This window comes from Scatophagus argus, chromosome 11 (genome assembly GCF_020382885.2).
Source record: "Scatophagus argus isolate fScaArg1 chromosome 11, fScaArg1.pri, whole genome shotgun sequence".
Lineage (NCBI taxonomy): Eukaryota > Metazoa > Chordata > Actinopteri > Scatophagidae > Scatophagus > Scatophagus argus.
Genome location: NC_058503.1, coordinates 4,023,326 through 4,095,414, shown reverse-complemented (window position 1 = coordinate 4,095,414; position 72,089 = coordinate 4,023,326). Strand labels below are relative to the sequence as shown.

The following is a 72,089-nucleotide window of genomic DNA, read 5'->3' as shown; positions in this document are numbered from 1 at the left end:
GAATGATCCCCAATGTGATTGCATGCAACTGTGTAAAAGAGATGTGTTGTGTTTTTTTGATAAATGACACTTATTTTTCTGATGTAAAAGTTGCGACAGGGCAAGAGTCAGCTGTGATTAACAGTCTTTTCTTAAGATGTACAGAATTGAAATTTAAAACAAATGGCAAAGGAAGCAAGATATCAGCACATTAATGCCAACCCATTTACTGAATCAGCTCAGTTAATATGAGGGAATGCATGTTGATCTATCATTTTTAGCTGACAGTTGCCTATCCTTACATTAAAGACAGGTGTGGCCAGATGCACCTAAAGAGAGGAGGACAGACTGGCAGTATTCTTGTCTGCCACTTGGAGGCGTTAGGGAGTCACCTTCCTCCTCCATAACAGCTGTTTCACAGCAGACCTCTCATCCATTCATCTGTGTTTGTTTAATCTGTCTGCTTAATTGATTTGTCCTTTTCATCTCTGGTGTGCTTCTCTGTGGTTACGAATGTTTTTTATAAGAGTACTAAATAAAGTACAACACACAGATACATATAGGATACATTTGTATGAGTGTAGATATATTATTTGTTCATAGTGTAAGCATATTTTATTACTCTCTTTACTAATTTTGGAACACATACATTATTTTCCCACCCACCCTTCCAGATCAGCAGTTACAAGAATAGACAGCCTAACTAAATCGAAGACCGGGGAGAAGGGGAAAATGAAAGAAAAAATACACAGCAACAAATAATGTTGTGCAATATTTTTCTGATGTCCTCAGTTTTAAACAAAGTTCCCATCTCCAGATTTTGGAAGACTGAGATTTATCCAACTTTGAGTTTCTAATTGATGAGTCAAAAGATTTGCTGATGTTATTTAGCCATTGTTAATTAGACTGGGTTCAGCTAGTAGTATTTTGATGACTGTCCAAAAATCAAAACAGATTAACTGGTATAGAGAAAAATAATAAAAGCCCAGTGAAATGACATTGTTGCATCAAGGACATAGGATTACATTTAAGATATGTGGCTAAGTTGTTGGAGAGTAAAGTATTTGTCTTCATTGTTTCTCCAAGTGGTGCAGCAAAGATTGACATCTTTTATTGTAGTAATGTAATGAAGTTGTTGTCAACTTGAGTAAAGTTAATTTCACTCCACATCTCTCCTCTGCTTTTATTTCATGTATCTATACAGTAATACAGGCAAGTTATCCAGGCTGGCCAGTTAGCTTAAGGCTAATTTTCAAACAGGCTAATTATTGAAAGGAGTCTATTCTGATGTTACAGCAATACATATGATAGCATCAACCAGAAAGTGGAGCATCATGTTACACAGATAATCGAGTTATTGTGTTGCATGGACCTTGTCGCTAACACCGCTAACAATATTAGGAACACACAGCAGACAGGATACATGGAAAGAGAAGAAATAAACCCGTAATTTCAGCGTAACATTTCAACACAAAAGAATTAATGGGCATTTTACGTTATTTTTGACAGTAAAAAGAGTTGTTGTTTTTGGTCTGGCAGGTGTTCCTGTTGTACAGTTAATGGGGAAACTCTATGTGCTGTAAAATCTTGAACCAAAGAATTGAGTGCCAGGTGTAAGAGATATAAATTGCAGTGATGCAGTGATAAACATGTGTTTGTACGATGATTAGAACAGATTACTTTTCCCTAACATTGAACTGGATGTGTCCCCATCCTTCTCTTGACTCTGCAGGTCTCAGAGCATGCTGAGCTCTCCTGGATCCTCAGCTGTCTGACAAGCATGCCCCGCCTCCGACACCTACCTCAGTGGAAGGTTAACCTTTTTAAGATTTTTTGCACTCACACATCAGTCAAATTATCAGTAAGCCTGTTAGAGCAGTTGCAAAAGGCAACAAAGTACTTTTTAAGTAACTCCAAACTTTTTAAATAGTGAAATCATGGGTATTATTAGACTGTGATTGTTTGAATATTGTGTAATATTTATGATTTATAATCATGTTTAATTTTATAGTAAATTGTAATCATCTGTGGGCCTCCTTTTTCTCCATGGCTGTGGTGAAGCATTACAAATTCACACTGACTTAATATGTGAATGTTTTCAAATGTGATGATAAGTATTACAAGCAGCTGCTTTTAGCAAACCTCTAATAACTATTTAAATATGTGCTAATAACAGTGCACTGATGCTTTATAAGACAGACTGCAAACATCTGTTAACCATGTTAATCTGTTAACAATGCGTAGACATAGACCTCAGTTATATTGTATTATTTGGTTATCAACCAATACTTAAGTATAGTGTTTTGATTTTGGAGCCATTTTCATAAAATGTCTTTTTGATTGAAGTTAGCATGTTAAACAGCTAGCCCCAGTGCGTCCTGTCTTGTAATTCCACTTCTTATCTACTTCTTACACCTCTTAGAGGTAATTGTTCGGTAACTCCCCACTCAGCTGGGAGATGTATACAAGTGATGAGTTTGCTAGGTTTCATGCTCTCTCTAATTCAGTCTAATTCAATAAACTAAACATTCAAACGAGATATAAAGAAAACCTCACCAAGCTGAGCCCATCGTTCGCAGTCATCCCGGATCCCCGTCCAGGCAGTCTCCAGTCCAGCATAGAGCCACTAACGCCATCGCTAACTGAGCTAATGGTATCTGTAGTTACAGCTTTATTTTACAAATTGCCCCTTTAAAAATGCATACAGATAAAAAGCCGTTGGGAACAAAATAGATTCTTTCATCTAAATTGCCTAGACTGACTGTTTTGAAGTGACTCGTGTGAAATCAAATTGCGTCCAGCCCTAATATCCTGTTACCCGTTGTGGTCAGATCTGGCCTTTGACTAAACAAATCATCAACTGGAGATGAAAGGTATTTATTTCATAGCTGAACACAGGGACTACCCTCATAATCCAGCTTGAATTCATGTGACTGTTTTTGTGCAGCCAAATCTTTCATCAAACAAACTGCAATCTGACAAATAAGATGATATATGCTATAGTAAATTATATATGTTGTGATGATTACTGAGGTTATCAAAGTTTGGACTTTCTCACTCCCTCACTGGTTTAGAGTCATGCTGATTTAATTATTGCCACGTCTGCACTTAACTTCAGTTTAATAGTTGCAAATTAAGATCTTTCATTTTTCCTCTCCCTCTGAGTCTCCGGCATTTATCCAGCATCCCTATTGTCTGTTTTAGCGTTTTGTAACTCAGTTTCACCTGCCAGATATTTCAGAAGTCTTTTAATTACAGTTTCCCAGCCTCATGCAGTTTTAATACATGTTGAGACAGAGTGGGAGAGCCAGCAGTTCCATGTTCTGGCTCCCTGTTGCTACATAGAAAACACCTTTTGTTTACCCGACAGATGAGTTGTTCTCAAACATGGTGGAAAACATCCCGTGAAGTCATCCGTACCCCGTTTTCCTGAGAATCGATGGATCGTAAAAGTGAAAATGGCTCTTTGTAGGAGAAAGAAAAAGTCAACTTTTTCTATCCATTCTCATGTCTTCTTCTTCTTCTATCTCAACGTTCTTATTTTTTCCTTCCTCAATCTTTTACCCAGATGAAGAGCAAACAAAAGAATGAAGGCAGTGTCGGTCTCTACACATATCCTGTCCTCCAGGCTGCCGATATTCTCCTCTACAAGTGAGCTCTCCATACAAGTGGGGTGTTTTGTGTGTGTGTGTGTGTGTGCGTGTGCCTTGCCAGATAGACTTTGCTATTGCATCTCATAATGAACACTGAACACCATTCAAGTATTAATTGCGTTTCTTGAGTTTAATCTTTTCTCTGTACAAAATACATTTGCTGGCTGTTGTTGCTGTGTATAATTTTATTATTATGTTTCACTCTCCAGTAAACCCGAGAGCTAAAGCCAGTGAAAGGATGGGGTCGTTATTTTGTTTTGTTGTTTTTTAACCCAAATGTGTTAAAGTTCTGTTTCCTATCATTTATTTTAGTAGCAGTGGGTCACACACCATGCCTTCCAGTTTTATTTGCCTTATTGTAACCAGGGTTAATGCTCCTTCATAGGAAATGTGTTCTACGGCAAATTTGTATTGTAAGAACATACAAACATGGGGCCCCATCCTGTTAATTAAAAAGCAGATTTTCCTTTGTGTTTGAATACCAAAACCACTGACTGGAAGACAATCTAAAAAAGCTGGAACAGCGTTGTCAGTTTCTGTACGGTCAAACTGTTGAGTAGTCATGACTATAAATTCTTATAGAAACTAAGAAAAAAATCTGTCCTTTTAATACCCATTGAAGTTGTAGATCTGCTGTATTTATTATGCATTTCTATTTCTGCTGGTATTTAATTTGTATGGAACATTAGTCTTTGAACCTCAGAATGTGGTGTAAATTTTAAATGCGAGCTGAATTAGTGGGTCGTTGGGTTATTGTAGTTTGGTATGTGTGCTATGGAAATGAATTATTAAGCTCCATATTTCTGAGCAAATTCAGAATTTATGTCTTAAGTGGTTTCTGTTTGAACCATCAGACAGCCGAAGTCCACTTTCTCTGGATATTATTAAAGATGAAATTAATGTCTTTCCTCATCCTGACTAACAGTTGCGTAGTTGCTAAACCTGTGAAGGGAAATGTCTCGAGTCATTGGTCGCACCTTGCTGCGCTCCTGCGCTGCCGGGGCTGTGCAGGCGTTTCAGATGCTCATGTTGTGCTCCGGGTTCATCTCTCAGGTCCACTCATGTCCCTGTCGGAGAGGATCAGATCCAGCATCTAGAGCTGGCTCAGGATCTCGCTCGCATCTTCAACAGCCACTACGGAGACGTGTTTCCCGAACCCTGCGCCCTGCTCAGTAAGAACACACACACACACACACGGTTTCATCAGAGAATGAATAATGAAGTAGGTGTGGTGTTAGCAGTCACACCAGTTTTATTTATACAACTGAGTATCACAAACTTGCCAAAATGCATTTAGCAGTTTCATCAGTTTTCTTTTGTAAAGGTGGAAAAACCGGGCAGCTTTATTTACTGTACTTAATCGTGAAATGACATTAAACATCTTTGAAACACGCACTAAAGCATTTCTGTTAGTCTCAGTAGCTGTTCAAAGAGATGTCGCCCCTTAAACTGCACATGTACATGTATTTCTATATATTTTGTAATTACCAATTCATGGTTTTCAATTCATGTTTCATGGGGACTAAATTTGTAGCATTTTAAGCTGTTACTTATTCATATTATTAGAGAAAGTGCCATTGTGATTTTATTTTTGTCCTAAGAACTTTTACGTTTCAAGTTTCAGTTTTAATAGCTTGTTATGATAATTTTCTAGAAATTAAGGTGTCAGTATTTGGAAACAAGGAAGAACTGTTCCTTTTGACTCAAGACCAAACAAAGATGATTTTAGAGGACATTTGAAAAGAGTCGATTTACAGTCTAAACAATGTTACATAAACTGGTTGATTTTCACTTGTTGTAATGAAACAACAGTTAAGAATTCATTTATGCGAAAATGATGGAAACGTTTATGTTGCCCATTACAACGTATGCTGTTGTCTTCTGTTATGTATGTTATGCTGTGAGTGTAGAAAGTGGTTTCCATCTGTGGAATTTTTTTATTTTTTTACCTGAGTGATTGTCAAACAAATAAGCAACTTTAGAAAGAAGCCCCTGTGTTTTGAGTTGTAGGGACCGTCACCAGTGATGTTTTATTCAAGGATTCACGGAGCTTTATTGTCATTTCACACATGTAGGAACATGAGGTGGAACGAAATTAGTTTCCCTGGTCCCGGTATAAGCCCGATCACCTAACAAAGTACCTAATGCTATAAATATAAAACAACACTATATAAATATAAAAAAACAATCAGAATAAAAGATATAAACAGTGAACAGGAAGCATGTCATTTCTATCGTCAGACTCTGGAAATATCTGGATGATGATGTAACTGAACAACATCAACAAACAGCTGGAACTCAAAGTTGTGTGTTTCTTCAAAAGAGCTTTTTTCAAGCAGTTCTGTTACACTTTGGTTTTATCTCTAAACTTGTTTCTCTTTTTCAATTATTTTTCGCATTTTACGCTTCTGCTAGATAGTGATAATAGAGAGATGACTGAAAACAAAACGGAGAAATGCAATCATTCAGCAGAAGTCCCCGGTCAGGTTTGAAGCACGGACGTGGCAGTTCATGGTTGCCATCATCTCACTGGAGAGCGCGTTAGTAAACTTAGTTCCTATTTTACAATCCTCAGATGACAAAATGCGTGTTTCCTGTCTGTCGCCAATTCTTGCGTAGTGATGAATTAGACAGCCTTCATGTTTTCTGTTTCAGTCCCTTGCAAGTCTATGGATTGAAATTCAACTGAGGGAATTCATATCCCTGAGCAAATTCATACCGATTTAAGATTCTGTAGTAAATGATTCTATTTTGTCACTTTTCTTGGCTTTTTCATGGCTTTTAATGGCCTTTCCTGTTTTGTTTGTTTATGTGTGTGTGTAATTTTGTTTTTGTTTGCATTCACTAACTTTGTGAGCAAAGGAGATCTTTGACTTCATTGGGACTCCCCTGGTTAAATAAAGGTTACATAACAAAAATATAGGCAGCATAAAGTCATGGAAATATTAGGCCATTCAGCAACGATTTAACATGATATATAAGACATCATTGCTGTTTTATTTTGAAATGATTCCTTTGTGTTTTCCATTGTGCACACACACACATGGCTAACACCAGAGATCCCAGTTTCATCTTTCCTGATTATCAGCATGATAAAAGCGCAAGATGAAGTCAGCCATATGTGCAGTGCAGCTTAGATTAAAGAAATATTTTCTTCTTCTTGTATCTGAATAAAGGAGTGATAACAGATTTGGGAGGATGTCCTCAAAATGACTTCAGTGTGTGTGTGTGTGTGTGTGTGTGTGTGTGAGTGTGTGAGAGCAGCCAACAGGAGCTCAGCGGTGTTCTGCTCTGATTGGTGGATCTCGTTTTTTGTCTTTGGCGATGCAGGGTTGCCAGTCACCAATTTCCATTTCAAACCAAACCAAAGACTTTTTTAAGATTGGATGAAATGAGGACAATTCAGGGGTGATAAACAGGATGGGACATGTGGGACGGATGTGGACTACTAGTATGGAATAGAAAAGAGTTGGAGCTTGCAAATCACAGAAGTGTGGGTTTGTTAAATAAGAAAGGAAATTAAATCCCTTGTGACACACACGCTTTGCACTGGGATGATTCTCTCTTACACACACACGCACGCACACATGCGCACACATCCTAACCTGTTAAATTGGCAGGTCTTTCATGTTTGAATTTAAATAGTTTCAAAATGTAGTAAAAAGCTGTGAATAAAATAAAATGTCAGTTTAAAAGCTGGAATTCTTCACCAGATAGTGAAAAACTTACCTCCATTCCAAGAAAGTGTCAAACTAGAGTGTAAGTTAAATTTAATGCAAGCACTGACAAGAATGTAGTTAATTTGAAATGCTGAATTGTTCTGATCAGATTTTACAGATCAAATAGCTCAAATGTTGTGTTTTTGTTTTTTGTTTTTTTAATCCTGGTTTGTGCCTGTCAGGCTGAACACAGGCGGTTCTGATGGAGGAGTCACACACAACCTGAGAGGAAGATTTTAATTTAATGTTCAATTAACATTTCTTAGCAAAGATGGCAGAATTTAACAGGAATAAAAATCAAAGCAGTGAAGGAGAGTGGTGTTTTTTTTTTTGTTTTAGACAGACTGAATGAAGATAGAACATCATCATCAAGTGTCAGGCCTCTGTAATATTTTTGGATTACCTTCACTCCTGTCCCTCACTCAGCTTTTGTGAGTTTTATAAATACAACAGATAAATGTTTTCCAACCTGATCGGTTGCTTATCGTTGATTCTGGGAGTCAGTTTCGCAATGTGTCAGATTCTTCTGCTTTCCTCCCACAGGCTCGACACGAAAGGTTAAATCCCTGCGTGACCCTTCTTCCAAAATGTCCAAATCCGACGCCCAAAGGATGGCCACGATTACCATCACAGATTCTCCCGATGACATCGCCCTCAAGGTTCGCCGTGCTGTCACTGACTTTACCTCTGAGGTCACCTTTGACCCCGAGACGCGGCCAGGTGTGTCCAACCTGGTGACCATCCACGCTGCCATGGCGAAGATCAGTGTGGAGGATGCCGTGTCCCAGGCCAGAGGCTTGGACACAGGTGCCTATAAGAAGCTTGTAGCCGAGGCTGTGATTCAAAGGTTGACGCCCATCAGAGAGGAGATCGAGAGACTGAGGTCGGACCCTGCTCACCTGGAGCGAGTGTTGGCTCAGGGAACCTGCAGGGCCCGGGAACTGGCTGCTCCGGTCCTTAGAGAGGTCCGACAACGAGTGGGGTTCTGCTAAGAGGCAGCTGGGTTATAGTATATGGAGTACAAAGCTGCACTGATATCTGGGTAACCTTTTGTTATTTTAGCCTTTGTCTTTGTCTCATTGAAGTGAATGAGAAAGCTGTGTCTTTTGATACAATATGAATGTTGGTCTGAATATAACAATGTACCTACATGCTCTTTTTAAAGACTTTCTGGCTTATTTATTTGGTTTTGAGTCATGGCTGTACATGTTCAACCAAATACCACACAAATCATCTTTTTGATATGTTTTCCAATATTTTGTCTTCTTGTCCTCTGCGCTAACAGTGCTCAACCAAAGCGCTACGCCACCAAATAATGAGACATTTCTCATTCAAAGAGACATCATTTATTCATTCCATTATACTTAATGGGTCCGCATGTTCAAATGCAAGTTGGAGTGAGCTTCCAGGAGTTCTGATGTTGTCGCAGATGTCCATGGTTCTGTCCACATCGGCAACTCAGTCAGATGTTTGTCTGTGTAGACTGGAGTCAGACTGGACCAACAAAGAGGAAAACACGACAACAGAAAAAATGAAAACAGATCCATGCAAATGTGATTCAAATCAGATTCATTGGCGGTTTGACTTGTGAGTCAAGTATTTTTTTTTTTTTTTTTTAACGTGTGACTGCTCAAACCAGATTTCTGTAAACACTTTGCTGGTGCTTTACAAATCTGAAAGACATGGTGGAAATGAGGGGATTGAGAAAATACAAATAAAAGTACAAATTTAAAGAAATGGATGTGAAGGTGAACAAACAATGTATCTTTCTAGGCAAGTATCAGTCTGCAGGACACTTTGTGACGTTGCGAGCTGCCTGAGAGAGATGATTCGAGAGGCTTTGTGGTGCAACAACTGACAGTGGAGGTCACTGACCGAAGTCGAAGGTAAATTACTGCTGTCCTGTGCCTTTGTGCCGAACATCACTGTGGACCATCACGTTATCCAAATGGGCTTTGGTTCTTCCTCCCTTTCTCACTCTGCACAGCTGAGTGTGACGCTGTGTACTGGTGCACACTCAGTGCAGCTCGTGCACAACAGAACACACTGTGGTGATGCATCATGGCTTCAGCAGCAGGGCGCCTGTCCCATCTGCTCTGATCTTCCAACCCTGCTGCAGGGAAGCCATGTCAGCTCAGCACCGTCACACCCAGAGAGGATCTGTACGTGTAAAAGACCTGGATTCAGAGCAGGACGTGAGAAACCGAGAGCTGACTTTGCCCTGTCTTTATACTGAGACAAAAAGAAATGAGAGTACATATGATTTATGCAACCTTACAATTAATGAATTTAACTCGACTCTTTCCAATCCCTTGTCTCTTTGCTTCTTTTTCATTCTGATCTTGCCTTTCCCATCTGCCCCCTCAATCAACCCTTCATCCTTCCTTTCCTTACTGTACCCACCCTTACCCTGAGCACAGTCCATCCTCCTGCCGCTCCTTCTGCTCCTACGGGTTTAACTTTCTCTGCCATCACACTTCCTCTAATTGAAAAGACACTTCTCTTGTACTGTGACATTCCTGCAGAGACTCAGATGCACCCTGCACACACACACACACACTATGAAGCTGAACTGCGCTGTGCTTTTTCCAGTCTCGGTGTTTACCTGGGAACAGAGCACATCCTCACTCGGCTCCCTTTGCCCCCCCCCCCCCCGTTGGTACAAGAAGCTGACAGAATGTAAATAAAAATATATAACGTACCCACACACAGCTCCGGGCTGTAAATCACGTGTGATTAGCGACAGATACATGTTTCTGTGTGGAGAGAAGCCGCACTGATATCTCTCTGCTCTCTCTGGTTCATATGGACGCGACGCTGCAACTGAACCGCTTAATGAGCAGAAGTTCAAAGTGTAATAGAGCAGTAATTAAAACGAGATTTTTTTTTTTTTTTAAATAAACTGCGGCGAATGGAAGCAGTCAGGGTGCGGGTAGAGACAAAATTAATATCAAAACGAGGCTATTTTTTAAAAAAGCAAAAAACCAAAATAAGCTGATCCTCCCTGTGCCCGTGTGAACAGAGCCAAAACATAAAACTACTTCACCCTCACACACCATGGCCTTCATGGCCTTCTCAGCTTGTTCATGACATACTCCTCTGTGACAGTAATGACATAAATAAAATAGTATTTATTTTTTATCTATAGCGCAGGGAACTTAATGTGGGGCGGAATTACAGTTTTTTTCAGTGATTTGCCAGAAATTCTGGTCTACATTAGATGGAGTTAAGCTGGGGTGGGGTATCTCACTTTGATTATTATTTGTGAGGTTAATATGATAACATCAGCTGGGATAACCGTGTCTGTCATTTCATTATAACCGCGGCATCCAGAGCTGAGCGCGGGGCTTCGAGTTCAGCGTTTAAATAACGCAAATGGAGAAGAAGAAGAAGAAGAGAAAAAACACGCAGGCCAGTGCTTTTAAAACAGCCCGCATAAGCTATTTATTTTATGTCGAATAGTGAGGATACAATACCCACGGAGTTTAGAGGCTGTTGCTGCGTGCTATTTTTATTTTTATAATCACATCTGCGCAACATTCGTTATATTTCTTGAAGTATTCGGCTGTACAACACAAAAGAAATGCGCAGAATGATCCAGTTAGAAAGAGATGGCGATCAGCGTGTGTTATTATGGGATATTTTTCAGTTCTTTTTATAGGGCTGCTCTGGAGTGCTTAACATTTGTCTTTTTTTAAAAATAGACCCTATAACTTAAATTACAGAGTTTATCGAATTCTAACTCTCTATGCCTTTATAGAAATCCATCTGGTGTTCCAAGGAAATTCAACAAAACATAATGAAAGGCTAATTTCTTTTTGTTTGCGCGCATAATGAGACTGTTTATTTCCTGCTTTGATGGGGCTTTTTTTGTTCTTTTTTTTTTGTTTTTTTCCTGTTGTTTCATTCATCTCCCTGTTTGAACAATCACGATTGGCTTGAGATGGGGACCTCGCGTTTAAATGTAGGCTTCAACTTAACACCCGCATCAACATCTCACACCAACCTGACTGCTGCTGTCTTACTAGTGTCTCCATCCTTATCTCCACGCTGCCTGGAGACGCCTTTGTCCTCGGCCCGGGCTGGAAGGTGCAGGAACAACCGAGGACTGCTGTCAGCCCGGATGCTTTACTGCCGGCTGCGTGCTCTGTGCGCGGGGGTCACACGGGGTCAAAAGCCTTCTTTTACTAATTGAACATTAACGTGACGGTTGAGTATTTCCACCCACAGTCCGTGTGGGTGGAAAAACAAAGGTTCCTCAGAGAGATTTTCAGTTTATGTTGAGAGAATCGTGCAGTTTGGTAAATAATAATAATAATAAAATAATTTAAAAATAAAGCAAGCAAAGAAAATATTTAAGAGCAGTCTGTTTTATGGGCCATATTGTAAAACAGGAAGAATTCAGAAGGTGTATGAGGGACAATTTTGAAACGCCCTGAATCCTATAAAATGTTGTGGAAACCATCCGTCCATCCACTTTCTATACCTGCTTTATCCGTGCAGGGTCGAGGGGCGGGGGGGCTGGAGCCCATCCCAGCTGAGAACGGCCGAGGGGGGGTGTGTAACACCCGGGACTGGTCGCCAGTCATGTTCTGTAAACCTCTGGAGATATTTAACTGATTAAAATGGCCATCAAAGGGTCCTAATGTGTCCCTCGCGCTTTAGCTTTGGGTTAATGAGATGCCATCGGTGCTATAAATGGATGTAAAGAGCAAACAGTTGGTTTTAGCTTTTACTGCCTCTGTTTAACAAGTATCCATCCGCGGGGATTTAAAGCCACCCTCCTCCACGCGCACTCACGTACCTACGCACGCACGCAGCCATGCGGAACATTTGGCTCACTCGTTTGCTTTGTCACAGCTTTCCGCACAAAACAAAAACCCGCATCCAAACATGTTTATAAAAATAGCTATTGTACATTTATGTCGTGTAAATCCAAGCAGAAATGACATGCTAATAGACTGATTTCACACGCCTTATTCCTCCCTGATTCTCTCATTGAAAAATGACTTTTAAGCTCAAACCTCATGTCTTATATTTCAATTAAACCGGTTAAAATACACATAATATATAATATACATATGATCTGTCGGCGGAACAGCTCCGGTTTACGCCAGCCTGTAGCTGATGAAAAGTGCCTTCAGTTCTAATATTTCCGAAGTGAAACATAACACGAAACTATGAATTTATGAGGGCCAAACACGTCTGATTTTTATGGACTGTAGTAAAATGCCCGCAACGCGATTTTCTTCTTAAAACTTTGTTATAATATTGTCATCCGCCCTTTAATTGATTGCCGTGTTCTTAACATTATTTCTCTCTTGCTAGAGATCATATTGATTTATAATCCAGGTGCGTTATTTACTATTGCTTTTAAAATAAACACACAACAAATGAGCAGTTTCGGGAGCCGCGGGCTGACCTCAGGCCTGCTCGGAGCACACAGCCGCCTTATTCCTTCCGTCTTTTCGTTTTGCCACTCACGGGAAATGTGTCAAATACCTGTTCCCTGCGAGACCCCGTGGCTCTGAGGAGACGTTTGGGGGCGTGACAAGGCGCCGGTATTGGACAACCTGGGAGTGAGACCGCGCTGTCTTGCTCTGTGGCCTGCACACTAACCAGAGTCAGCTCGCAGCAAAGCGACCCGGGACGTAAAAAGCGACGTTTGAGCCCTGCTAAACCAGTATCATTTAAAAAGTTTGCCCAAAAGCTGCCTCTATTATCATTATTATTTTTATTTATTGTTATTATTAGCCTAAAGTAGATCTATTTAATATTATATTTGTTTATTTTAATAGGGTAAATAATAGCATTCTATGTTAACGGGTGTATTTAGTTGGCTATTAGAAATAATTCTTCACTATAGTACACCAAAAGAAAAATATTTTGCTTTATTGAGCTTTTATTTTCTCACGTTAGAATAGGTGAATTGGTTATTAGCTAATAGAATAATTGTTAAGATAATTTTTGCTCCATGATTGTTTTCATTAGTGGCTGGGATTTGGTTTGGACGTGTTTCACTGATCAGTAATAAACGAGTCATTAGACAGAGACAGATGATCAGAGTCCTTATGTCCGCTCCTCAGTGACCCCCCTCTGAACACACCGTTTTATTGTCCGTACTGTGCATGTTGCCGTTGCCGAGCCGCAGACCGGCTGCAATAAGCGCCCACTAAGCCGAGCAGAGCCAAACCTTGCCGCTTGCTAATCTTCTCGTTCCTTTTCGTGTCCGAGCGCGCAGGCCTGAGATCAGCCCACCTGTCCTGCTGCGGCTCTGCTGTCGGGTGACACAATGAAGTTGTGAAGTGACTTTTCCTACAATCCCTGGTAATAATGCAACCAGCGGCTCAGACATACTGGGCGAAAAGGCGGATATTGAAATGGCTTTGGATGGCTCGGCATCGGCTGACGGGCCCAAACCTGGATGATCAGCCCTCAGAGGAGAAGAGAAGCTGCAGAGAAGGTAGACTGGTGAGTCAATGCATTTTATCTCAAACTGACACAGTTTCTAATACATAATTTTATCATTCAGTTCGCATGGAAATCTGTCTGTAAAGTTGAAAAATGTATAACGAGGGGAGTAAAACAGGCTCATGTATTTTTCAATAGGTTGCATGATGCAGTCACTCTGTTAGGCTGCTGCAGTCCGGATGAGGGTTTCTCTTCCAGGACGCGCGTCTCCCTCCGCTGCCATTGGACGGGACTCTTTGTCTCGATGTCTTTTCTTGTTTCCCATTGGATGCAATGGTTTGACAGAGCGCAAGAGGGCCGCCTCCTGTGCATGGAGGGTGGAGGGGGGGTACTCCTCCAGAAGTGAGTATCAATCAGAGAGAAGTTAGAGGGACAGAAAGAGAAAAAGAGAGACGCGGAGTGGAAGGACGGAGAGACGGTCAAAGCGACAGACCGCATCCAAACTATCAGTCGTGCTGTCTTGATCTTAGGAGCTGCCAGGATGACACAAAGTCCGCCTTCAAAAGTTTGACGCAGCGTTTCTAGTCACAGTTGGGATTACTTTGGACACTTGGTGAGTTTGCGTCCCCGCTGTAAACACTGACGTGTGCATTTTTTTTTTATTGTTTTGCTTCACTGCGTTGGACGGACGGAGTGGGTTTTTCGCTGCGTCCCCCGCCCCCGTCGGGAGGATTTGAGAGAAATGAGTGAGAGGAGGCGATCTGCCGCAGCTCTGAGCTCTAGAGCCCACGCTTTTTCCGTGGAAGCCCTGATCGGCTCCAACAAGAAGAGGAAGCTCCGGGGCTGGGAGGAGAAGGAGCTGGAGTTGTCCATGGAGAGCCTCGCCACGGACGGAGAGGACCCGGCGCACTGTCTGGATATGGACCCGGGTCAGTGCGCAGACATGCACCACACCGCTCAAATGTTCGGATCTCCATTATCTCACTGCAGGGCATTTCAAAGCGACGAGTTCCGAGTAAAAACATGGCTCCATGACCCAGCCCACGACAGGGCATGTAGCTAGAAGCTCCACGGTCTGCATGTGAAGTCTCTTTTTTTTTCTCTCTCTCTCTTTAAACCCAGAGAGTTTCCGCTCTGCTGCAGCGCTGTGACACAAAAAGAAACCAGGTTTTACTGTTGCACGTACAGCGCACAGACTTGATGCCAACAGGCCTGCAGAGAGAGTCAGTCATGCTGCTCTACTATCAGAAATATGACCCAAACAAAATAGCCTGAAGGAGCGAATATGCATCGTTAACAAACCAAACTACCAAAACAACTTTCAGGACTCAACAGGAGGTTGGCTCATAAGATGTGTCTTTTTGGCGTTGGCGGGTCGGCTCGTCCAGGGTTTGACTTCGGGCTGCTGTAAGATATTGGTGACGTAAAAATTGAATTAAAACGAGTCAACGCGTAAAGTTGCGTTGCTGCTGGGACGCCGTTTGCGCCCAGTTGGCTGCAGGCCCTCAGCGAGGCCTCGGCTTGTTTGCAAGAAGCTCCACTGGCATCACGTAAATGATCTGATGCGTTTCGTTCTCTCAGGGAAACGTAAACTTAATCCAACATTTTGAATGATGTTGTCCGCCCCGGGTCCAGGTGCAGAGGCAGAACAGAACAGCCACTCTTTTCCAGGTAGGAGAAAGTTTTAAGGTTAAAATTGAAGACTTGATCATCATGAGCTGTAAAAATCAACAAGCAACCAAAATCTGCGTAAAATGCAAATAAATTCTGTGCTGCAATAGTGGAAATGTACGACACGTGTGGAACATTAAATTTAAAAGAGACAACGGAAGGGCTTAAGTGGAAATTTTATTTGAAGTCTAGTAAAACAAATGACCATTTGTGGAAGATTAAAAAGAAAAGTAATATTGTGTTAAGCAGTTTTGTATTTCATATTATTATGCCAAGCAAGCGAAAATGTAGTTTTAAAAAAAGTAAGAACAATTATGTAAGCAATTCATTTCTATATTTTAGATATTTGAAATGTTTTTTTAAATTCACACCCACTTGGAACAGATTTAGACGTCAGTTAAATTTCACAACAGCTACAGCAGCGCTGCATTTTGTGATTTACTTGAGTGCAGGTGTCATTAAACTCTGGCTGCTGGCTCGTTCAGTTTTAGACGCGCGGGAGGTGAAGTGACCATCAGACCTGAAGAGGCGGCGCCTTCCTGCAATTTCACTTTGTTTTAAATGTCGAGTTGGTTTCATTCAAACAAAGACAATTTTGAAAGTAAATTTTTAATTTGGGCGAAAATGCTGGTGATAAAAGTGGTGATTATTGACCGAACGAGGCCTGGTGACAGAATATGGAGCTTGGCTTGAAATATAAAATTAATATGATTTTACGTGGACATCACATTGAATCTGTGGGAATATTAGAGTCAGGCAGAAATGAAAGTCACCTCTGCGTGCTGCTCAGAGACTCTGAGGCCCACGCTGAGTCCCGCCGCCTGCTGCAGGCTGACCTCCGGGGCGCAGCGCCTTTCTGCTCCGAAACGAAACACAACGAAAAGCACAACTGAAAACGTAAACTCTCACTTCACTCAGGAGGATGAATTTTGTCCCAGAGTTCTCATGCGCAGATTGTTGCTGTTGTTGCTGGTATTTAAGTGTAAAACTGTCTGCAAATAAGGGAGGTGAAACGAAACGTTGCTTGCGGTGTTTCGGATGGCAAACAGCTTGTAGTTTGTGTTTTAAAGGGGCCCCGCAGTGCTCAGGAAGGCTTTCAGTTCATCATCTCCCAGGTTTTGTCCGGGGAGTTTTAGAATTTGCGGCTGAATGAACTACCCAGTTCCCGGTTCCTTCCCGCCGCCCCCCAACTCATTAGCAGGCGGGTTCCTGGCAGGTTCAGCTGGTCCTGGTCGGGTCCTAAAGCCTCCGCTTTGACGTGTCGGGCGGCGGTGACCGAGAACAGCGAGTCTCTGTGGTCAGATTATGTGGTTCAGAGGAATCCTTAACGGAGTGATTTTATTTTTACTCAACTCCAGGCGAGCCTGGAAGCCGGTTGGTCGTATAACACGTTTATTAGCCTCAAAGACAAGAGCAGGACTGAGGAACGCACGGGCTCTGAACCAGGCGCGCATTTAACGGTCTGCCTGTAAGAGCTGAACAGTTGAGTGAGCACAGAAAAAAGTAGTTTTGTTAGACCCCACAAAACGACTACAACCACATCTCCATAATATGTGCCCATTCATCCAATAATTAACAAGTTGACCCACATCTAGTTATTGCCATTTATCAAAGGCCTCACCCAAACTGTGTGATTTACGAGGCGACGCTTTTCGCTTTTACGCACAGAACCAAGACCCCACGAGCACCTGACGTCTCACTGGGAATCTGTGAATTAAAATCCACCGAGATGACTGAATAATAATACTAAAAAGAGGAGCGCTTTGTCAGTTGACTTTGAGCATGCAGGCAGATGAAAGTGGTGTGCGTTTGTGTGTGAGCCTTCCTTCGTCGGTGTGAAAACAGGTGCTCTCGTCGTGTGGATTGGGTTACGCGGTGATTTCATGGTTGACACGTTGCTGCAGCCCGTTTCAGAAATGTGCTGCAGCTTCATTAAAGATTCATCAGCCTCATAAAGGAGCTTGACACTATGAATGAAACAATCGTGTAATAACGATTCGAGAACAGCTTCAACTTCAGCTTGACTTTCCTCTCATCTGCGAAGTACATCAAAAAGATTTGCACATTCTGCATCTGCTCGTGACGCTTCGCTGAGTGCACGTGGTGCTTATACTCATTTAAATATTTAAATCCAATGCCCATGCTTTTTTAATTACTATTTTATTGGAAACTCGCCACTTTCAAATAAAGTTCGGTAGGTTTGAAAAATGCCCAGTTGTAAAAAAAAAAAAAAAAAAAAGAAGTCTGAAAAAATGGCGGCAGAGTCAGATTTAAGAGGTTTATTCTCTCCATGAGAGACATACTAAAAGAAAATGAAATGTTCAAAATAACGTGCAGAACTTCTACCTGCTGCTACAGTAAGAACAGGTAAAGCTGCATATTTTCTCCTTATTTATAAACACTTACAACTTTTAAACGTTCTAAAATACAAATTAAATTCACACAATCTCTCCACCACAGCAATAAACATTTCAGTCTCTATCATTTCAGAACTTCCCTGAAATCACTTCCTCTTCTTTCCATATTACTTTTATTTAACGTGCCTTAATAACTCCAGACCCCCTCCAGGTGTGTGAAGCTGGTCTGAGTGTGGCTGCATGTAAACTGTGACACAGAGGACAGTCTGATGTGCAGTGCTGACTTGATTAAATTGAGACCAATTAGTGGCCAACTATGGATGTTAGCCTGGTTTAAATGAGGCCTGGCAGGAGCCGATTGGGAGCCCTTAACCACAAGATACAGACCCCGAGTGTGTGAGTGTGTGTGTGTAACCACAGCAGATGTCTGGGCAGTGTTCTGCTGAGGGGGCAAATTTTTGTCCATCAGTAAATGTCTGTTTTTATTCATTCAGCTTAAAAAAACTAAAGTGAAGTTAGAAGTCAAAAAGTGAAAGAAATCCTTCACAAAAATGTGATGCCTTGTGATACTGCAGTGACAACATGTCAGAGCTTTGGAAGAGAACTGACATCAGGCCCGATGTCTGACTCAATACATGAATGTATACAAAAGTATACAGCTTGGTTTGGACCGTGTGTGTGGCCGGTGAGTGGCAGAGGAAAGGTCCTTCATCCTGATGACAGGGCGTCCGAGCAGAGTCGACAGCCTTCTGCTTGGCCGCCGTTTCCCTCCCCTGCATCTCAGAGGCCTTCCGGCCAAATGATCTTATTTAGTCGGGCCGCTGTCGCTCTCTGGAATGCGTCTGTTTCCTCTGAACGCCTCCGTTTCACACAACATCCAGTTTTAGATGCCCACGGTAGATACGGGGTGGCTCAGTGTGGCTTTTCAGGCCGTGTTTGTTGTGAATATTCTGCCAGATTTGTGTTTGGATGCCACAGATTTCACTTTTTCTGTGTAGTATTGAATGTTGTTCAAAAACTAACTGACTAACTAACTGATTATTATAAGCATCAAAAAATACATTTTTTTAGATTTATCTTCTTATTAGGGAAAAGTACGATAATTATTCACAATTACTGAGCATAAAATGAGAAAAGAAAATGCTGCAGATAAAATAAAACAGATGCTTCCATTGTATCTGGTAGATGAGTCAGATTTAAGCCTGATATGAACAAAACTAGACAAAAGTGTCAGGTTGCACGACTGAGGCTTTACTGGGCCTGAGGCTGAGATCACGTGAGCCATGTTGCCTTGTCAGGGCAGCAGACAGTATCACTGATGGTGGTGTAGCTGCACAAACACAACTACAACAACAAAAACACCCAATGATCTGTACAACGTGGGAAACAAATGATCAAAACATCAAAACATAGGTGTGAATGCAATATTAATCCAGCTCTTTTTTTTTAAACACACCCAGTGTTCACACGTCTCTGTTCTCTTTCTGTTAAATTACAGCAGCGCAGGCTTATGTGCGCGCGCACACACACACACACACACACATATATATATATATATATACATAAGCCTGCGCTGCTGTAATTTCTAATTTTTTGGTTGGATTTGATCCATCGATCCTGTCCTCTTCCTTCACCACAAGCACTACGTGTGTGTGTGTCGTGTTTTCATAGAGAGTGAGGCGGCGGCTGGCCGAGTGTATGTGCATGTGTGCGAACAGTTAGAAGGAGAAGAGGGGAGAGTAATCGTGTGTGACAGTCCTCACTGGCTGCAGTGACACTGGAAGGATCTCCCAAGAAGATGATGGAAAGTTTGTCTCTGTCTCTCTGTGGTCATTACAGCCCTCTACCCCTTCTCCTCCTCCTCCTCCTCCTCCCCACCCCCCGCTCTTCCTATCTTCATCTCTCCTCTCCCTGCTCTTGTTTCCAGCGGGGTTGGCTCGGCCTGCGCAGTGGCGGTTTCGCCTGGGACGCTGTCCAGTCTCTCAGCAACTCTGCATTTGCATAACCATATTTGTGTGCCCTTAGTCTGCCAAGTCAACCTCCTCGTGTCAGGGCGCTCAATAAATAATACATTATTAGATTCTTTTTTATTTTTTGGGAGGTGGTGGTGGTGTTGGAGGGGGTGACGGATATTCAGCTATAAACTATTTCTGAGAAAAGTGAAATAAGAGATGGCGTGTGGAGATCTTATGGGAATTTTATCCGGGTGAGGTGCAGTTTTGAGGTGTTGAGCATTTAAGATTTTTACATCCCAGCTGGAAAAGCAATGGTGCATTTTTGATATTTAACCCAAAAGGTTTCCTTTAAAAAAAAAAAAAAGATAAAGCAAATAACATCGCACATGTGTTAAGTATCACTTAAAAATCGCAGGCAAGTAGAAGAATTCTTTGGTGTGAAAGTATTCAGTGGAAGAGGATTTTCATGTTTAAATGCGTCATTATTTCCAATTTTACTTACATACATTTTTTTTTATATTATATAAATATTACAATCGTTTTAAACTGCCTGTTTCACTTAAACGAAGCAATTCACAAACAAAATAAAAGGAGAAGCGTGTGATGCAGCAGCGCCGCCGAGAGACGTGCGTAACTCTTCACAAAGGTCACGCACGGTGTGAGGCTGTCGCTGTTCCTGTTCTGTTGTCCACCCTGCTATGACGTGGATTAAAATAAAAATAAAAAAAAAACAAAAAAAACTAAAGTGAAATGTGAAGGAGACTGAGGTCATCCTGGTCGGTGTCTCGGCGTTCGACGCTCAGATGGTTAGAAGTCTTTCCTGTAGGTCTGGATGTGGTTCAGGATGGAGGGAAGGGTTTTTTAAATCTGTTCTAACATTGTGGCTGTGTTGGTGTCTCTGAATGGTCAGTCTGTTAGACTCGGTCCAGAAGGAGCACTTGAGGGGAAACTTCATTTGCTGAACGCTTCCCATCGGAATTCGTCATTGTGTGGCCCAATTTAAAATTCAGTATTTTCTACATCGCATTTCAAAGGCTTTACGCAGCATTTATTCTGCTTTTGACATGAACCCAGGACTCCGTGACGAGCTGAGCCAGTGAGCCAGACTCGGCCGTTTCTCTCCAAGCTGCAGACGGCAGGTGATTTGGAGTCAGCGGGGAGAACCGCTGCACCTTCGCACCGTGCCAAGTTTCCTGCCTAAAGCTATTAATTCCACTGTTTCAGAGCTGCTTTCTCATCATTTTCCTCATTTCCCCCTCAGACTCGGAGGCGAGTCCCGGCTCGGACGGAGAGGGTCTGGCCGAAAGGACGTCGTGCTCCTTCGGCTCACCTGACGACCTGGCCCCCGGCCCCTGTGACCCGTCGCCCCCGGCTTCCATGGAGGAGATCCAGGTGGAGCTGCAGTGCGCAGACCTGTGGAAGCGATTCCATGACATCGGCACGGAAATGATCATCACCAAGGCGGGCAGGTAGGCCGGACACACACACTAGCAAACTCTGTCACGCACACACTGACGGTCTACGTGTTGCTCTGCGGCGGACGCTCGGCGCAGACTGACGGTGCGTCAACTCGCAGATTAGTAGGCCTATTTTTTTCCACTGATTTGGTGAGGACTAACACCCAGGTGCGTTCTTATCACTCACATTATGAATAATGTTTTCGGAAATAATTTCTTGAGGTCAGATTATGACAACTCAGAGCCAAGTCGTCACGCAAAAACGCACAGATTTACCAAATACGCACAACTAAAATTTGCAGAAGCACAGGCACGCAAACACACACGAGCAGAAACACACACCCACTCACCCACCCACACACACCTCTGAGTTCTGTTTGGAGGGTGTTAATGTGTTGCACATGCAGGCCGCTCTGTTGTGTGCAGGCCTTCATGACGCGGCAGGTTACTCCTGATGTTGGAGAATAAGGAGAGCTGGTTCTAATTAATCTCAGTCTGACATGTTCCGGTTTCTCTCGCTCTCCGGGGTCAGCAGTCCAAACCCAGAGCGCAAGCGCGGATCCCGCAGGCTGCGCCTCTTCGTGCCCGCAGCGCCGCACATTTCACCCCCCTCCCCTTCCATCTTGATAATGTTTCAACCTTCCTGCAAATATCCCCCTTATAAAATCTTTATTTTGGTGAGGAGCCTCTAAAGCATTCGGTTCTTAGCTGAGTAAATAAACGCTAACAGCGAGGAGGCAGCTCTACATTTCCATCAGAAGTTTGCCTGGAGGAGAAATGTTTGGACCAAACGCTTCTGGGTTACAGCGGAGTGTTGAAACATTTTCAAGAAATGTTCATGTCAGAAGTGAAGAAGCATTTAATGAATTATCGCGTGTGTTAAGGAAAAAATTACTTTAAACACTTCATAAAATATGTTCTGCGTTTTTTTATTTCCTATATGACACTTTTATTTTGTACAGGCTAATAACGACTTTAAAATGGTTTTAAAGTGGTTGAAAATGGCCTTTAATCTAACAGGTCTAAAAGAGCAACCACCATTATTTATCCAGGACCTTTTACTGGCTGCAGCGGAGGAACTAAACTTCACAGAATAATTCAATAATTTTCCGTTTTCCAGAGCAGCTGTATTTGTTTGTGCTATGTCAAATAATTGTGGTAGATTTGTATATTTTACATTTGGTTAAATTGCTGAATAGTACTTTTTTTTGTTTGTTTCTGTGCGGCTTCAAATGAGACCAAAATTGTTTCTCAGCTCGTCTGACTTCAGACTGAAATAAGCTCAAATGTCGCTCTCCTTTACGTCTGCTTCGGCTTCACTAAGTTGTTTTTATGAATTGGCTTTAAATTGGTAATCAGCTCATAAATAGAGCAACAATCAGTTTGCGCTGAAGCACAGTGAAGGCGCACAGGACCGTCGCCGTGTGCATTTCACGGCCTGCTCATAATAAGCCCATAAATCCAGAAGAGAAGGGAAGCAAGAGAGCAGCCCTCTTTTCTCGTTAGGCAGGCACGATTTACGAGCTTTAAATGAAAAAGAGAAAAATGCGGCGTTTGAAGTGCAAAACAAAGAATTAAGCTGAAATGACTCCCTCTCCACACAGACGGATTTTCCCTTTCTTTTTTATTTCAAACTTTAATTTTCACGGGGTTTACATGAGTTTAAGACTTCAGCTTCAAAATGGGAGGAGGTGGCTGCTAAAAATATTTCAAGGATAAAATTTGTTTAGAGGCTATAGCTATAAATATAATTTCCAGTTCCACTGAGGTATTATGATAAAATGAAGCCTGCAATTACAGAATAATCCCTGAAGTGGGGAGTGCGAAGGTCAGAGGTCACAGCCACAAAGTTTTTCCCCTCCATTAAAATGATGAAATCATTCAGAGGACAAAATGAGGTGTTTAGAGAGAGACTGTGTAGAGTTTTCACACTATGAAAAGAGCAAATGAACATATTATTATATTTATTTTATAAATTCAGTGAGTCAGAGCACCAGTAGATCTGATAAATGCTTGATTCAGGATGAGGGATCTCCAGAAGTTTTTTAAATAAATGTGGTTTATATGATTTTAGTCAATAAACCTGAAAACTATGTGTTATTTATTAAAATACTGAACTCCGGTCGATCAAAAATTCTGAGAAGTTGAACATGCTGAGAGGAGATTTTCCACTTTATAAGCTGCAAACTGACTGGATGGATTTAAGTGTTCAGTTAAAGGAGCAGTCTGAAACTGCAAAACAAGTGCAGGAAGCTTTGAAAATGCAGCCGAATAATACTGAGACAGAATGGCATTTCCAGGCTTTTAAGTATTTCTACGTTTTATTTAATTCATTTGAATAATTTTCCATCGTAGGACCTTTTTAATGAGCAGTCTAAAAAAAAGTGTGTGTCTGTTTGAACGGTTTACTCAGCGCTGCACAAACATCACTGTGTTTACATCAGCTGGGAGGTGGTTCAAGTGCGTGAGGTGGAGCCCTCCTCAGCGAGCAGAGAGCGGCTCTGCTCCAGCAGAAGAAGGCAACTTATATTTTTGAAAAATGTCTTAAACCGACAGTAAAATCTCACCACCCTGATTTCTGTTTATCCTATTCAGTATATGGAAGACAAATACACTACTGTCATGTACCAGTAGTTATGTAACTACTGTATGAAACGTTTACAGTAATCAGCTGTGTGGGATCTCAATAAAAGTCAGGATCGCTCAGAGTGATGCATCTGTAGCTTCTTATCCACTACTGACGCTGTAGTTTTGCTCTTTGTAGGTTAGGAGTTTTGTGATTTAGTGTCTTTTAGCAGGGTGATGTGCTATAAAAGAGCCTGTACATCAGCATATTTAGTTTGTGTTAACCCTTTTTTCCACACTTGCATACTGTGGGAAGTGTTTTTATCTACACGACTGTACACTAGTGTATGCGTTTTCCCTCTCACATGAGCTCCTTGTTTTTGCGTGTTTTCCTTTCCCACTTTATTTCTCAGTGTTTTAGTGTTTGTTGTCGTCCGAACTCTTATTGGGACAAGAAGAGAAATTGTCGATTACGTAAGTTGTTTCAGTTGACATCTACCTCAGGTTGGCCGCAGAAAACTAACATGAAATGTTGTGAGCCGTCATGTCATGCGACGCCTGCTGTCTTCACACGGTTTACATGCTGTTCTGGATGAATTCTTGGCATTGTTGTTTTGCCTGTACTGGTGATTTTTTTTTAGCTCGCTGGTTAATTTTTAAAAATGTTCACCCTTTTTTCCTAATAAACATAACAGAGGGAAGGAAGAGGGACAGTAAGGAGAATTTCTTGCATGAGATTTATCAGTATGTGTTGCTTCTTTTTCCCCTTTAGGAGGATGTTTCCTGCCATGCGAGTGAAGATAGCAGGTCTGGACCCTCATCAGCAGTATTACATAGCCATGGACATTGTGCCTGTGGACAACAAGAGATACAGGTACCTTCCTCACACACATGGATGGGAGTGAACACGTGCCAACATATCAGTCGTCAGCAGGTTATTGCCCAGAGGAGGTTCCTCTCTGAGCGCAGTTTTAGAAAACAGTGTAAAACCTGACATTTTTATCCTTTTTTCCCAACTTTGTCCTTGCACATTTTATTTACCCTTCTGGCCTTTTCACTCTGATTTTGAATGCAGATATGCATCCCAAATCTGAGCTTGAAACTGCTGCTTTTTCTTAACCTCTTACGGTGATCTTAATATCTTAATGCTGTTTGAGACGCTTCTCAGCCATGAAAATATCTGTGGCGAAAACTCTGTGGCTTTCTTTTTCTTTTTTTTCCTTTTTTTTTCCTTTTGTTTTTGTATAGCCACATAAGATTGTCAAATGTACAGATGCTGCACACCAGTACAAAAGAGTAGCTTTCGGGCCACTTCATTCCGATCACAGCAGTCCTCAGAAATCCATTTCATAAATGCACAGCTGTACATAATATGCACACACACAATCACATCTGCATGAGCAGGCCCACACTTCTGCTACAGCTGGACTACCAAAGTGCATTTTCCTGGCTGATGTTGGCTTGAGCGTAAACATATCGACCTAGTTGGATCCTTCTCATCTTCATGCCGTTTCTCTTGTTAAAGTCGTACGTAACAGGATTTGGACTTAAACAAAGATATTCCAGCAGCCTCTCTGATTTGTCAGATATCTCCTAACTGCCACAAGGGGTGATCCTGTCTTCTTCTTGGCAAGACAGAAGAAAGCAGTTAGTCCCATCATTTGCATCAGTGCAGTGAAGCGAATGTGATTAAACTGTGCATGAGTTGGAGGAAGGCCTTGTATATGATGGATCTCTCTGGATATGCAGTAAGACTGATATCCTGGCTCACGGTACTTGCGCCTGAAGTCCGAGCCAGAGAGAGGAGATTGAAATGTATTCATCATCCCACTGGCCGAGCAGCAGAGCCAGCGGGTGACTGCAAATAGGATAACTCTCAACATTCAGGTCTAATGACGGAAATGGGAGAAGGACGAGGTCGAGATGGAAAGGAAATTTGCGATGCTGCACCCTTTAGCGGCTGCTGTAGTGGTTGACTGTGGAAGTTTTAATGGTCTACTTTTATGGCTCCATATAATCTTTTCAGGTATTATGACAGAAATGAGATGAAGATGATGAGAAAAATGCGTTTACCTGCGTGTTCTGCGGTTGTGTCTGGTTTTACAGAGGCTGATGCAGATACTGGCTGTTGCTGTTTGTGATGAAGTGATAATGTGGCAAATGACCCAGCGGCTGCCTCATTATATTTAAAATAGAGTTTGGCCTCTGAGAGCTGACACTGCTGATTTTGCAGAAAAGCTGCCAGTGGACCTTTTTTTTGTGCTGGTATTTAAAATTGACGGTTAAAATTACAACCACCCATTTATTTGTTTATTTTATTATTTTTTTTTAAACAAATGTAGGTCCTGTCTGTCTATCTCTATCATTCATATGATTGTAGTGTCTCAGGAACAACAGGAAGGAATTTCATTAGGATGAACTGTTTATAATGTGGTCAGGCCCCTGTGACCACACAGAAATTCAGTTATGTCAAATATAGATATATAAATATCTCACACGATTAAACGATTCAGTTATGACATTGTCTATCCCAAAGATCAAAGATCAGCTTCACTATGACATAATGTTTTCCATCCATTGTTCAGCACCATAAGTCAGGAACAGAAGGGCCCATTGTGACCAGATTTCACATTTGGTCACATACTGAATTGGTGACACTAATCTTGGGTGTCCACCTTGAAACTGTGCTGATTGTAGAGATCTTCTGTGCTGCTGGCTTGAACATGTGTGTGAAGCTTCCACCTTTTACAGTCTGGAGCTTCTCTGCAGCAACATCCATATCTGAAGCCTTGTAGTCCACCACAAACTCATTGGTTTGGATGATCCTGAGCTTGAGGTGGTTGTTGTTTCAGCATGTGATGAAGCTCTCAGTCAGTCCTCTGTACTGCTCTGTGAAAACAGTCTCTAAGTGAAGACAGCATGTTTCCCATTGGAAAATCACTGAATCATACATGTCAAGATAATGATAACTTCCATTTCGCCAAATAATACGCTTAATGCCTTTTATTAAATTCCTTTAAAGTTGTTACTACATATATTACAGGAGTCGGGACAGACATGGATGCGAACTGTAACTTGACTGATGTATACAACCACTAGGCCTTAATTCTAGATGTTATTGTCAACAAATCCCATGAAAATACCAAAACCAACTACGCGTCAAGGCCAATTCATGGATTCTCCTGCCAAGTGGCTGCTATTGGTCTGTGTGACAGAAATGTCATCTGCCTAAGCCCTCAGGGGTCTGGGTGACCCCCTTCCCCATGTGGACTCTGTATTTCTTAAACAGGAACAAAACTGTGCATTTGCTGGGGTCCTATTACAGCTGTGGATTAGTACGTATTTATGGCTCTATGGAGTTCATCGTAATAACAGAACGCTTCTTTAATGTGCTTTAAATTGTTTTATGACAATAATGGAACAAGGTGTGGCATTTTTTGATAACAAGAAAAACAGTTCTGAGACTCATTCATTACGTTAAATTATTAGACGCTCAGAGTTTACTTCACGTCAAAGAAAAAAGTTTTATCTCACGATGAGATTTGTAAATACAGAACTGAAACCTGCTCTTGCATTTGACTGACAAGTGTTTTATGGAGATAAATTATTATCACAGATGTTATTTGATATTTCTTAAGTCAGCGATGTAGATTAATACCACAGTAAAACCAACCTGTATTTTATATCATGGGTGAAATGAAATGCACAAAATGTTAGTATTTAATCACTAAGTCATAATCTGCAATGTTTTTTTTTTGTGAAAATACCTATAATTTAAGTTATCCAAACTGAGAGCATGTTGAAATATAAATTGTGGGCAGGTCTCTAACTAACAGTGTCGTATTTATTTCATTGCGGTCGTTTAAAGGATCTTTCCACTATTTTATTTTTTAAGAACACGTGAACTCATGAAGGCAGTTGCAACTCTGGCATGAAACCTTTGAATAAAGAATATATTTGCACATTTGCCAATATCTGAAATACAAATTAATATTGTTATCCACTGATGCAACTCTGTAACACCAGGCCTGTCAGACTATTCCCCCCAATAAACACATATATCCTGAAAAATCCAGAAAAGAATTCACAGTATGAACACTAACGCAGATACATGTATTTTAGCACAGTTATGTAACAAGTCATGTTGAATTGAATGTGTGTGTGTTTGTGTGTGTGTGAGTGATCTCAGCCGTGTATCAAGTGTATCAGCAGTGTTTTGAAGGTCTGCGTGGCCTTTCTTGGCAGCCGAAGTGCATATTTTAAAATTTTTCAAGTTCATTGACAGAAAACATATTTACAGAGACTTATTTTTTTTTGTTTTTATGCATGGCTTTGTGCGAGAGATTATTTGATTAAAGACTGAGTACCCTCACAGATGTGGCCCCTGTCCTTTAGCTGAACAAAACCCCGCTGTCTCAAAGGAAAGGTCGAGTCAGTTCAGATTTATTTACGACCAGCAAACAGGTTTGTCAGAAAGAAATTAAAGTCTGTCTAAAAACAATGAATATAAAGAAAGTGTATATTTAGAGCCCCGCGTCCTTCATTTCATATCGTTGTTTATTAAAGTTTTCTATCAGAGCGCGGCAGGCGTTCTGCCCTGTCACCTCTCCCTGCTCCCCCACCAGCGAAACATCATGGAGGACTTTTAGAGGCCAGAAGGTCTTGTAAAATTAAATAGGATTTTCTTCCTGGCTGGGGAATTTACCACAGGCCTTTGCAAACTGAGCTGGGAGCTGTCACTGGTGTGTCTCACAGTCCCAGGGAGTTTGGGGTCTGGAAATACAGTCTTTATTGGAATGGAGTAACTTTACTTGGGCTCCCTTCCCCTCTTTAGTATCGTCTCATTGGTACCGCGCTCATTAAATCTCCATATATTACAGTTCCTTTGATGTGGACAGTCGCTCAGTGTGCTGCGAGCTGGAGCTGCCGAACGTGGAGCTGTCTGGCTCCTCGAACGTATCTCAGGCCTCCAACTGTGAACCAGAGCATGTTCTGCTGTAACACATGCACTCAAAGACATCTACAAGCTTTCATGTTGTCAAATTAAGTTTTTCTTTGCTTTATAAATTTATTTGTCTTCATGAGGACATTTGGTCCTCACACACTAACGTGCACAGGCACTAATGTTGCCGTAACTTTTACACTAGTAGCCCAAACCTAAATCTGATTTTAAACCCACTTTGTTGACCCAAACCTAATCCTAAATCTAATCTAATTCGAAACTGACCATGTGTAGCTATAAGGTCTGGCAAAATACCAACTAATCTTAATTCTAACCTTGATCCAATGAGCTCAGGTCATAATTTGAAACAGACGCTATGTAGATACAAGAACCACATAGTGTCTGTTTCAAAGGCTCAGTTTTGTCCTTTTGAGATATTTGTCATTATACGCACACTTGGGTCCCCCACACACAGTTCATAACGCCGTAAAGGAGTTCTTGTTTTATTTGTGAGGACATTCATTTGTTCCCCAACCCGTCATCCTAACCTGATGAGGACCGAAAATTAACCTGACTTCAACCTAATCCTGATTTCAGTATTTATCCAATAAACACAGCTAGGAGTTTAGCCATCTTTTTGAGGACATTTGTAAGTATAGAAACTGAGGAGCATACACACACGTAGTTACCCACTTACAATAATTCTTAAAGGGACATAAAAAACAATTAAGGGTATTTAGATTACTATACTTGTAAGGACAGTCATTGAATACGGTTGCTATCCTAACTCTAACCTAAACCTGATGTTAGCCTTAAACCAAAACCATTTTAATTCTAACCTGACTCTAACCTTAATCCTCTAAACACTAATCCTATCTGAAAGTTGATCTGCGGAGAAGCTGGCAAAATCTCACTTATCTATCTGTGTGTGAGGACATTTGGTCCTCATGCGTATAAGAATTCAAGAAAGCACACACATGCTTGCCCAAAACTGTTGGTCTTCTCTTACAAACTCAGAACACACACACCAGTCAACCCTGAATGGTAATTCAATAGCAATATTTACTCTGTCAGTACAGTAACCCAATATACAGCCTGGGTTTGGCAAGTGTGTGTGTGTATATGTTTTTATGTGCATGCCTGTCTGTGTTACAGTACAGTATTCGTGATGAGCTGAGAACACACACATTCATGCAGACACTGACAACCTGTTTTTGCTGTCTGATCAGTGTGTGTCTCTCTGTGTGAGACTTAACACACATGTGTGTTTACCCCAGCGGGTGTATTTGTGTCTATGTGACAGGAAGAAAGAAGGAGTTAGAGTATGCGCTGCAGTTTGAATTTGTCAGCTGTGTGGTTTGGTGTTGGCTGAGAAGGGAAAGGACCCCCTCCTCCCCTTCACCCCGCCGTCTGTCCAGTAAGAGTGTCACATAAAGTCCAGTCTTTATTGATCGTGCCGGTGCCAGATGGCAGATTTATGGAAGATGAAAGCGTTGAGACTAATCAGATTTCCAGTCCTGTTTGGGGCTAAAGTTTCCTCGTTCCTTAACACTTTCCCCGCTACACTGAGCGTAACCCTAAACAGCACTCCAAACAGGAAATTACAGAAACGCCTGGCACCCTTTGTGGGTGTATGCGCATGTGTGAGTGTGTGTTAAGGTCAAAAGTCAGGGCTGCGTGTGGAGTTGTTTGCTTGGTGCTAGATATAATAAAATATAGAACGGGTAGTTTCTTTCTGTAGTTTATCAGTCTATGTTTAGAGTTGGAAAAGCTATTTTTTTCAATGCCTATGTTAGTGATGTTTATGTCCGTATATACAACTTCAGTTTCCGCATTAAGGGCAAATTTTCCTTATCTATTATCTACCATCAGAGATAGCTCTGCCGAGTATGAATTTGTGATATTTAGCTATATGTTAAACTTGATTAAACTTAGCAAGCAGTTGCCATAAATGAAAAAATGAAGGCCACTGTTTCCTCATACACAGGAAGTGTGTGTTTCTCATTTCCAGGTTATCTGAAGTAAAATCTCACTAGACAAATCAAAGCGCACACCTACAGAGAGTTAAAACTAAAATGTCTCTCTGTAATGCCCACACCATGACGAATGGGAAAATGCAAAAACGCCACGCCAATGAGGGCTTAGCGGAGACAGCAGGAAATTACCGAGTTACTGATTTATGTATTTCTAATAAGAGCCACTGAAATGTGCGACAGCGTCTTTAATTATGTTGCAGTCCTTGTTTGATCAAGAATAAAACAATAAAACAAGAACAGCCAAAAAAGGATTGTGCCGTTGAGATGAAAAACCCATATAGGCTTATTAAGACATCTCAGTGTGTGGCTGCTTCAAACCTCGCGGCAACATGGGGCTCAGACATGGAGGTCTGGTCAAAACTGGATTCCTGTGATGACTGCATTGCATGATGTAAAACAAACAGGACAGACAAAGGGAGAAATACCAGTAAAAACTTCTGGTTGTGTGGTTGCATTAGATAAAAGGCTAATAATGCAAATCATTTGCTGACTCAGCATACAGTTTGCTTTCCAGCGTGTGCCTCTTACACTCCCAAGAAAACCTCTGATCAAGTAAATCAGTTTTTTTTTTTAACAATTCCAACCTCCACAAACACACAAATATGAACAAAAAGGCCTATAGTGAAATTCATTCCACATTGCTGCATTATTATAGAGGCAAAAATTAAAGCTGTGTGACCCTGCAGCTGTCACTTATGATGTGATTTGATGATAATTCATTAGTTTCCAAAATCTAAATGCTCATTGGAAACTACTGAGTGTCTGCCACATGAGAGTAGTGGGTGAGTGAAAGAGGGAGGGATTTTGGGCACAGCCTTATAGGCACACTTCAACTTTCTTGAGACCAGTGATGGAACGTAATATTCCATAAATGACACTAATAGGAAGTACATTTACAGTATAATTTTGAGATACTTTTCATTTTGCCAGACTATTTCTATTTTTCACTATTGTATACCTACACTCACTACGTTCTATAGGCAAATATTGTACTTTGCAGATTATAAAAGTGGTACATTTTTATATTTATTTATTTTATTGACAATTAGATTAAAAGAAAACACAGACTCTGATCACTGATAATTGTAATTTTATCTGTACTTTTGACACTTAATAATATCATACTTTAAGACTTTTATTCAAATACTTTTCATATGGGAGACTTTCACTCATACCAAAGTAAAATTTTAGTATGAATATGACTTTAGAATGACTTTTGGATGCTTTTTACAGCACTGCTAAAGACAGGCACCACTTCCAAGTGAAGCCAAATCTGAATTTATTCACTGTAAAGTTCTAAATTGAAGACAGGAGACAGCATGGGCATGATACCTGGTTAATGATCCGTCCAATCCTTGGGTTTTGGGGGTTGCGTTAGAAGAGCATTTTCAGCAAAGCTACTTCTGAGGTAGATTTTTTTTTTTTTTTTTTTTTTAAACAAATGTAATGTCGCAGTCACAAAACGCAGTCACATACAGTTGATGTCTATATGACCGCCAGAGGGTGTATTTGCCAACATCCCTAGAAACAGCTCTAATGCAGTTTAAATATGTGTGTATATTTGTATAAACTGTGTTTTCTGTGGCACAGAGAGGCTTGGTATGTATTTATTTTATTTTTATGTGTGCTTGTATTTGAGCGTGTGTGTGTGTGTGTGTGTGTGTGAGTGTGACAGGGTGGTGCAGCCCTTGGAGGCAATAACAAAAGGACCAAATGAGAGTTTTGTCCATGTTTCAGGATTGAGTGATGACTTTGGCAGAGACGCTGCAGATAAAACACTTTCAAGTGAGCACAGGGCCAGAACTAAAGGCAAACAGCTGTGCTTCACACTCGTTCTCCTCCAGTTATTCTCAACCTCACTCTCCCATTCTGTGTTTCTCTCCTCCTCCTCTCCCATTCTGCCTTCATTTCTTCTTTGTGTCCGCTGACATTATCTCACTCATTTTCTCTTTCTTTATCTTTCTTGTTGATTCCGTCTGACTCTCTTTATTTTTCTTCATTTTTATTTCTGTTTTGTCTCTCTCTCTTCTTTTCTTTTCCTTTTCTCTTTTATTTTTTTCAAACAGTGCCTACAGTGTTGACTGTTGGTTTGAAGACTTGTTTTTAAAAAGGAGGGTAGAAGTCCATTTCTTTCTTTCCTTCTTTCTTTCTTTCTTTCTTTCTTCTCTCTCCCCGCTGTTTAATGGGTGGGACGCCCTGAAGTACCAAACTCACACACAACATCATCAAATATTATGGCTGGGCTTAATTGGAACTATGCAGCTGAGCGTGTGACTGCATATGGAATATTTTATGTTGCTCTTGTTCAAAATTTCAAGCACAATGAAGAAACAACAGATGAGTTTTAAAAGCCGGTGTTGTGGCAACGTGGCCGAGTGTTTGGAGTTTGTTTTCCAGCTGAGTGAAAAAAGCCGAGGCCCTCGAAGCCTCTTTGAAATCCAAACAGCCTTTATAATAACCCATTCAACCCCAAAGTAACCTCAGAGATTCAAATGACTTTTCAAAACAGTGAAGTGATGAGGGAATATTAGTACTGGTGATAGTTCTAACCTTCTGTACAATAATAACATGTTCAGCAGAAGAAAGCTGAGTGATATACACAGAGAAACATTGCAGGATGGCTTTGTGCTTTTCCAGTTTGCATTAACATTTCAAATAAGCGGACTTCTCTCCATCATACCGCTGGCCATGCAGAAGGCAGTTGAGTCTGATCTTCCACTAAACTGTTCAAAATCATGACTTCTGTAAATATTTTCACCCAAACATTAACCGAAATGATTTACACAAACTCACTGAAGTAACAACTTGAAAACCAAATAGATGTTTTGAAAATTTTTATTTCACAATATTCCAAATTTGTATTTGAAGCAATGAACAGTCCCAACCTTTCTCCTTCTTTATTCTTCATCTGCCCTTCATTTATATAATTTGCAGTACTTCAAATACAAAACTGTATTCAACAAAACCTTTACAGTGTTGAGAGAAGAAATCTTAAGGTCTTTCAACTGTCAAAGGTATGAACAGATCATTGATTTTCACTTCCTGTGTTTGACAAGAAGAAAAACATACATTTTGCCACCATATAAAGCACAGCAACAATTTAAGAGCACGCTTTCAGTTCCTAGTCTGTAAAGTATGAGCCCACAGGCCACGCATACTGAACATTTGCTTTTTCTGCTGAGGACTAAAGCATCCAAAATGCAGTGTTTGTTTTCAATCATGGAATTCTTGTTGCAGCCTGTGTGTTGAGCCAGTCTTCTGTCTCCCAGGTATGTGTACCACAGCTCCAAGTGGATGGTGGCGGGAAACGCTGACTCCCCAGTACCTCCGCGGGCCTACATCCACCCGGACTCACTGGCCTCAGGGGACACATGGATGAGGCAGGTGGTCAGTTTCGACAAGCTGAAACTCACCAACAACGAGTTGGATGACCAGGGACATGTAAGGGACCTTTCCTCTTTGTTTTCATAACTGTGCTGGTACTTACAGTCTGTCAAGAAACATTTTGTTATGGCATCTTTTATCATCACAAGGGATCAAAAGTGATAAATGAGACATTGCTTCATTAACGTATTGGCTCAACACAGATATTTAGTTACACATAACATTACTTATATGTTGTACCCCAAATGATTTTGTGAGGCTTATTTTCATCATTGATTAAACATTTCAGACCAAAATATTTACACACAAACAGCAAAAGATAACTAATGATAACACCAAAACCTTTCAGTTTGGGTTTATGTCACATATCCTCTTCCTGTGTTGCTTGTTCATGGACTCTTAATTCTGATATTCTCCACATGACCTTAAGAAAACATATGGGGAATGTTTCCCATTCACAGTATAACAAATGGCTGGAGCTTTCAGGTCTGAAAAAGGAGGCTAATGCAGAAGTACCTTAAACATGCATCTTTTATAATGACCAGTAGGGGGCAACTCCACTGTTTTCAAATGAAGTGTGATTGTATATAAGCTAATGAGAAAATAATCCTACTTCTCACTGGACTTACTTCCTTTGTAAACAGTTTCCAGGTGTTTTCTAGTTCCATTTAGAGTAAAATGGACAATAAAACAGGTTACGCTTCAGGGCACCACCGTGGCATGTCCTCAGGTTCTGAGTCAGATCCTATTAGGCGCAGCAATGTGCATCCCGGCTCCATGGCCTTGTCTCTTCTGGCTCCAAAAAATCAAGATGGCAACGGCCATAATACTAAACTCAAGGCTTCAAAACCATAGTCCACAAACTAGTCAGTGACTTTACGGTCTGTACTTTAGTATTCCATAAGTTCTAATGGTGACTGTGCGGTTTTATATTCACAAGTCACTAAAATCGAACACATTTTCAATATGTTAAAAGCCCTGGACGAATCAGACATCATCATGTTCAAGCTGTAATTTATTTGTTTATTTCTGTGCTTTATATTTTATGCTGTAGAAATGATTGCGCTCTTGGAGCCGTGAGGCACTTTTGGGTATAAGTGTTTTTGATGTGTTTGCTCGAAAAGAAAGTTGGCATTGACTTCATGCTTTCATGACTCACAGAGCTGTGAGACTTGTTCAGAATTGATTTTCTGCAATACATGACATTTAGCTCAGTCACGTACTACCCTACCCATTTCTTTTTGAAGATGGTCCACCCTGGGTGAATATTATTAGGTTTGAGGATTAGCGTGGAGAGATATTAGAGTTCTGGGATTTGAACTTATGCCCTTGTTTTAATATATAATATTCATTTCCTTCATGGCTCTGTAAAGCATTTTGTTATAAAATGGTTTCGTTAAAGGCACTTAATGATTGAATTTGATTTGTAGTATGCTCCAGCAGCCACACCACTGAGCTAAAATTTGAGTCTGGCCACAATCTGCCTGATTTACTGCCTTGCCTGTAGCCAGACAGTAACAGAGGTGGTGAGCTAAAGTAAGTCTCTTATTGGTTCTTGGCTGCTCTAAATGTGTAATGTGGGTTTCATAGGTGAAATATTTAACTGTAATGCAACAAGTTAGACCACAATTTGTTTGATTTACTGCCTTCCTTATGTATAATCAGCAAGTGGGCAGCAAGCTAAAGTGAGTCCCGTATTTGTACTTTATGCTCTATAGTTAGAAATGGGTTTCATGGGAAAGGGACAATATTAGGTGGAGGAAAACTGTGTTAGCTTTTGATTAGCCCCTTATGTTTAAACCTGCAATGAAAGCTAAGAAAATGCTGAGTAAAAAATACAATAAAATAGTATTGAAATAAAGGTTATAAAATTACAAAGTTGTATAAATGCAGCCATTTAAACGTTTCCAGCGTACAAGCTCTGGTAAACCTTGTGTAAAATTACTGAGTGACTGATAAACATGGTTGGAAATCTAGCTTTAGCTAAAGACTAAACTCATCCACACACCTGGAAATGAACAATTAATGTCTGATGGAATGTGTAAGTAGAAAAAATGTTTGCTAACCCGTTAAACATCACAACCTTCAGACCCCAAGACATTGTGCTGTATCTGTCAGCTTGTTTCACTGTTTTTCTGCCCCCTAGTGGACAGGAATGGATTAATGCGGCTTTAATTCAATTTAGCGCAGAGTCCTAATATTTTTATCACCATCTTCAACTATACTAGATGTTAACCATGAAGTGAGGGTGTGTCAATCATGAGAACACTTTTAATATTCTTAAGTGTCACTAAATATTTTGTCTCAAATGACTCCTACAGAAAGTAACACTGAACTTGTGCAAAGTACACCATCATAAAAATTGAGCCTCATAACTCAACGTTCCCTTTATATAATTTTTCCACAAAATATGTAAAGCTACTCAGAGCATCATTTTCTGTTTCATTTATTTTTTTGTGCTTTCATTAGCTGATGGAGATTTGGTACAAAGAGAAAATCTTTTTTACCTGAAAGTCAAAACTGTCGAAGAAGAAGTGCTTCCTGTCATGACTGTCAATATATTATTTTAGGGTGATGTTATGATCATTAAAACAGTGTCACATGGGATGTATGTAGAAATGTTTCCAGTACTATGACACAATGGTGGCATCCAGTTAACGAGCCGCTTGGGCCTCAGTGGTGACAAATGTAGTAACATATGGGTGGCAGTGAGTGAGGACTCACATGCAGGGCTCTCTCTGAGTGAGGGGAAGCTGTCTTTCCTCTCCCTCTGCTCACTTTTAGGGCTTTGTTTCCCTGGAGGGGGTTTCAAGGCCAAAGGAAATTAATTTTGGAGCTTCCTGTGTGGGAAACCTTACCACTTCTCGCTCATCCTCCTGACTTGTGGTGTCGTGAAATGTCTGCCTCATCAGAAACAGACCCCATACATGTCGTGAATCATCAAACATCACAATGCACAACAGAAGCAGAGTCTGTGAGGAAAAAAAATCCAAAAAAAACCCAAAACACTATTTATTATGTCCCGGGCAGCACATTGTCAACCAGACTGATAAACAGGTCCTCCATTAGTTTGTAATTTTGCAGTGAGATATGCAGTTTTGACTATTGACTGCACTTGTGTAACATCACACAGACATTTTACAAAAATACAGGAATGAAAATTTTTCCAGTTTAAACAGTCTTCTAATTAAAGTAAATAATTGTGTCTTTTCTCAGACAAAGTGGTGAAACCCCTAAAAGTCTTTTTTTCTAAATCAGCAACAATCGAATCTAAAGTTCAGAAGAAAACAACAACAACAACACTCACAAATTCAGCTGAGCGACCAGACAACTCATGAGACTCTGAACCCAAACTGTTCTGACTTTGGCAGATAGGAGGATGTAGGACCACAAGATTTATATAAAAAATCAGATACATCTGTCCATAAAAACTTAATACTTGATGGTGATAATTGATAAATGATGTATGTGTATGTATAATGATGTATGCACTTCAGTACTGGATCTGAATTCTCCTTTTACAACTACCTAATTTAGAGTTTAAAGTTGAAAAAAAAAATAGAAAAATGTTTGCATCAGGACTTTGTGGCAACTTAAAAAACAAGTGAAGCAGCTTGGCGTTAGGATATCATACTGCAAGCTAACAGCACTCAAACCTTTTTATCTTGCCTTGAAGGATGTGTTAGCCTTTATCCTTGTGGGTTCAGCTCTGGCTCATGCTGTCACTCTCGTGTATCATCATTTCCTGTCTGTCCCCACTGGCCTATGGGAAAACCAAATAAAAATCTGAAGTTGATCGACTCGCCAGAAGATTTTTTTTTATTTTTTTGTTGCCGCTCTTTTGTTTCATAGTTGTTTTGTTGTTAATGCTGTTGTTTGAGATTGTTCAAAAGTCCACTGAAGAATTTTTTTTACAACATTATGCTGTTGTTCTTTAGCTGAGAGAGCCTGGTCTCTCAGAGATGCAAATGTTTCACATGACAGCAGCATTGTAACCCTGCTCATATACAGCCAATACTGTTGCTGTTGGTGACCTGAAGTAAAAGCCATTGTTCTTGTAAGAGGGTGCAATGTCACGGGTGAAATATTAACAACTTCAGTCGCAATCTGTGATTTACTACTTTGATCACTACATTTTGGTGGTCACTGTGGTTGAAAAACAACAGTGTATAAAATGTGTTTTCTAATCTAAATTAGATGTATTTTGACTTTATTGAAACTACCGCTGTGTGTGGCGTGTGTTGATGTCTTTTGGGTATGAATGTCCAGATAATTTTCAGAAGCGATTAAAAGAATATCACCCACCATACCCACCATAAAAGTGAAAACATAATTTTAAGAATTTAAAATTTTAATTGTGGCTGAGCATAGGCGATTGTCAGCTGATGTCCTCTAGCTGCCCTCCGAGTCATTTGTTCTGAATTCAGCGTGTCGACGTGTGATCCGCGTTGACTTTACATCACCTCAGGCCGACTGGGGCCGAGAAGCATGACTTCTCTGAGCCATCAGGCAGCTCTGGTCACAGCCGGTGCAACTGGGGACGACGGCTCCCAATTGGGAAACAGCAGATTTTTGGATCAGTGGCCAGGTTTAGCTTGAGGGTATAGTTAGGGTCTCTATTTCCCCAAAAGGATCTAAAGAAACAAACAAGCCTGACCTGCAGTCATTTTTACTTAAACTTTCATTTCTGGCCACTGTCTTTCATCCTGTGTTTTCCATTTTTAAAATACAGTGTTACCAATTGAACGAAGAGTGGCAGGAAAACAACCCACAAAGTCTGAAAGTAGTTCTTCCCTGGTGTAAAAATGATGCTGAGGCATGCAGCCTGGAGACATTTGTTTTGATGGGAAAACAGAATTTTGCACAGCGTTTAGTGTTTGATGGACAGGTGATCTCTGGGCACAGTGTGCTGAAAACACCACAGGAACGAAAGCTGAGCAACACAAGTAGACACAAAATACTTTAAAAATGAAGATTGCAGATTGCAGCACTTGTCTGTGTGAATGTATACAGCAGCACAGTCACAGTTTGCACATGGTGTGTGTATGTGAGTGTGTTATTTGAGGTCTGGAATGTTAAATGTAATGTTTCTGATACTCAGAACTGTTCCTCCCACAGCCTTGGTTTGAAATGATCCCCTCTGTTGCAGCAGAGTGGGGGTAGGGGGTGGTTGTCGGGGGTGTTTGGCTCAGGGTAGGTTTTCTCACTCAGATTAATCAAGAGCAGACCGAGGCCCCGAGGCGAGGCTGGGGCCGACACCGTCTGACGCCTCCGCTCTGCTGTGAAATAATCCTCGGCCCTCCTGCGAGCGTCATCGCGGTGTGAACTCAGTTTCCGCTCAATGTCACGTAGCCCCGGTAGGGAATCAGAGGAGCTAATTGATGTTACAAAGGATTTGAATGTATTGTGTGCCTGCAGGGAGGAAAACTCAGACTTCAAGCTCAATGGAAAGTCACCCATCATGCATGCACATACATAATTGATGATGAGTGATGCATTTCTAAACTTCATTCACCAAATTCACTTCCTTGGTTTGTAAGTTTAAATCTTTTTGTTGTGTACTTGTAACTGTGACATTAAAGAAATATAAAAATCTGTGCTTTCTGTGTGTTTCTATTTCTATGCATGGTTTATTCAGTGCAAAGGTAGATAGTGAGGATGGGCAAGATGATCGTCATCATTTCCACTTATTTTCCATATCCTGACAAAAATGATGATTCAGAAAACCCAGTTATTCACATACAAACTTATAGACGCACACATTTCTGGACGAGCTTTTTTTCTGCTGATTTGGATTCATCTTTCTTCAGACATCGCAGTAACCAGAAAGATTGAGATGCACCTTCACAGACTGCACCATCACTGCTAACTATATCAACAGTACTGGCTCCACTTCACCTTCTTTCCTTTCGTATTTTCAGATCATCCTCCACTCCATGCACAAGTATCAGCCTCGTGTTCATGTCATCAGGAAGGACTTCAGTAGTGAACTGTCTCCAAACAAGCCAGTGCCCAGCGGGGAGGGAGTCAAGACCTTCAGCTTCCCTGAGACCGTCTTCACCACCGTCACCGCCTATCAGAACCAACAGGTAGTTGGTTAATCATACATATAAATATATAATAATCCCTGAAAAATTACATTTTTATGCAAAAAAAAACCAAACAAAAAAAAAAAAAACACACAGGATACTTGCCAGTTTTACCAGTCACCACAGATTTCAGTATAAATAATTCAGAACTTTTACAAGCAGTTTTATAAGCCAAAGCTAAATTGATACAAAGCCTGATTCTCGAAAAGTTTGTCTTTCAGCAACACTGGTGCTTCTAATTATTCCACTTACCAAGAGGCAAACACTTGCCCTTCAACTCTTAAAACTACTTGGCAATACCACATGGCATGGTAGAGAAAAGAGATACAGAAATAAACAAAGAATGACTTGCATCTTTTGATACTTCCACAGTTTGTTGCACAATAGCACAGACATATTGGCTTGTTTAAGTGATCTGGAAAGGAGCACATTCATTTGAAAGTGCAAAAATGGCAAACATCTCCTTTCCCACGTTCTTCTTGCCTCCAGATCACCAGACTAAAGATCGACCGCAACCCGTTCGCCAAAGGATTCCGGGACTCTGGCAGAAACAGGTATGTTGTCACAGCATCTGTTTACTGACACAGCAACCACACAATACAGCCTGTCAGTGTTTTTCACGCTGCCACACAAAAATCTTTTTTTTTTTTTTTTTTTTAAATATGGAAATAATCCTCTGAAGATAGGTCTTAGTACCATATGGTGCTTCACATAAAATAGCTGCCTTGTCTGTTGCCCAGGAGGAACCCTTGAGATCTGCAACACAGACATACAGAGTCAGTGATAGATGAGGTCACTTGCATGCCTTACCTCTCTCTTTATTTCTATCATTCTCTCATTCAACTCATGAAATATGCATAAAGGCTGAAAATGTAAATTTTACTGTTCATGCATGCAAATGTAGAAGCTGGAAGCTTCAGATCAGTGTCAGATTTCACCAGCTCATTGTTGTTTTGCCACCACATCACCAGGAAAGAAATATTGTACATTGTCAGGCCATGTCATGTCTCTATGTATATAGCCTAGACTAATTGAGTTGACATTTATTCATTTAGCGTGGTACAATGTGATGATCATAGCCAGCAGAAAGTTTACAGTCAACTTTCTCAATATGGTTTCTTTATAAACAATCTTCAGCCAGCATCAGCGTTTTGTAGGAGGAAGAAAATGCAAGCAGCAATGTTGTCTGGACCTGTGGTTGCATGGTAGTGTGCAGCATATATATATTTATATGTGTGTGTGTGTGTGTGTGATTGCAGCACATATTCATGACCTGCTACAGACTACACACAAATATAGCTGTTATTGCTCTTTAAACCTAGACAGAGCCACACATCTATCTCACGTCTTACCACACGCACCAGAGAGGAAAACAATCAGCCCTAACAAAATGCCTGTAAAAATGTATAAAATGTACTTTAGCAGGAGTTGTGCACACTCTCTCTCTCTCTCTCTCTCTCTCGCCTTGTGTAATGAGTCAGGCACACCTGTTATTTCTTGGCTTAAACCAGTCGTTTCTGCTAACAACAGATTAAACTTCATAGTAATTAGCTCCAGAAATAGCACATGGACAGGATACAGCAGACTGGCAACAGTGCACTATGTAAAAGGAAAAAACGGTATATGCACCTGGTAAGTTGCATAGAAACTTCACTCTACAATAAGCCATCATAAATGTGTGTCATATTGATTTTGGAAGAAAATAGCTGAAATAGTAGAAGTTTTTACCAACAAAAACACACTCATCAGACTTAGCAGAGCTTATTACAAATGAAAATGCTTAATTGTACTCTGTCTCTAGAGGGTGACACATGACTGGCTAAAAATGTGCATTTTTCAACATAATTTAGGATACTTTTAATTAAAGTTACTGAGAGTTCTGGACATCATTTCACCTGCGAATGACCAAATCCATGCTTAATTTAAGTTTTAAATAATTATGGCCTCGTGTATTTGTCATAACCATGTGCACTTCTCTGGGCAGCTCAATATGAGGTTGTAAGTCCAGTCTGTGGTGCTGCAGAACATCTTCCAGGCAATGTGCTACCTGAATTACAGACGCGACTTCAGAGTTTAATGTAATTTCGGTCCAGTCAGTTTTGCTGGTGCACCCTCCTGTATTTCTCATTTGTATTCCTTTTTACATCTTCCTGCTCTTCTTCCACCTCACAAAGTCCTGATTCACTCATGCACAGCAGCTAAAATATAGTATATAAATATAAAATATAGTTATATATATATATATATATATATATATATAAATTATCATATTATTATCCACTTTCCCCCACACCATACATTAAATTATACATTCAATCCTAAGACTCAAACAGGCTGGGGCACAGAGAGATACTTCTGACAAACATGAAGTTATTCCCCCAGTAAAATGTGTCTAAATAAATGATTTGACTAAAAAAATATAACTGTTGTACTTGAAAGGTTTGCAGGAGCAGAGTATGTGTTAACGTTGATGTGTTAACTTTGATAAAATGAGCTCACGTACCTTTTAATAATGAACCTTGTAAACAGCACAAAGTAACGTAGGAAGTGGGACTAAAACCATCTGTTTTCTGCTCGGCCTGCGTAACAATCAGAAACAGCTCTCAAAATAGAAACAGTAATAATTAGATTATAGTAATGCCATATTAGACAGACCAGCAAAAACAGCAACATGAAATGTCTTCAAGACAAGAAAAGTGACAGACGTCAGAAATTATTACATTAGCTGGTGATTCAGTGAGGCAGTTGTGTGTCAGGTTCATGGAGACAGACTGAAAGGACACTCATCGACCGCTGGCCTACTACTAAGCTACAAGAACAACCCCTGCCCCCCGTCCACCCCCACCACTACCACCCCCACCACCCCTGGCTCTATCCCAGTGGATAAGTGCTTTCCCACTAAATCACTGTTCTCCCTAAACTGTAATGAGATCTGCTCCCTTGCAAACAGAATTTTTAGAGATATGTCAAATCCCAGCCCTCCTCAGAAGGAACACACACACACACACACACACACACACACACACACACTGCACTGTTTCCTGTCACCATCAAACAGCTCACACACAACCTGCCTGGTCAGACCTTTTCATTGCTCTGTCAGCATCAGCTGTGTTTTCACTCCTGCTGTGCTGATGTCAGCCACTGAGATCCCTCCTAATGGCTCCCACAGAGTCATAAGTCATGTTGCTGATTGCCACACACCTTTTGAACTAATGACATTATTAGATATGTTTGATTTTGTCAGAAAAGATATGCCCTCGCTGCGCCTTCCTGAGTTGTCTTGTCACTTTCCTTGAGTTTCCTTCTCACTCTCTTTCTTTCCTTCCTATTTCTCTCGATTCACCTCTCTTTCTCTCAGCCTCTGAATTATCATATATAACATTTGTGGATGTGAGGAGGAAGGAGAGGGGGTGAACTGAACCACCAGACGCCTCCACACATGAAAGCAGCCCCCTCATCTGGTCTGCATTATTGGCACGCAGATATTTGAGACATCTTTTTTCATTTTTCAGACAATAGACCATTTGATTTATGAACTGGCATTAGAATTTCATTGCAGAAAAGCTACAGATGAAAAGATAACAGAGAATGAGATATTTGTCCGGAGAGAGAGAGAGAGAGAGAAAATGAATTTATCCTCACGTAGTGCTCGTGAGTCCTTCCTCTCTGCCTCTGGACTGGTTTTGCTTTGCTCAGATTAAAGTAGGAGAATTCAGAGTAGGAACTTTGCTCTGTCACCTTAAAAACTCTTTTTAAGTCATTTTTAATTTCACACTGTGTGTCTAGGGCTGCTTTTAATCTTTGATCATTCATGGATATTGTTAGAGGCTCTGACCCTTGACCTTCCTACTGCTGTTTTTGCATAATTATGGTAATTTAACCATTTAATTGGTCACATCCTGTAAGTCCCTCTGTACAGGGGTGTGTAGAGTTCCCTTACCCGGTCACCAGATAGCAACACTGGACTCTTGCATCTCATCCAGATGCACAAGGTACAAGGTTTAAGGTGTGTGCTAGGATAAGATGCAGAGGCATGTGACACACACACACACACACACACACACACACACACACACACACACAGAGACAGAAACACACATTTTTGATTTAGTTGCTCTGCCCCACAAGTCTTTTAACGGTTACTCAGTTTGTATTAGTATCGGATATTAGTGACATTAACAGTCATGATAAAACACTAACATACTTTTCTTTGGATTTTAACCTTACAGTGATGGCAGTGTGAATGCAGCCTGTTTGCTGTGAAACATTACCAACCAATTCCACATTGAGGGAAAATTCAAAATTAATAGAAAGGGCAAACCTGCACTGCTAATTCTCAAATTAAGCACCAACTTGTTTTTCCTTTTCCTGACTTTCTTAATAGCATCTTAAAAGTCTCCCAAGCTCTGAGTTATGGTGGTGTCGTCAGTTGTGTCTGGTGACCAGGCTTTATGGCCCAGAGGAGGGATACAGCTCATTTGTTGGGTTTTGGTCCCGCAGCAGTGTAGCTGTATGAATGAGTGCAGTGATGGCGAGGGTCCGGCCGATTAGCATGGCGCACTAACGAGCTGCCACGGCCAGGGAGTTAGTGGCCCTAAAATAACACGGGGAGCAGTGACGGGGCTGGGACGGGGGCCGAGCAGCGTGCAGGAAAGTAAATCAAGCAGGAAGGAGAACCGTGTACAGATTCAAGATGAAACGTCACCCAGATTTATGTGCACAGTAAAAACCTGCTCCTTTTTAATGGATCCAGTTTCCTCCAAGGAAAACTCCAGTTTCTGCATCTCTCTCTCACTCACTCTCTCTCCACACAGATAAATATTAAGGTGTATCGCTTCCCCCTCCGCTCAGCTGATTTTTTTTTTTTATGTTTTTGCCCTTACTCATGAATATTTTGTCTGTCTCTCACCCAGATTTATACTCACAAACTTACTTTACTGAAAAAATAAAATGTTGTTGATGTGATTTTTGCAGCAGTCTGTACCAAACAGCATGTTCCCTGCGTAAATGACAGAAAAATATGAATGAATTTCTTTGAGTTTTTTTGTTTTGGTACCGTTATTTTTCTTGTGTTGTCGGCTTAGAATAAGTTTTTGTATCTACAGGGGGCCTCTTCCACAGACTCTCCCACTACCATATTTTTATCATCTTTGTCCAGAATGGACAAACCTAACTGGTTCAGAGGACCTTTAATGTTTTTAAAGGCCACCATAAGAGACAGTGGATCCATATATGAAATAAATACAACAAGCACAACAGAACGTTAATAAATAAATAAGATCCAGATTGTGCAAGATAAACATGAGATGATAATTCTAACAAACACATCAGATCAGAGAACACAGCTTTTGCCTGTAAAAGATCCTTGGGCAGGAAGCTCAAAGGGCTTGGTCAACCCCTTCTGCCAAAGGAGCTCATGAGATCAAAATGCTTAAAAGCAAACAATGAAATCTCAAAATCTCTCTCTCTCTCTCTGTGTGTTCATGTGTTCATGCCATCTGATCAACACACACATTTTCTTGTGTGCTCTGTAATACAGTATCTCTCTTCTCTCTTCGTCAGAACTGGCCTGGAGGCGATCATGGAGACCTACGCTTTCTGGAGACCGCCTGTGAGGACCCTCACGTTTGAAGACTTCACCAATATGCAGAAACAGCAAGGTGTCAGAAAACACACACACTCTCTCTGTACAGGAGAAAATCAAACCACACAGAAACATGTTCTACAGTCAGCCTTGTGTATGAGCACTAATTCTAACCTCTAATTCAGTTTCCTTTTTCCATTTTTCTATAGAATGTTATTTTACATTACATATAAATCTGGAGATTGAGTGCACAACAATAATGTTAGCTTAAAATGGATTATGGCTCACCGTGAAGTAGAAACTGATCTCCGTGTCTCCACTTTGATGGATTTTTACTTGGTATTATTGCACAAAGGCACAAATTGGCAGCTCTCAAAAGGATCCTTTGTTTTACTCTGAAGGACTAACATCCATCCATCCTGATGATTTGACCCACACCGGATGACACGCATTCATGACAACAGACAAAATAAATGATCCCAGATCTGCAAGGAGCATTACTAACAACATTTGTTAGTGTATATCTTTGTTTACTGTCAGAAACCCAACAGAACATGACTTTTCTGAGAAAACTCATGGAAGAATCTTCACACTTGTGTTGTTGCACTGCAGACCAGTTGCCAGAATGAATGTTGGCGCTGTATGTTTCTGCAAACCTGGGATTAGTTGAAGCTTTCAATTTCTTTACCTTTGGGTGTTATGATGTGTGTGCTTAAAGTCTGGTTAGGTTTAAACACAGAAAACACAGTTAGGAAAAGATCCTGCCTTAAAATACCTGATGTTGTCAAAGATGACTACAAAATGTCCCAGCAGTTGCTAAAATGACCTGGTTTGTTGATTGGTTGAAGTAGTCTGGGAGTTTTGAATCATTTTCAGTCCTGAGCCATGCACAAAATATGCCAGTTTTGATGTTTCCAGTCCGGATGCTCCAATGTATATGTTAATGAGAACTGTCCACCTGCCCTGCCTCTCCGCTGATGTAGTCAGTTGTATGTGTCTTTGCCGCCTTTTTTCTAAAAGCAACAGTTAGCGCTTCGGTTCAGAGCAGCAGGTTGTTCTCTGTGCACCACTCTGAGAGATTGGCAATTTCCTCCCATTATAAACTGTCATCATTGCTTGTGGTCCGCATGGTGATGTGTTCTTCTCTCCCTGTCTGGGATTACAGTTATGGTTCTACAGTGTGAACTGGAGGGGGCCGAGCACACAGCGCTGGGGCTCCAACATGTATTATAGAAATGTTGATGTGATATGTACAAAACATACAAAACTAAAGCGGCAACTGTTTGGCAACTATTATACTATATTGGCAACGAGACTCAGTACCGTCTGCTCTTGACATGAATACATGAATGTAAGCTGAAAGCCATGATTAGAATAGTCACTGACTGGGATCTCTTCCAGTGTATGGAGTAATACTGGAATTTAACTATTCCTATTTTACGTGATCTGAATCCTTAGTGATGACTTTGACAGCAGCTGTGGTATCCCATAATACTCACTGTTGGTGTTAATGGACTTTTGTAACATTTTATAGCACTCATGTGCATGAGATTGTGTCAACTTGTTGGCACAAAACATCTGATGGTTATTCCTGTGATTCACTGGTACAACAACAGTTATTTCAAGTGAACATGAACATGATACAATATGCTGCTAATTAAGCAACATGTGGTGTTTTTTAAGGTTAGGAACAAGGTAAAGTAATCAGTTACTGTGGTGGTAATTAGCATGACCTTGGTGCATGTGCCGTCCCAAGCTGAACTTTCCCTCTGCATATTTTCCCTGCATATATCACCACACACTGCATCAGCTATGGTTGTCCTTCATTTGAGCTTGGCCATACGCAGCTCCTCTGGCAGGTCGGCAGGCGTCTGCTGAACTTTTCACATCGCGCGCAGCCCTTGAAAATAAAAATCGTTAAACGAACCCTGTGGCTTTTGGACGGCTCCATGACACAAGTCCCAGTCAGTCGGGCCACCTCCCTTTGTCTCTGCTCCAGCACAAGGTCTTAGTCATGGCTCACATCAAGGGCCACACCGCTTTAAAGCAACTCTGTTTCCTCAATGACACTACCTCGGTTACCTCTGGAGGTCAGCATGACGTGACGTTCCGTATTTTGTCTGAGCAGGCGGACATGTGTTTGTTATCATTCAACTCCACTAAAGTGATTAGGATTTAATCAAAGTCCTTGCCCCGCCAGTGAACCCTGTGTCACCCTGAAAGGACATTGGTGTGCGTGTGCAGTGACTGTACGTGTGTGTGTATGTGCCTTAGCCCTTATGGCACATACACCCTTTCCCCTTCAAGTAATCAACTATTCCCCCTCGGCACTGAAGCACCTCGAGGCCTTCTAACCAGAGGAAAACATGACATCATCAAACCATCCTCCTCTTTTCCCTTTTCTCTCTTGTTCCGCTTGTATGTCTACCTTGTTTTCTCTCCCCCTTTTCTTTGGAAGAGCAGAACCAAGCACTGCAGCGATATTATCGAAGGCATATGGTGCAAAATCAGAATCCCAGCCAAGAAAGTCCTGAATTATTTAGTTATGCCTCCTCCTCATTCTTGGTTCAAGCTGAATTTCTCCAAGATGAACCCTGGCCAAATTCTCATTAATAGAGAAATATGTGATTGATATCCCACAGCTATCATTTCACTTTGAAATGCTTGACTTAGTGGACATCTAAACTCTCAGTCTATGGCTTTTTTATTGAGGAAAGGACTGGGGATGTGGGGCGGCTCTGTTGACCAGACATGGTCAAAACTAAATCCACATTTATCTGCGCATACCAGCAATATATTTTATGATACAGTCCATGATCTCGAATCCAGTAGAAAAGAGAAAAGCCCTGCAATTAGTCTGAGGGTAGGAGTTTGAGAAAGTCGACGTGAATCAACAAGGTTATGTATTAAATTGGCGACAGGTGAACTTGTAATGTAACTTACTGCTTACTTTATTAGGCTAACTCAGTGCATGTGGACTATGCTTCCACTGGAGATCACGACTGCATTTTACTTCCATCTGCTCTTTATGAAGAAAGACGTGAGGACAACAGATGCTCAAACTTAAGAGATACATGTTGATGATGAAGAATTTGGACAAAAACTTAGACATTTCTAAACAAAATATAGCAAACAGACAACTTTTCTTAGATATACAAACTAAGGCTATTGTGTCACTTATATTCACTCATCCTCCAGTATGTTTATAGTTGATTTTTTAAAATAACTTCATGAGAATATGTTGGTAGTATGAGGAGAAGTATGAAGATCCATCATAAACATCATGCTTTGAACACACCACCGCTGCTTTGATTTCAGGAATCTTATGAAAGTTTAATCTAAGATGAACACAGCTACACATGATGGTAACAGGTGGGAGTTTTGAAGTCCAGTCTTCATCAGGGTGCTTTTTCAAGGACTCAGAGTTAGCTCATTCTAATTTTGAAAGTGATTTTTATATAAAAGTTCTCCTAAGACAAAGTTCAGATAAGACACTGTATTTCACTGTCTTTTTATTTGTGTGTTTTCCAGGAGGAAGTACAGGCACTTCTCCCACCACCTCCAGCACAGGAACCCCCTCCCCTTCTGGTGCGGCACACCTCCTGTCTCCTTCCTGCTCCCCTCCTACCTTCCACCTTGCCCCCAACACCTTTAATGTGGGCTGCAGGGAAAGTCAGCTCTGCAACCTGGGCCTGTCTGAGTACCCAGCCTGCGCTCGCAGCAACATGGCTGCCCTACAGGGCTATGGTGGCCTGGCCGACAGTTCCTACGGACGCCTTCAGGCTGCAGGGGGTGCTGTGGCCTCTGCTCAGCCCTCTGAATCCTTCCTACCACAGAGGACTTCCTCCTTGATTGCTGCTGGCATGCAGGGTGGTGCTCACGCCTCCCTGACCAGCGGCAGTAGTGGCAGTGGCACTGGAGGCAAGATGGATGCCTACAGCAGTCAGCTTGGCTCCTTCCAAGCCTCACAGCTTCAGTATGTGATGCAGGCTGGAGGTAGTTCCAGCTCTGCCTCATCATCTTCATCTGGATCCTCCCCTTCCTCTGCCCATATGTTCAGTGGGGGCCACCACCATGTGCAGCAGAGCTCCTACAATGCTTTCTCCCTGCACAACCCTTACAACCTGTATGGATACAACTTCCCCACCTCTCCTCGCTTGGCAGCCAGCCCTGAGAAGCCCCAGGGAGGTTTGCTCTGCTCCTCAGCTCCTGCCGGGGCCTTCGCAGAGCGCCAGTTCCTGTCCAATGGAAGCATGGACACTATGCACATGATCAGCAACACCTCCAGTGGCCAGCAGGGCAGTAACTCCTGTGATGGACGTCAATACGGCTCCTCCTCTCAGATGTCCATGCACATGGTGTAGAAACTGGAATTGAATCTCACAGTCTTCCTTGTTTCTAAAGTCTTCCAGCTGAAAAGCAAGTTTCTAATCTATGTACCCGATGTGCCGTCTTTGTGTTTTTACACAAAGGGTTAATGTGCTGAGATGCTAAACAAACCTTTCAGAAAAGGATATCATCTCACGTTTCTGTTTTTAAAGACACTCCACCACTTATAAATCAACACAGAGGGAGTCAAAACTATTATTTAATTATCTTTGTATTAATAAAGAAAAAATTGGGACAGAAATCTGAGTCTCTTACTGTTTCTGACAGGAAAGAAACAACAAACTCTGGCTGTTATAAGAAGGACAGGTAACAGCCCGCATGCTCTGGTTCAGAAGGGATAATCAGTTGTGAATCTGTTATGGTGCAATAGTAGCAACTCTTTTCAAGTGACTCATTCTTGATTTTTGGAGACTTCAAAGCCCTCTGGTCATGACGTCATGTAACCAAAGAATCACTGTGCCACATCTTTTTAGGAATGTCATGAAATCAGTGGTTCGCCATCATGGTCTGAAGTTTCATCTAGATCAGAAGGGACAACTGGAAAACTGACTGACATACTGCTCCACATAAATACAGGACAAGATGTATCTGGGCGCTGTGGTGGCCAGATATCGTGCTAAACAAGGTGAATAGAACACTTGGACACAGTGAGTCAAGAACTGTAGGTCGGGTTAACTGAAGAATTTCATCCCGCAAACTAGATGAAGGACTCCACCACAGAACTTTATCAACCAATCATCCTTATAGACTGGACTATTTTTGAGTGGATTATGTTTTTAAGCATATATATAAGATGGCGAATCAATAACATAAGCTTAAAAGTTGTTGTGTGAAAAGTTATAAAAGAAGCAATTTCAAAACAGAGTAACTAAAGTATGTTTTGGTGTGTTGTAGAGATGTGTATTTAAGTGCTGAGCAATATTACAATTTTACAGGCCAATCTGATATAAAAATGTGTGACAAATAGTAATTCAAAGTAATTCTTTTTGTGGCATTTAAAAAAATGTAAATACAGGTGCAAAGCACATAAAATGCTCAATAAACATTTTAATTCATGTACATTGTTTTTGATTTTTTCTCTTCCTTGGCCATGTTTTCAAACTGTTGCTGTAGGGAATCAGCAAAATAACCATACCTTTCATGCTGAGTTCACTATATATCACAGCTACTAACTATTGCAAATGACTGATAATTCATCTTAAAAACATGGCCTTGTGATTAGAGTTTATGATGAACTGTTGTCAATCACAACATCTAGGTTACAATAAAAACGAATGACATGATTATTAATCACACAAGAGAGCGTTCTTCACTTATAAAAGACACACATCTGCTCTGTACCACATCACAGACTCGAGCTTCAAACGCTGACGCAATGCATCGATCATAAACCAAACTGCAGGAAAACGACCCGAAAAAGACAAATTTTCTCCCTGCTGGTTCTATTTACTACGAGAATGAAGAATAAAGCTCATGTGCCAACTGCATTCAGCTGCACTGCTGTTGTGCTTGATGCACATAAATATGGCACCTGCTTTAAGAGACAGAGAAATCCCCTTGTAATCACTTGAACCTCTGAGAGAGGGAAAACATGCAGCATTTAGGATCATTACTACTCCAGCTTTGTGGTTCCCCTCTTGTTACCCAAGCACAGACTCCAGGGATTTAGCCAGGGGCCAATCAGCGTCCATTACACGGATGTCTTCTGACTGGCTCTCCCCAATCACTTCCTATCATGTGTACAGCTTCAGCTATGAAATATCATATCTGAACCGTCATCAGAAAATAAAGGGGGTGCAGGACCGTGGAGACAGCAACCCAGAATTAGAAACACCTGTTTTTCCAAGCATGACTTCAAATAATGAGCAGGGTGATGTACCGGAGAGAAGCGCATGATTTCACAATTTGGCCCCACTCCATCTATCTGGACATTATTTCCGATAATTATTCACCTTATTTTTTTTATATACTCCCCCAATCTTGTTCCAGCAGCATTCAAAATCACCCCTCACCCCTAACCGTCTTCACTGCAAATGTACCTCAGGGCCTGTTAAATTAGGAGATGCATTTGTAAAGAGGAGCAGAGTGACATAATGCACAGCAGGTCTGTTTTTACACCGTAAATTATCCATCAGGTCCTTAAATGGAAAAGAATGGCTAAGCTTGAGTAACAGCTACTCTCTGCCTTTCATTGTGGTGTCTTTCATTAGAAACAAAGTATGCAAACAATCCCAATGATTGATTAATGGCAGAGTGCGGCCAGCTCACTGTAAAACATTAAACTGGAACAATTGGAGATACAGGACTGGGTATTTTAACGAGATCCTCTGTCAGAGATGAGAGGACTCTGGTGCCTAATCTGCTGCTTTGAGCCCATTGTGAGTGACAGCACGCTGCCTGGAGAGGATCCCATAATTCCCCAATCTCAGCCATTGATCTTTCTCTCTGAAAACGTCTCAGAATATTTAACAGACTCAGAATCGCTCTCTGGACAACTTTACTGTATGCACGTTCGGCAGAGGAACAAGTGGGGGAGGCAGGGGACTGGATCTCAGAGTCTGGTTTTGAGAGTGTGAGTTTATATCAGACACTCCAATCAAAAATCCTGGTAAACTATTGCCCTCTTGTGTTTATTCCTCTGTTATGCTTGAGATTCCTTGCCTTGACTCATCTTCACAGTAAATTATTGCTGACAGGAGATGTAGACCTACTTTTCTGAGGTGTTACAGTGTGCCTGACATGTGTATTGCAGCACTAAATCATTGCTCTTTTACAAAGGGTTTTCACATACCTTCAGTCACCATACGCCAGTGTTTTTTTTCTCCTTCACGGAACATCTTGAAACTATTTTAGAACTGATATATGATAAAAAAAAATATAGATGTCAAACTTTAAAAAAAGGAACATAGAGACTGGTGATGTGACCGATGTTTTTATGCTCACAGAAGTACAGATCTCTGAAGGCAAGAACTCACAAAGTAGAAGAGTATATGTAGTGTAACAGAGTTAATGATCCCATCTGATAGAAAGTACAGAAGTTCTTACCATGTGCTGCATGTGCATGATATCCTGCTGTAACGCCTAATTATGACCTCTAATTTTATCTATCCCTTGTATTATGCCTTGCTGTAAAACCAGCTGCCCTCTGTGGACAAAATAAGGATGAAGCTGAATTTGACAAAATACACACTTTTAGAATGGAGTTCACTTTAAGAGACTGTCAATTTGTAAGAGTGCTAAGATTAGAAGGTCGTTTAATGTTGCTCTGTGTTCCAGGGCTGGTCTACCTGCTGTCTCCACCAACTCCCAGAACTCTGCCCTGTGAGTAATGCGTCAATATTTAAGTGTGAAGGAGTAAAACTGCAGCACACCCCTGTGTAAATGAGCCTTTATACCTACAAAGGGAGCAGACCCTCTTCCATGGAGTCTGCCATGTTTCTACAGACGAGGGGTATTCGGTTGGTTGCAATTCGCAACCTCATCATTAAATGCCACTGAATCCTAAACACTTAACCTTTAAAAAACAACAACATAAGTAAAATGAACCAAAACTTAAATTAATTTTAAACGTTAAAGATAATTCCACACAGTATGAAAATATCACACACATTGCATTTCATTATTTGACGAAGCTATACATTGTTGTTATCAAACCCAGTGTACAAAATGTTTCTCGTGCTTTTTCATGGCAACATCACCTTAAATGTAAATATTTTGAAACTCTTGACCGTCATGTTTTGTACATTTTTACACACATACATTTTTTAGGCAAAAAGAGATGATTTCTTGCTTTAGAGACTATGGTATCTTGAAATTTTAAACAGTTCTTTGCATTTAAACAGTGCTTGTAGTTATAATGTAAGCTATGTGTTTGTCATAAAGCAGCCACCACTGTGCTTAGCATTTTCAGACTATAACATACTTCATAGCTAGTTGCAAAGGCTTTGTTTTGACTACATTCGTTCCCATATGCTGCTTGCTTAAATGACAATTTTCATCATTTTAGAGACAAGTATGCTCAGTCACCCACGCGCATAGTGTCAGGGTGAGGAAAAATAAAGCACACACATACTCTCACACTTTCAGACGAAGGCTTCAGCGATGGCATGCAGGTCAACAGGAAACAGCCTAAATGATTTTCTTCTTCCTCAGAAGGGAAAAGAGATGTTTGAGATATGGTCGACCCGCACAGGCAGGTGGTTCTGATAAAACCCCCAACCCCGGCTGTCCCATGGTGCTATGCCTGCTGAGTACAAAGATGCCCCACTGGGAAGCCCCCGTGTCTAAATGAGACAGGTCCGGTGCTGTGTGGTGGTTTGCAGTCAGGTCCTTAGAGATCAAGCGGGTAGTGTGACTGACTGGGCAGGTGACCCGGATACTGAAATCCCTGTAGAGGGTTGATTTTAGAGTGTGACAACAGAGGTAGTGGAGTGTCAGAAGGGTGTGCAGTAGTAAAGGTATGCTAGATGCTGGATGCTGAAGCATTAATTGGTGATTTGCAGGTCAAAAGATGTCTAGATGTCTAGATTACGTATAACATTTGTCTGAAAAGCTTTTAAATTACTGTATTTTGAAATGAACCTGGTCTTGCGACACAAAAAAGATAGCCATTACTGTTCTGTATAACAGTCACCAAATCAAATTCCAAGAGCCGTGTGCTATTTTTTATTTACAACTGAATAATTAAAATAATTATTGTTGTATTTTTGTAAGGTGGACCACCAATTGTATGATATGCTAACCATGTAATGGCACCTCTTCACAGGAGATGTTTCAGATGTGTTTTTCAGTTGTTCTTCTCGTGTCTGATAGAACAGATTAACTTTTATGTTAATGATAAAGGCAGCCGTCAACACAAAGGCTCAGTCAGTTTCTTAAGTTTCTTTAAGTTATTTTGCATGTTACCAAAGCACCTTTCCCTGAACCTAAACCTAACCATGTAATGTTTATACATAAACTGAACCAAACTGCAACTGCAGGTCTCAGGTGAAAGGTCACACGACAAAAGTCATCTGACTTTGTCCTTTCCTTCATGTGTAAAATCCATGAAATGCGGATGGCCTTTAATGACAAGGCCACACACAAAATGTGCTGTATGCTGTACATGTGGGTGACGCTGTGGTCTTCATCAATGACATCACAACAATGACTGAAATTAAATTTATCTTTCATTGTATACAAAAATTCATGAGTTACAATGTAAACATTAACAACAGCAACAACTGTCAATCTAAATGTGCTTTTGAGTCTGACCCCAAAGGGTCCTGCATAGTTGTGTAGAGGACACTGATTTTGGGAGTCTAACATCAGAAAGTGGGACATGTGATGGCAGGGAATGAAGATAGTTGGGTGGGGTGGAACCACACACAGAAGCTGGTTGGGTGAGTAGAAGTAGTGGGATGATGGGTGGGGGGCATTGGGTGCAGAGGGATGGGACAAAGAGAGTTGGTTGAGTGTGGGTCCAAATACAGTGAAACAGGTGTCCCCAGGCCTCAAGCAGGAGAAAATTAGGAACGGCGGCTTGTTTTCAGCCCTCAGACATTATCTGACTCTGTCAACTGTTGGCAATAAAATATGAGAACTCTGGATTTCCTGCTTTTTCAATGTGACATCTTCTATTTGTATGGTACACTTTGAGTTGGTAGAACTGGGCAGGTAATAGTTCAAGACATTTTTGGCACAGACAATAACTGACCTTTAATGAGAAAAATGATAGATTTGGAGTAACTACCAGGAGGACGTTTTGTTTTTCCCTGACTGACACAAGAAATGTCAAAAAGTGTCAAAACAGTGTTCGAATGTCAACTCAGTATTGACAGTTCAAGCTGTCTCAGCTGTCTCCACGAAGCTCCACTCACTGATCCTGTAGGCCTTTTAGATCAAAGCTGTGAACTATTTGCATGCACTATTGTCACTAATGCTCAGGTCTGCTCTGAAGGAAAGAGTACAAAGGGGAACAAGCCAGAGGTCAGTGCCATACATACAAGGCCATCCCATAAAAATAACAGTGCTTATAACTGTGCGCTTGCAACAGCGTGCTTCCATTGTCCTTGTCAAGCGTTCAGAGAGGGCATTCAGAGTTTTCCGTTCGCTATGCTCATTATTTTAACAGGAAGTTTGTTTAACCATCAACTTCAGGATGATGCGAACTACCAAGCAGATTTGAAAATGCAGACCTAATACCCCCGGCTAAACATTCTGGAAAATATTCAGCCCAACACACATGCGTTCTATAAATCACCTTTATAATGCTTGTCACATAAAATGTTACTATGACTCTGGGTTTGAGAGCGTGTCCGCTCTGTTAAAGCTGGCCCGTTTTCAGGACAGCCACACAGCCCTTGGTTCCCCCCGCCACCATCAATCTATCTATGGGGGCCATACATGCCTGCTGGTGCGTGTCTGAATGCAAGTTTTGAGAGTGGCAGCTGTGCTCTCTCATGGACCTCACCTGCACTGGCTGGGCAGAGGCCAGGGACAGATTCGTAGAAATTTCACAGTGACATTTCTGAAGCCGTCAGTGAGCTAAGTGTCTGACTTATTACTCTGATAAAACAACATTCTATTGTGGTCCGGATAACACTATTAAACAACGCTGCTGTAATCCCTGGTAACAGGCCTGTTGAAAGCTGAATCACACCCGCGCTCACTGAGCTTGGCTGGGGTCAAATTGCGACGTGCGCTGAGACGGGAAAACAGGAAACCGGGGTCCTCTCTCTTTCCCCTGGTGGAATTCAGAGTGGCTGCACATGTTCTGTGGGCTCCCAAAACCTGTGTGTCAAAAACACACACTGACCAACTGCTTAAACTCAGCCAAACCCTCTTTTAAGTCCCTGAAATGCACAGCTGGAAGACAAAGACTGGCTGTGGTGTGTGTGTGTGTGTATGCTGTGTGTGAATGGCTGCAACATTTAGTAACAATACTCAAACACAGACACACAGATGCAGACACAGAACATGGTTTAAAGGTAGATCATTCATGGGAGTGTAGGTGACCTCATTCACTTGATCAGGGATGCGTTGTTTGTGGGCACTCCACTGGTGTGTTCTTGGTTCTTGGTGTGTTACTTTTCTTGAGCTCATTTTGTCTCAGTGTAGACCAAACTCACATTTGTGCAATGTTACTGTTGCAAAATGGCTACAGTGCAGTTCTACTCTTAAAGAACTGCATCAATACCGACAATTTCAAGTGCCTTTTCTTTTTCGTTTTTATTAATCACGCTAGAACCATGTTTTGGAGGTGAGAAAAGATTATGGAAAATAAAATGGAGCACAACATACTATCCAAGTAGTTCTTTATTTTATGTATTATTCAAAAACTCTGGATCTTCAGAGAGGCGTATACTCCGCACCCAGCCACAGCTTTTCCTTTATGGTAAAAGAAATTTTAAAGGAAAGCGTAAAGGTTTCAACAGAGAGGAGGTCTCCACCAGCAGCACTTCTTTGCTGATATGATGGCAGGTGTTGAGAGAGCTCTTTTATCTCCCTCTATGTGAAACTACTGTCCACCTGTCAGGCTCTTTTTCTTAAGTGTATTTGACTCCTGCTGCTATTGTGCTGCCCGATTGTCAGGATGTCTGTGTGCACAGGGTATAACGTAATTTATGTATAGCTTCTCTTCTGCTGTTCACACAAATCTGTGTGTGAGTCAATCTGTATGTGAAAGAGTTCAAGTTCAGATGTCTCACAACATGTACAGTTTGTGAGACATCTGAGCCTAATCCCTCACACCTGCTCCATAAAGGAATGCCAAGTTAAATTTACAACCACAAGTAAAGAGCCAGTGGAAAAAGGATTTTAATTGAGGATGGCTCTGTGGTGTTTGGACTGCCAAACACAGTTATAAGCATAGTTTATTGCAATTACTCGCCTGTTCATTTCAAATCAAATCTTAATTGAAGGAGTTAGATTCAAATGAATTATTATGAAGTGTCCTGTCTAACAATTCTACTTTTTATTTATCTTTTATTTGATATGTAGAAATTCAACAAATTGATCAACTTTACAATTACTGCACATGATTCCTTGTTGGTGGCTGCCTTGATTGAACTGGTCCAACCCGTAGGTGTCAACTATTGGTCAGCTGATCATCACATTGACTGCATAGCTTTTAAATCTAAACACTCGTGTTTGCATTGAGTAAGCTAGTGTTTATTACTTACTTGTGAAGCCAGCTCTATAATTTAAGTTAATTTAAAGGAACAGTTCACCTGTATTACAAGAAGACATACTTTGCTGATTAGCCTCAGTGGTACAGTATATAGCCCTGCAGATAGTTTTGGTTTTGAACAAAACATCTAATTCAAGAAACATCCTGGTTACTCGCCTCACTTTCACTAAAGTTTTGACTAAAATTACATTGTTCTAAAAAATTTTCAACGTAGTTCCTAAACAGCAGGCAAACAAAGTGGTTGCTATGTGACACCTCAGTACTGGTGTGAGTAAATTAACAGTTTGTAGCCACAGGTGTGTGCTTATTGGTTTTTTAACAAAGTCTTCAAAAGTGACTCAGCCAATCGAAAGCGAGGACTGGAGCAATGTATTTTAGAATAAACAGTGACTTGGGCGCTGCTGTGAGCATCCATGTCTGCTGTCCAGATTGAGACCTCACGCTCAGCAACAGACCAGGCAACAGGTTGTGTTTGGACTGCACATCTCTGGCCAGAGCTGCGCTGCCCTGCCTGGCACTTAATCCACTTAAAGCCAATTACAAGACCATTACTGTGATCACCTTCCTGAATATGACAATGGAGGCTGTTGTGAAGGCAGCCAGGGAGCAGGGCAAGCCCTCAGCTCCGGTTCTCTCTAAATCTGTCCGTAGCAGCTCTGAACTTAATTCTTTCCCTCCCACGTCGCTGTTATCTCAATTAGTTACAGCAGAGGCGATTGATATAATCACTGTTTTGGCTACAGAGTGGCGCAAGGTGTTGACAGATGAGTTCCTACTTAGGCAAAATGAGATTTAGAAAATATTTTGTGGGGCTTCTTTAGGGTCAAAGTGCAGATGGCCAGACACATCAACTCCTGCCGCACTTTGACAATTTAATCAATTTTAAACACATATCAGAAGGTGTTGTGTTTGTGTTGAGCTGCTGTAACAGGATAGGCTTTTGTTTTTGCTCAGTTAATAAGATGAAGTGTGTGTGTGTGTGTTCAGTGTTAAGCAAAGAGCAACTTAATGAAACACAGCATAGATTGGTATTGCAATGTTGATGTAGAAATCTGAATGACCCTCACTGATTTTCTTAATTCTCTAGTAGTCTTCTGGCCGAGACATTAATTCCACAAACACTGTTGATGTGCTTATAAGGCCAAATGCTCTTCCATTCTTCTATTTGTCATAGCCTTCTGTCCCATCTGCAGCTCTGACCAACCAGTCCTTGATGGTGACATACCAGGTAACTTCTATTCTCTAGATTTACAAATTGTGGTGCAATGCAAAATAGAGAAAATTTATCAGGCTTAATCAGCACTGCGTGAACTCATCTGGCAAAAGCATTTGTATGTAAAAGTCCCACATTGCAGGTTTAAAGGTAAATTTTTTTTCTGAACTCTCAACCATATCACACCATCTTTAACGATGGATGGAGTTTCCAGCATCAAGTGTCACACTGAACTCTTTACAGTTAAGTGTAGTTCAGTGTAAAGACAATATCACATAGAACCCTAATTAAAAAAAAATAACTAAATAAAATGTGATGCTGTGTAAAACAAACAAAAAAATAAACCAGAATGTGATCATTTCATAAACCTCAGTAAAAAACAGTTACTACAGACAATATATTTAATATAATACCTCATCAGCTTCACTGATTATTGTGATTATTGGAAACACATGCTTATTCTGAATTTGGTGCCAGCAATATTTTAAAAATGTTGGGACAGGAGCCGCAAAAGACTAGGAAAGTTGTATACTTCTCCAAAAAACCCCATCTGGAACATTCTAAAGGTAAACAGGATCATTGGTAACAGGTGATAGTATTGGGTATGGAAGGGGCATCCTCAAAAGTGAGCCTTATGGACTCACTTTGTGAAACGCACAACTATATGAGGAATTTTGCTCCACAGGCTCAGGAATGTGAAAAAGTGTTGCCAGTAAAACAGTTCAGTTCAGAGAGTCTGAGCTTTTTTTAGAACTGGGGTTGTAGTTATTGTTATGGGTATGTAACGATCTAATCTTTAAATATCTCCTTAAATGTATAAACACACCATCTCATATTATGTCAAACAATATTGTGTCTCGTTACTGTGTAAAAGTCCCCTGACTGGCCATGGTGAATTATCAGCGTCACTGATAGAACACGTAGCTCTGAGCATTGAAGCTTTCCTGAAAACTGCATTGTTAGCTCAGCGGTGAGTATGTGTGCCACGTGGTCATCATGATGTAATGACTGTTGAACAACAACAAGTTGAATCCGAGCCTGAACTTGATGAAAATGTGCTTTACTTTCTACATTATTAAAAATGATGGTATTGTATTATAGTGAAAAACTAACTAGTATGTGTAGGAGCAAAAATTTTGACTGTTTGTAATTTCCACGATACTTCATATTATTAGAATGCAAGTTTACATAACTGAGACTGCTGAATGTGTTTATTCAACTTGGTAAAATGTGCCATGTTAAAGGCTGGTTGGTCAGCACCTTTCAAAGTAAAAACATTTAACTACTACATTCAGCTCTGTCACTCTTGAAGAATGTCTCTGTTTCATGTTTATCTACTCCAACCAACTGTAGGAACTCGTCCCAGAACTGTAGATACATAATAAAACCTTCAGCGGTTTTTATTAAGAGATATGAAGACTGTTTTATGTTGGCTCATACAACACATTCAAGTATGTGTGTGAAGTACAGTAGACGGACAAAGACAGAGTGTTTGTGTGTCATCATACATATGGTGAGCACACACACACACACACACACACACACACACAGGCGTTCTCCAGCACCACATACAGTACAACACGTTGATTTAATTACACAGGAAGTAGACCCTGTGACATTCTTCTTCTTATTTATGATGTGATATGGCCACTTACGTCTAAACCACCCGGGGGGGGGGGGGGGGGGGGGAGGGCATTTAGTCAGGAATTTAAACCACTTGTGTTGGGAAAACACTCCATTACAGTAAAGGCTAACTACCCAAACAAAAACAAATGCACTGAGAGTAAACCCAGTGACAGTTTTAGATGCAGTGAACTTCATTTACAGGTGCGATTTAAGTTTTCCTGCTCTGTGGCAAAACTTAGCAATAATACCCTCAGAGGTGTATTGGTATGTGAAAATAATTAATGCAGAGGGAATTTTTTTTACCTTGAATCTTTGCATATCGGAACACATTATTGTGCTCATACTATTGCCACCACAGGCATAAACAAAGCTGTATTTGTATCAATTTATCAAAGCTGTTCTGTTTTCACTTCAGTCAGAATTAGTTTACAACATTAGCAAGTAGCTCCTATCAATTACTGGTGCTATGATTACCCATTGTTAGCTGTAATATTGCTTGTACACTGATTTAGAATGGCAGTTAAACCAGCTGAAATTTATATTCTTCACTAACAATAAAACAATATTACAATGTGAAAGGGTTCACTCATGGTGGTGAAACTGCAGAAAAGCTTTGTAAAGTCTCACCTCATTGTTCAACTGTCTGCTCTGTAAATTTACCGTTCTGGTTCACTGTCACTGCTCTGACAGCATCATTTACAGCAGCAGAAAGTTCTGTGTACAGCTAGACTCAAGCTGGTGAACTCACCTGACTTCAGTTAATTTTTAAACTCCTCAAAGTCCCATAAACACGTGCATGCTTATCGATTTCCAAATTCAGCGCCATGCTTTTAGCTTGAGCCCTGGAATTATTGCTATGTTTTTGGCTTGATTTTGGTCCTCTAATGGATTGCCACACTGTCTCCTGTAACATATTTTATATATACAGTACACTGACAAGTGCAGAAGTTCCCATCCTGGTAGACACATTCTCTAGTTTACAATGAGCTTGTTGCAGCGACGTGATTATGTTCACAGCCCAGTGGTTGGGGACTTTGTTTAGTGGGGTGATAACTGTTTTTTAAAAGTGAGTGTCATAAATGATGATAAAAGTGCATAATAACATCTTTAGTATAATTATCATGATGATGATAATTCATTTCCCATACAGTCACTGGGTGCTAATGTTTTTGGTGATGGTTAATTTTGTGTTCACATTTACTTTATTTTATCATGTTTTATGTGCCTTAACGCCTGTCTGCCTCTGTGTGATCTATGTTTCATCTGGCTGCAAGGCACATTTCTCCTGGAAAACTGAGATAAAAATTGAATTTAAAAAAGTCAATAAAAGGGTAAATATTTCCCTCATGAATTGGTGGAGAGTAAAAACAGAGCTAAAAGAGTGCAGATATAAGACATGACTCCAAATTAATGATGTCTCTCTGTAACTGCTGGGTATGTAAATATGCAATTGTGTCATATCATCTTATATGGACGAACAACTTGTTTCAGCGTTCTTCAAGTGGCCAAAACATCCGTTATAGCAGCAGCGCAACCAGGGGCACTACACTTACAACAGATAGTCAAGTCAATTTATTGTCCAGTATCACAAATATGCCTGAAGAGGTTTTATAATCTTTAGAGCACATGGCGAACTCCATGGTTAGACCCTCAAATCAGATAGGATTCTTGTTCAATTTGTATTTGATTTGTTGGGAGTTTTTGGGTCAGAGTTATTTCTAAAATTATGTCCCCTTCTCAGAAGCAAGATCTTTATTCCCAGGGGAACAAACAGTTTCAAATGTTGTTGCATGACCAGCACAGATTCTGCCACTGCAATTCCCCATCTTCTTATTCAGGAAAGAATCAGAGTGCCTGCAGTCAGCCTGTCTCAGCAGAGAGCTTCATTTTAATGCTATAATAAGATATCATTTCCAGTTCATTCAATTGCAATTGAATGGATTTGTTATATTAATTAATGATGTGGAGTAGATTTAATGTGTTTGGCTATTTTTGAATAGCTTGTAGTGTATCTTGGTACTTACAATGAAAGGCTAACGGTCACTGAAAGCATTATACATATACAAGTTTAAGCCCGGGCTTTGTTCTATCTGTGCCCAGAATGTTACATTGGGTCTTGGTCAAACAACAAACTTTGAGGCCATACTTGAATGTAGGTTAAAAGCAGGCGAAACTGACTTGATATGAACTTTTTATATGTAACATGTATCAGAAGTACAGTGTTTTGGAAATGTGCAAATACATCCTGCATGTCTCTGTGCCGTGGAGCAGTAAAGAGTCTCATCTCGCTCTAATTTAGAGTTAATGCAACAGTTTTGGAACACTAAGACATGCTCCTCGGATGCCTGGACGTCCCAGTGTAATTTTATATTTCTATTTTTTTATCTCCAGTGAGGGAGTTGCCAGTTTTAGTTGTATAGGTTACAGAGCAGGCACGCTGGGAGCTATCTAGTTACCACTGCCTGTGTGTGTGTGTGTGTGTGTGTGTGTGTGCTCGCGTTTGGGGTGGGGGGCATTTGTTGAGTGGAAAATGGCCTCTAAAGCTCCTCTACTCACCTTTCGCAGTGACAACATTTAGCACTGTGTGCCGACCCCCGACTCCCCTCTCTCACCCATCACCACCCTGTGATTCTTCAGCCCCCCACCCACAACCATTCAGATTTCCCTTTTTAAGGCTTCACAACCTGTTTTAGGAGTGATAGAAGGATGAAGTGATTTTGCAGGAGTAAATGCCCTTCAACAGATGGTCAGACATGATAGGGAATGGTGGGTGGAGGTGGTGGTGGTGAAAGTTTACAGAAGGGTCCTGGTCCAGCCCCCACTGCAGTCGAATGTGACAAAATGAAAAGTGGAATTCACCATCCCCCTGCCACTCCACAATCCAGAATTGGCCCACAGAAAGAGCATGTGAGAGGCACGATGGCATGTCCTTCGCGGTCCAGGCGAGCTTGGGTGACAGCTGCGATGTTTATAGGCCAGCTTCGATGACAGTCAGGGGGGGCCGGCTCGGCTCTTTTCAGACAGGAATTAGGTTTGTCATCAGATTCTAAAATCCTTCTGATTTATGACATTTCCACTCCTGTTTTCCCTTCTACCCCTTTGACCCTCACCGACAAACGCCCAGCGGGGAGACGATGACATTCGGCAAAACTGTTTGTTTGTTTACCTCTTACTTTCACCACAAAGGATCAATTTCCCACCAACATCAACATGCACCACGCCACAGCTCCTACACCACATCTTGCAACTATGCTTTGTTGCAAAGTGTGATACTCTTTGATGTAAATGTTATGGAAACCTTTTTAGTCCAGTCTACCTCGGGTTTGTCTTTTTGCTGCTCACTTGAGTGACTTCACTCACACCTAATTTTAGATCCACCATGTCAAGTTAGTTTTCCAACCAGCTAACATTTTCTGCCCTTAGCAGTTGTTGCAAACTTCCTTTTGCATATCAGGACAACAGGTGTATTAAACACATTTTATATGTTTCATATCCTGTGAGGTTTCTTGAAATAAATAAAAAGTTACAAGTTAAATTTGAAAGTTAAGTGTATAGATATGTGATGGGTAAGTTACAGCAGAAACACTGACAAAAAATTAAAATTCAACCACTAGAGATCTCTCTCATGTCCCATCCAGCTTTTAGTCAGATACAGACCTTTGACTACAAAGAGCCTGATCAGCTGGAACCCAAAAATATCACTGATAGAATTGATAGAATTTAAAGTTTAGCTTGTTAAGGTTCATAGCCTTTAAAGACATTTCCCTTTTATGACTTTTTGTACTGTAAATAAAAATAGAGATTGTGTTTTAAATCAATATAAAAATCTAATTGGTTAAAGTCTGTTTATTTTCACTATGGTATACCTTTTTTTCTAGCCTCTTAACATTCTCCAGAAAATGACTACTTTGTCTAACAGGTGTTCTGCTTTATTTCTGCTGTAATTGAAACTAACGTGAGAAATGTTCTTGCTATGAATGAAGAATTTTGAAAAGCATTTGAGTAAAAGAGTAAAATCTGCATGAAGCCTGGATCTGCTAAACATCACCAGTGGCTACCATAGCAACAGCTTAACTAGTGTGCATAGCTTCTCTGTGTTGTGGTTGCTGTGATACATCTACACCTCTGGCCTGCAGCTGAAATACACAGACTGAACAGGTAGGGCTTAAATTTCTTTTATATGAGAAAAAGTAACACTTGTAACATTCAATTGTAGCACAAACACAACTTTAAGTTCACTTTGTTGTGATGAAGCACTTGCATACCTTTGTAACAGGTGAACCTGTTGCAGTGTGGAAGATGTGAAAGATGAAGCTAGAATACTGTACACTTAGTTTTTTTTAATTATGCAAAGACTGTTACCCTCAGGGGTGCATTAATTTATGAAAAAATGTACAGTGACAAAACATTGTACATATTGCATGTAAATATATAACAGTGATCAATAAAGAAAAGGGACAGCTATGGTATCCACGTCTTTCAACCTAGCTGGTGTTGAGGGCTTTAAGAGACGATGGAATGATGACTGATGAATGATTTTTTTGGGCCTGATCATAGTTTATAGTTGGTTGAAGGGGGGAGGGGGGGTCTGACATATGAAGTCAAGGGTCAAAGCAGCTTTTCAGTGGCCCCTATCTCCCTGATCCATGCAACCCCTTTCTAGCTAAATTTTATTTATTATTAACACTGAAACTTCCTCTGATGAACAGACCGATTTAGAGATGATGATACATGTGGAGCAATGTCTCAGTTGACCTGGGAATGAAATGACAAAATATCTGGCCTGACAACCAATTAATGAGGAGATTATGTGTTAAACATGTCTTTTAATAGGAGAGTGTCATCAATACCAGGAAGGCTCTGTGGCAGTACAGTTATGTAGAGAGGCAGTTTTACAGCAGGCACCCGGGCAGGCCATCGGGGGGGAGGCTGGGTGGTTATTTTAAGAAGCAGCATTTGGGAAATAACTGTGAAATTTTTGGTTTGACAATACAAAGTCAAGGCTGGAATCAGAGACTATATAGAGTTTCTCCCTGCATCATACATCCCTGCATCAACATTACATCAAATCATCAAGCTGATTTTCTGTTTGATCTTTGCAATATTCCAACCATTGCAGTATACATATACCAAAACTTTGTCATTGTGTTGGACTTTGATGCTTTTACATAATCTCACATATATAGTTATTGGACAGAAGGTACTTCAGGTAACAGCTGATTCTCTTTTTTTCAGATGGAATATTTGTGTCTAGATTATCATATGTTTTCAACCTATTAGGTAATTCTATTATTAGACCTCTGGTGGGTATGTTTAAGAGGGTCAGTGCAACCTTTACGCACTCTTCAATGTCTCCTAAAACTACATCATAGTTTTTTGTTTTAACAATGACACACAATGCGTAGTGTGTGTCCCGCTCATGATAAACCCATAAATAACTATCATACAACTCTGCAGTTAGTTCTACAGTACAACTTATTTTGGTTTTGTTTTATGGCCCACAAATCTACTCTTCATCAACCTCATTTCATCACCTGAGCTAAATTCATTATCAATTACTTGCACAATTACACAAAAAGCAGACTTTGCTAACACATTGCTCTCCACTTGCTCTGCCAGATTTCTTTTTATCTTGTCTGTGAAATACGAGAGAACAGACATGGGCTTGTGTGGGAGTTGAAGTTGAAGGCCACAGGCCAAAATTCATTGGTCTAACAATAAAGTTAGCAATACCACAGGTATTGCATCTTTGATCCTTCAACTTGACCTGCTGAGATCAAGTTTTATGTGTTTCATTATCTTCATTTTTTGTGTTCTGCCCCTATGAGGATGAAACATAACTAAGGAAACAGATAGTGGAGGAAACAATGAAATAAAAACTGGATTTTATTAGCCATTGTCATCATTTCCATCTTTTCTGCTACATCAGGTTTACGCAGCATGGGAAACTTACCACTACTATCAGTGTTTCTGTATTTCAAACAGAAATCAAGCTGGGCAATATTTCCTCACGTCTTAAAAAATGACACCAAGCTATGTGACACTTCCCCTCTCCTTATCGTGGGAATTTATAAGCTCTCCTCCACGCCAGGTGCTCCGACTGGAGAATGCAGACACACACACACACATATACAGATACACTTAAAGTGCAGACAAATCTGCAAATTAGTGCAGTGATCTGCATCCCAGTGGAGACGCCCATTGTTCCTTCAGCTTCCTACTTTCTACCTTGGTTCTCCATTCTCTCTTTTGTCCAGTTGTTAATGGAGACTATTGCCCAAGCTGTAAATTCAGAGCAGATATATAAATCACAGAGGGCACGGCTCAAGGGGGGCTGTGACGGGATCTGCAGACTTTTGCCCCAGGGGTCACTCGTTCTATTCCAAACCTGGTTAAGCTGTTCAAGTACTGATGAGAATACAAGGAGGGCGGGGGAAAGGAGGCGGAGAGGAGTGTCACTGTTCTTAAGAGGAAGTCAGACAGGTACCACCACACTGTGGGAAAAAATACATTTCAGCAAGCAATTTAGTACCGTACAATCAAGCTTCATCTGATCTTCCTCTTTCAGTCCTGTTTCGGTCTCCACCAATACTGAGAAAAATATATAGCCTTTGATTTCTATGTTTAATATTCTCTTAATCAGCTAGTTGACTATCCTTGTCTGTGTGATGTAGGTTGTGTTCAGTCAGTTTACCCAAACTCTGAGTTTCCTGCAGGAAATGAAAAGAGATCTGAGACTAAAGCATGAGACAAATATGCTGTACAACCAAAAAGTGAACACAAAGATGATAAAAAGCTCCAAAGCTAGGCAGGTGAAGATATTCTGTGGCTCCGTAACAAGCATGACCCTTTTGATCAACATACAAGCAAATGTTTAGTGGCACAACAAAAGACACAAACCGGTACACCAGGCACTGTAGCTAAGGCTTGTGTATATATCAGAACAGTGGACATTACAAGACCAGTGTCTGATATGAATACATAAATTGGCAGACTTAAGCAGAGTTAATTAAATGGAAAGGAAAAGTTAATATGTTAAAAATAAGTTTAGAAAGTCAAGATAAGTCACAGATTTTGTTCACAGCTGTTAAACATACAGGTGAAAATACCACAATTCAGTTTAAGTTCTAATATGATACAAACACCGGAGACAGTAAATGAGAAAAAAATGTACGACCATTACACTTAGGTAAAGTTACGTGTCTCAAGTCAAATTGTTTTGAATCCATAATAAAAAAAGGTAAATCTGTTCACTGAACAAGCTGTTTGTGATGCCAGGTGGATCCAAATATACAAAGTAAGTCTGCCATCTATGGATTAAAGACCAAAGAGAGCAAACTGTGGCTGTGATGATACTTCAGCAGACGTTTGGGGTTGTCCACGACTCGAGAAAAGGGCACATGGTTTGGTGACTGAGGTTTGTTTTCCTCAAAACCTGTGTTGCAACAAGATGCCCCCACCTCCCCGCCCTCCATCTGATCTGCTCCTCTTCCACTGATCCATCATTGCATGACAGAATGTGTCCATAGCTGAATTTCTACTCCACAAATAGCCCAGCCAGACAAGCCTAACTTTTTTGAGCCTCTACAATCTCCTGCTATCTACAGTAAGTCATGTGTTATGTGTGTTGGTCTGTGAACGCACAAAGTCTGCAGGCAAGCGTGGTGACCCCGTTGCTGCCCTTGTCGACCCCCCAAGCCAGGATATTTTAGTCTCATAACCTCCCTGCTCTTCGTCTGTGTGTCCGCCTCGTTCTTTCTCCTATTTCTTCCTGTTCATGCTGCCTCTTTACCTCCTCTGTCGTCCCCCTAGTCATTAATCATCTGCCTGCTGGAGGTGAAAAAAAACCACACGGTTCCCCCTCTAGGAGACAAGGGGCAATTTTCGAGTGGTGGCAACAACTTTGTGACTTTTCAAAAATATTCTTTCCCCAGCGGGAGGTTTCAGTCCCCCATGAATCTGCCAGCTGACAAAAGTTAGCACTCAGCGGAGTCTGTCTGTAACCTCAGCCCCCGTCTGACGGAGAGACATCCACACCAACAATTAGAACTTAATAAATCAGTTCCACGTTTTAACACCTTGATTCTTCACACCAAGTGGTGCCCCTGGAGCATGACGTCTTGGTTGGAGATGTCTTCTTTGCTAATTAACTGTTGGGTCGGGCAAGAGCAAAACTGAGTGAAAGTTTTAGGATTGTTGGAATTTCAAAGGAAGTTTCTTTTGAAGACATCATTTTATGAAATATTTCTTATCAATACAACCTGCTGAGGGCATAGTAATGACTGATATGCAGTCTTACATCCTCCATCTCCTGTCTCAGGAGTCTTTTAAATATTAAATTGGTCAGTATCAAATATCATTGAGATGTAGGGTGATAGCATGACATGGAGCAATGTATTTAGCTTTTGATAAAATGGTTACTACTGTATATGGAGCAAAGTGAGTGAACAGATAGACAGAGGAGGAGTCTGAGAGGTTTTGCTGAATGCTGATGGAATCTAACAGAGGTAGCAGATGTAAATCAACAGACAACAGCTGCATATCTGTGATGCAGTTAACTTGAAACCTGTTATGTCACATTTTAAGATTATTGCTTTGTTTTTACCAGATACTGCACGATTCTCTATTTAAACGATGACTCCTCATCTGTAGCTAGAAGGGCATAAGGACAATAATGTGTGTGTGGGTGTGTGTGTGTGCAGGGCGAGGGTGGGATGAACACCTGTGCAACAGGCAATCTGTCTCTGTCTAAAGAATGTGACAGTGACCCCAGGATGAAGGTCGAGTGTGTTGGTGTGTGTGTCAGTGCAGAAGCAGGTGCTCAGTTATTGTTCACAATAATGACAGACGGTAAGTCATATCTGTTCCGAGTCAGTTCTTAGTGTGTAGTGTTGAGACTGCGCCATATTAGGTATTGAGGATGCAATTAGCAATGACAGAGGATTTGTGACATTACATTATATTGTATTATACTGTACATTTCAAATGTCTTTGAAAATGCAGTTAGATGTTAGATGACAGGTGGTTGTAGATGACTGGAGCAATGACCGTGTCTTAGACATCTTTGATTATCAACTGTCAAGTGTGTTTTGTTTAAAAGTGCAGATATCTTTCAGTTTTGTACTTTAAATTTGTTAAAAAGAGCAATTTTAAAGAACACAAGGATGACTGCTCATATTAATGGGATGCAAGGGTCATGAACTAGATTCAGCTTTGTTAGGCAGTGTTTACCATGCTCACATGCAAGAGGTGGAGTTCATAAAACTTCAATCAGATGAGGCATCACCAGATCAAAAGCATTAATCTTTTTAGAGGTGTTTGAAATTCAGTGAAACTGTAGCTGCTAAACTAAAAGCGTTAGCACGCGTCCCCTCTGCAGTGGGTACATGAGCAGGAGGTCCACATAGTGTCTTCAGGTCAGTTTGCAATTTCTGGACTTCTGGAGATTTTGATTTTGCCAGAAAATCTACATGAAGCACCTGAAATGTTTTGTGTATTTCAGTTATGTAGAGCTTTTTGTGTTAAAACAATAGTTAACACTGACATACTGAGGATTGTATGTTTGCTGTAGTTTGACATGTGGAAAGTTTTGCAAAGCTTTAATTTATTGTATTGTAGATCCTAAAGGCAAAGTAATCCAAAGAATGTGAACTAAGAATTAAAGATGTCATTGCTTTCAAGAAAGCTATAATTTCTGGATATCAGTCTAGGCCACTGGCATCAGTACACAAGACTGCTCTTTACTTAACTGTTTTTATAACAAGTCTAGGTCAAAACCAGTATAAGGCAACGCTATTGTCTATAATGTGAATTCCTGGGTATTAAATGTTCACCTGCAAATTTCTGCAGGTCAAGCAATATCTGTTCCTAAGTTGTTGTAAAATAGCATAAAAGTAGAAAAATGTGATAAATGATGTTGCAAGAATAATACTTTTCCCCTTTCTTTCCTCATATCTTTACATTTAAGTATAATACAAAGGTTGTTCACACCTTGACAGAAGCGTGGCAGCTGAGGTTTGTTTTTCACAGAACCCCGCAGATTTACTATTCTATCATTTATTAAAGAGGACATGTTATGCTTATTTGCAGTGTTGAGTACTGTTACTTTTAAAAGTAAATGAAGGCTTTTGTTCTGGTTATTGCTTTAACCTTCCACATCTTCATATAATAACAGCAGACAGGTAGATTCAATCATAGAATCTGAATTTATGGTACACACCCGATGTCCATGCCTACACATTTGGAAGAGCAAGGCCAATCACTCAGTAAGTCACAGGCTTTTGTGTTTATAGGTCTGACCTCCACATGGCTGCGGTCCAGCCAATAAAACAAATAAAGCTGATTTTAAAGTATTGTAAGTTCATGTTTTATTCCCAGAAATGTTCCATTAATATTCCGACATTTCACACATCAACTGACTATCCTGGCTGACGCACCGTCCATCTAACTTTTTATTAGCTTAAATGTTTGGTTGACTGCTACAACATTAGAAGGTCTAGTGAAACTTAAGCCTTCTCCCAAACACCACTTCTCGTTCTCACTTGGTATGCTCTGGATGGTCAAGTGGAACATTCCTCCAGACTGCATTTCACTCGGTTGGCTCAGGTCTGCTTTAATCACCTCAGCGATGGCTGAGCTGCAGATATAGAGTTACAGTACCAGGGAAAGAGAGGGACTCCAGAATTATTTTTCCATCATTGGGCCATGCAAGGTTTCACAGGGTCAGAGCATGTTCATATCAGTCGGCAATGACTGCTCTTTCAAGAGAATCCCCTTAAATTTTTACAGTTTTGTCTGGTAAATTTTGTTCCCTGTTAAATATTGATGCAAATACAATAGAGAAAGAAGAACTCCACCAGAATAAATTCAAAAATGGGTTGTTTGCC

At 40.8% G+C, this 72,089-nt stretch overlaps 2 protein-coding genes across 4 annotated transcripts in view; both read left to right on the top strand.

The window, feature by feature from the left end:
- The window catches only part of wars2 (tryptophanyl tRNA synthetase 2, mitochondrial), a 25,627-nt gene extending 16,499 nt beyond the window's left edge, over positions 1–9,128 (top strand). For both annotated transcript variants that reach the window (XM_046404687.1, XM_046404688.1), the window contains exons 3-6: positions 1,712–1,792; positions 3,548–3,630; positions 4,686–4,804; positions 7,895–9,128. In XM_046404687.1, the coding sequence (XP_046260643.1) occupies positions 1,712–1,792; positions 3,548–3,630; positions 4,686–4,804; positions 7,895–8,343 (732 nt within the window). In that variant the 3' untranslated portion in view covers positions 8,344–9,128. The remainder of the gene's footprint in view (positions 1–1,711; positions 1,793–3,547; positions 3,631–4,685; positions 4,805–7,894) is intronic.
- A 4,902-nt stretch (positions 9,129–14,030) lies between these two features.
- On the top strand, positions 14,031–51,253 carry tbx15 (T-box transcription factor 15). Of its 2 annotated transcripts, none has more exons than XM_046404896.1 (8): positions 14,031–14,691; positions 21,007–21,214; positions 24,540–24,641; positions 34,015–34,186; positions 40,051–40,218; positions 40,708–40,772; positions 45,784–45,881; positions 49,337–51,253. In XM_046404896.1, exons 1-8 carry the CDS (start codon positions 14,505–14,507, stop codon positions 50,167–50,169), a joined length of 1,833 nt encoding a protein of 610 aa, XP_046260852.1. In that variant the 5' UTR covers positions 14,031–14,504; the 3' UTR covers positions 50,170–51,253. The 2 variants fall into 2 exon arrangements, with proteins under 2 accessions (XP_046260852.1, XP_046260853.1); XM_046404897.1 differs by lacking the exon at positions 14,031–14,691 and adding an exon at positions 20,696–20,884.
- The last annotated feature ends 20,836 nt before the right edge of the window (positions 51,254–72,089 follow it).

Coding starts and splice junctions, on each gene's coding strand:
- tbx15 (XM_046404896.1), top strand. CDS start 14,505: ATGAGTGAGAGGAGGCGATCTGCCGCAGCTCTGAGCTCTAGAGCCCAC. Junction 14,692..21,006: donor CTGTCTGGATATGGACCCGG/GTCAGTGCGCAG, acceptor TTTCCCCCTCAG/ACTCGGAGGCGAGTCCCGGC. Junction 21,215..24,539: donor ATCATCACCAAGGCGGGCAG/GTAGGCCGGACA, acceptor TTTCCCCTTTAG/GAGGATGTTTCCTGCCATGC.